At 43.6% G+C, this 65,636-nt stretch overlaps 1 protein-coding gene, 2 non-coding genes and 1 pseudogene across 3 annotated transcripts; all 4 read right to left on the bottom strand.

Moving 5' to 3' along the window:
• Positions 1-6,837: 6,837 nt before the first annotated feature.
• LOC111969910 (inositol hexakisphosphate kinase 2-like) lies at positions 6,838-40,223 on the bottom strand (annotated as a pseudogene).
• A 228-nt stretch (positions 40,224-40,451) lies between these two features.
• Positions 40,452-40,524, bottom strand: trnaf-gaa (transfer RNA phenylalanine (anticodon GAA)). The gene has a single exon. It is a non-coding gene; the product is annotated as a tRNA-Phe (tRNA).
• Positions 40,525-40,634: 110 nt separating this feature from the next.
• On the bottom strand, positions 40,635-40,707 carry trnaf-gaa (transfer RNA phenylalanine (anticodon GAA)). The gene has a single exon. It is a non-coding gene; the product is annotated as a tRNA-Phe (tRNA).
• Positions 40,708-44,686: 3,979 nt separating this feature from the next.
• LOC111970642 (G-protein coupled receptor 22-like) lies at positions 44,687-51,638 on the bottom strand. Its single transcript, XM_070445567.1, has one exon. The coding sequence runs from the start codon at positions 51,559-51,561 to the stop codon at positions 50,071-50,073; it is 1,491 nt and encodes a 496-aa protein (XP_070301668.1). The 5' UTR covers positions 51,562-51,638; the 3' UTR covers positions 44,687-50,070.
• Between the last annotated feature and the right edge of the window lie 13,998 nt (positions 51,639-65,636).

The following is a 65,636-nucleotide window of genomic DNA, read 5'->3' as shown; positions in this document are numbered from 1 at the left end:
TAGTCAGCAACATTGACAGACAGCAACATGACAGTCAGCAACATACAGTCAGCAACATGCAGTCAGCAACATGAGAGTCAGCAACATGACAGTCAGCAACATGCAGTCAGCAACATGACAGACAGCAACATGACAGTCAGCAACATGGCAGTCAGCAACATGACAGTCAGCAACATGCAGTCAGCAACATGAGAGTCAGAACAACAGTCAGCAACATGGCAGTCAGCAACATGACAGTCAGCAACATGACAGACAGCAACATGGCAGTCAGCAACCATGACAGTCAGCAACATGGCAGTCTAGCAACATGAGAGTCAAGCAACATGGACAGTCAGCAACATGGGCAGTCAGCAACATGACAGACAGCAACATACAGTCAGCAACATGGCAGTCAGCAACATGACAGTCAGCAACATGGCAGTCAGCAACATGAGAGTCAGCAACATGACAAGTCAAGCAACATGGCAGTCAGCAACATTGACAGCAAGAAACATGAGAACACAGTCAGCAACATGGCAGTCAAAGCAACTGACAGACAGCAACATGACAGTCAGCAACCTGACAGACAGCAACATGACAGTCAGCAACATGACAGTCAGCAACATGGCAGTCAGCAACATGACAGTCAGACAACATGATCAGTCAGCAACATGCAGTCAGCAAACATGGACAGTCAGCAACATGACAGACAGCAACATGACAGTCAGCAACATGACAGTCAGTCAACACATGGCAGTCAGCAAACATGAAGAGTCAGCAACATGACAGTCAGCAACATGACAGTCAGCCAACATGGCAGTCAGCAACATGCCAGTCAGCAACATGACAGTCAGCAACATGACAGACAGCAACATTCAGTCAGCAACATGACAGACAGCAACATGACAGACAGCAACATGACAGTCAGCAACATGACAGTCAGCAACATGACAGACAGCAACATTGACAGTCAGCAACATGACAGACAGCAACATGACAGTCAGCAACATGACAGTCAGCAACATTGAACAGTCAGCAACATGACAGACAGCAACATGACAGACAGCAACATGACAGTCAGGCAACATGACAGACAGACAACATGACAGTCAGCAACATGACAGACAGCAACATGACAGTCAGCAAAATGACAGACAGCAACATGACAGACAGCAACATGACAGTCAGCAAATGACAGTCAGCAACATGACAGACAGCAACATGACAGACAGCACCATGACAGACAGCAACATGACAGACAGCAACATGACAGTCAGCAACATGACAGTCAGCAACATGACAGACAGCAAACATGACAGACAGCAACATGACAGTCAGCAACATGACAGACAGCAACATGACAGTCACAACATGACAGTCAGCAACATGACAGACAGCAACATGACAGACAGCAACATGACAGTGCAGCAACATGACAGTCAGCACATGACAGACAGCAACATGACAAGTCAGCAACATGACAGTCAGCAACATGACAGACAGCAAATGACAGTCAGCAACATGACAGACGCAACATGACAGACAGCAACATGACAGTCAGCAACATGACAGACAGCAACATGACAGACAGCAACATGGCAGACCAATATTGACACTAAGACTGATGTTGTTGTTATTTTTCTGTTGTATCTGTTGTCCTTGTGAGGCTGGCCCCAGAGGGGACACGCTTCCCTCAGTCAATGGACAGAGATGTCTGAGTGGTTCACTCAGTGTTTGTCTATGATCTTATGAGTAGCTGACCATTACACTCACATACTGGACAAGTAGGCTACCATACAACAAATACATTTAGCTCTGCCAAACAATCATACAGGCCCCGAAGAAAAATCTGCATGAACTCTTAACAACAGAGAAACACACGTCCACACAGAGAAATGTGCAGACGCGCAGTAGAGACTTGTGGGAACACACAGTGACGGGAGTGGACAGTTAATTTGCAACTGCTCCAGATTAAACTGTTCTTTTCCTTCTTATTTTTAGAGGCAGTTAATGCATGTCAATCCGTGTTCTTTCAGTGTCGTTAATGTCATGTATTGGATCTATAGAACATCATGTATTGTATCGTTTTCCATGTGATGGAATTGAATATTATATAATTCATTCAAAAGTCAACGTTGCCTTTGGCTTCCTACAGATGACACAACGAAACACATCCTTTATCACAGAGAAGTTTTTTGTGTACTCTCTATGAGCAAGAGAGAGGAGAGTTGGAAAAGAGCATCTCCTCTCCTGTCACAGCCTCGTTCTGTTTATGTAACCGACTGTCACCCCCTCAGGCACTGACTCGGGTTGAATTAACCTCTGTCAAAACTTGCCAAACATAACCACACGCATGCACACACACAATCCATTTTGAGAGGCGAAAGCGGCAGAGCCACAATAAATGTATGTAAGCCGTTGCAAGCCTTCGCATGTCAGACAAATTAGGGATTCTGTGGCTGTCTGTTTGAGAGGAGACAGATGGACTGAGTGGGAGATGGGACTTATAGGGAATCGGTGTGCTTGTGTCTGCCTGCGTCCATCAACCTATATACTCAGTCCAAAAAAGATGTTTGTGTTTATTTCCCTTGATGCCATTTGACATTTGCATGCTTTTTGTTGTGCCTAGCTTGGTCTTCTCAGAACTCTTAAACACTCTTAATCTGTGTATGCGTTTGTGAGTTCTGGCAGGCTGTTGAAGTGTGTTTGTTTGTGTATGAGATGGGTGTTTGTGTGGGACTCAATTGGAGGGCAAGAGGAATTAAGCTTAAATTCTGCAGCATTCTGGCTCCTTTCGATTTCACCAAACAGAAACCTAAGTTAGCCGGGGTGAGTATTTTAAGAATGGCCTTAGGCCTAGATGCTGAATTTGAGCGCATGCTTTCAGAGGAGACAGAATGAGGTTGGGAGAAAAATAGGAGAGCTAAAACTCTGATTCCAAATATAGGTGAATCACATGGTAGTCACTGGAGAATGACACATAAACAAATAAGAAATAAATACTTTTGTTTGAAATGGAGCTGAGTGTTTGAAGGGGATTGTATTTGATCATTTGGGGTATGATGATCACAAACATCTGAGATTCTTGAACACCATTTTATCCTCAGCTTCAGAGAAAACCTAAAAATACTATGCTGCTGTTGCCATAGTGATTTTGTACCACTGTTAAGCAACTGGACCACTTGCAATGGCAGCCTGAGCAGAGTTAAAAGAAGGGCAAGGGTATGAACAACACACAGTCTAGAAGATAGAACAGTCCACTCAGTGGCTTCACTGTTACATTAACATCAACTACAGTCCCTTTTCAAGAGACTGGAGATATGACAGTTTATACTATCTCTATCAAATCACTCAATCTCTCTATCTGCAATCTCACACAGGAWTGGGACTAGATAAAACACATCAAATATCTTTAGTATGGGGAGAAATGGAGAGAGTGATTTCAAGCAGTGAATGTGCTTGTGTTTGTGCGTGTCTGTGTGCATTTGTGTGTACGTGTACTGCCTGTGTGCCCCCTGCCCTGATCCACCCAGCTGTTTACCCTGAGATTGGAGCTGTGTCCTCTGGGTCACATCAGCTCCACATACAGTGCAAAGGTTTAACATGGGACTCCTACCCCACATACAGAGGTTTATTAGCAGGACACTGCCCCTTTAAATCAGTCAGACTAAGTAGAGAAACAAGAGACCTGTAGACAGAAGACGGATGCACTGACCGACACAATGGCTTGTGCGTATTGCAGAAAGCATCTCTGGTTGTCAATGTCCACCATATGTTATTTATTGAAGCACAGCACATAGACAGAGTTAAAGGGGAAGTTGAGCTGCTAGGCAGATAATGGTCTATCACCGCTGCGTACACAGGAGAGAGAGAAGAGCTCTGAGTGCTCAGTGAGTGGATCACATGTCTCCAGAAGTCTGTGACTCATAGCATTCCTCCCGAGACTGGCTGATTGACTCTCCTCTCCTCAGTCTCGTTTCCTCTCGTTCTGCCTCAGACTGGTTAGGACCTGATGGTGGGCTGCCCGAGACACCATCCCCCCCAGCTCTGGATGACATCACTTGACCTCTTACCTCGCACCATCACACACACAGTCTCTGTATTCCTTTCTGGATCATATAGCTGTCATGTGGCGTTTTGTATCATTTATTTAGGTTAGCTCCAGAGAGCCCATGTTTCTCATCAACCCAATGTGATCATGATAAATGTTCATCTGACATTTTAATAAACTGAAAGTGATACTCTGTTATTTAGATGGGATTCTAGCCTCCATTCTTAGATGTGATCTAACAGAGCAGTCTGAGCCCTGTGATCAGGTCTTTCCCCCTGACCRAGCAGGTGGTAGTGGGACTGCATCATGACTGACATTATGGAGCTGCAGTTCTCATACTTTCCAAACGAATCATGGATTAAATTGTTTTATAAATACGCTGGCTCTTTGAAAGGCATTCCCCGTCATCGTTCACATTAACTTTCCTTCCATCAAATGTGTATAATCTAAGAGCTTTGCCAGCTGTCTATTATAGTCAGGGTTCATTCTAGTTTGCAGGGTAAAAACAAAAAAAGATCCAAGTGACATTTTCAATAWATTATACACGTTTTTCCATCCATTACATGTCAACATTGTATTAGCTGAAAGCTATTTTTAGAAAACATGTGAAGCAGTTTTAGAAGCAGTAAAAACTTGCAATACAAGTTTTGTTTTTGTACTCTTGTACAATGTTGAACATGTCTGATTGTAGTGAGAATGATCGTAACTGTATAATACAGTATTAGCACACAAAGAGAACAGAGCAGAACAGTACATTTTACCACAACCAAAACAGTTTTWATTTCCCCTCCAACAAACTGTGGACAATCCAGATAATATACAAGATAAAGGTACAGTTGAAGTCTGAAGTGTACATACACCTTAGCCAAATACATTTAAACTCAGTTTTTCACAATTCCTGACATTTAATCAGAGTAAAAATTCCCTGTRTTAGGTCAGTTAGGATCACCACTTTATTTTAAGAATGTGAAATGTCAGAATAATAGTAGAGAGAATGATTTATTTCACCACATTCCCAGTGGGTCAGAAGTTTACATACACTCAATTAGTATTTGGTAGCATTGCCTTTAAATTGTTTAACTTGGGTCAAACGTTTTGGGTAGCCTTCCACAAGCTTCCCACAATAAGTTGGGTGAATTTTGGCCCATTCCTCCTGACAGAGCTGGTGGAAATGAGTCAGGTTTGTAGGCCTCCTTGCTCGCACARACTTTTTCAGTTRTGCCAACAAATGTTCTATCGGATTGAGGTCAGGGCTTTGTGATGGCCACTCCAATAACTTGACTTTGTTGTCCTTAAGCCATTTTGCCACAGCTTTGTATGCTTGGGGTCATTGTCCATTTGGAAGACCCATTTGCGACCAAGCTTTAACTTCCTGACTGATGACTTGAGATGTTGTTTCCATATATCCACATCATTTTCCTGCCTCATGATGCCATCTATTTTGTGAAGTGCACCAGTCCCTCCTGCAGCAAAGCACCCCCACAACATGATGCTGCCACCCCCGTGCTTCACGGTTGGGATGGTGTTCTTCGGCTTGCAAGCCTCTCCCTTTTTCCTCCAAAAATAACGATGGTCATTATGGCCAAACAGTTCTTATTTTGTTTCATCAGACCAGAGGACATTTCTCCAAAAAGTATGATCTTTGTCCCCATGTGCAGTTGCAAATCGTAGTCTGTTATTTATGGCGGTTTTGGAGCAGTGGGTTCTTCCTTGCAGAGCGGCCTTTCGGGTTATGTCGATATAGGACTCGTTTTACTGTGGATATAGAAACATTTGTACCTGTTCCCTCCAGCATCTTCACAAGGTCCTCTGCTGTTGTCCTGGGATTGATTTGCACTTTTCGCACCAAAATACGTTCATCTGTAGGAGACAGAACGCGTCTCCTTCCTGAGCGGTATGACAGCTGCGTGGTCCCATGGTGTTTATACTTGCGTACTATTGTTTGTACAGATGAACGTGGTACCTTCAGGCATTTTCCAAGCTGTTTAAAGGGACAGTCAATTTAGTGTATGTAAACTTCTGACCCACTGGAATTGTGATACAGTGAATTATAAGTGAAATAATCTGTCTGTAAACAATTGTTGGAAAAATTACTTGTGTCATGCACAAAGTAGAACCTGTCTCTTATACACATCTAGATGTGTATAAGAGACAGGTTGTAGCAGCTTCACAAGGTCCTTTGCTGTTGTTCTGGGATTGATTTGCACTTTTCGCACCAAAATACGTTCATCTGTAGGAGACAGAACGCGTCTCCTTCCTGAGCGGTATGACAGCTGCGTGGTCCCATGGTGTTTATACTTGCGTGCTATTGTTTGTACAGATGAACGTGGTACCTTCAGGCATTTTCCAAGCTGTTTAAAGGGACAGTCAATTTAGTGTATGTAAACTTCTGACCCACTGGAATTGTGATACAGTGAATTATAAGTGAAATAATCTGTCTGTAAACAATTGTTGGAAAAATTACTTGTGTCATGCACAAAGTAGATGTCCTAACCGACTTGCCAAAACTATAGTTTGTTAACAAGAAATTTGTGGAGTGGTTGAAAAACAAGTTTTAATGACTCCAACCTAAGTGTCTGTAAACTTCCGGCTTCAACTGTACCTGAACATGTCAAATAATAATAGTAATTAATATTATTCTAACAAAATTAATAATATACAATAACATACAATTATTTAAATTTTATTTAAGAAACATGTCAAATAAATAAAGACATAGTCCCTGTATGTAATCTAATTGCTATCTGAATATACCATAGTATATTCTATGAATGCAAAAGGAGAAGAATAGAGAGTGGCAAAATAAACTGGTTTAGAAGAAAAATGGAAGATGAGATGTTTTCTCTTTCCTCTCATCAACTTTAATATTTCACACACATACAGCAGTTTCTCTGTTTGCTTTTTCAAATACATCTGCCCGATCAGTAGCACACATCAAAATAAGTGCATGTGTGTGTGTGTGCTTGCATAAGGCAGGCACCTTTACACAGTTGGAATCCATGCTTGCAGTCTTGGACTTKATTTCAAACTTCCTTGTGTGCCTTTTTCCCAAAATAAATAACTGGGTAAAATAACCAACTTCGTAATAGGTAACAGAGTAAGCAGATAATGGCGACAACTCACTGAGTCAACTAAAGAAGATTGCAAATGTCTCTTCAAATGTAACCTTCATGGCCCTTTGTATCCCTTATGGATACAAACAAAAACACCCAAATGAAGGACTCCTGTGGAAAAACTGGCTACAGCAATGTTCAGTGTGCCCCTATGGCCAGCCTCTGTAGTCCAGTGTGCTGCTTCTTCTATGAGTCCAAAAGAGAGAAGAGAAACTGTGTGTGTGTGTTTTAGTCTGTGCAGTGGTCCTCCAGCTGGGATATGATGGTGATGAGGTTCTGCAGACCGAAGATGTAGCCACTGTCCTGGCCCTCGTGCACCACACTGTCCTCCACATAGTCAGGGCACGTGGTGTGGGCAAAGTCAATCATCCTCACGTCCACCGCCGGGCCAGGGCCTGTATCAGATCGGGCTGCCAGACGTCCACCACCAGTGCTACCACTGCTACTGCTGCGGGGAAACACAAACGCACTTGCCTCTTCATCTTTCTTCACTTCCTCCTCTTCTTCCTCCTCAGACAGACCGTCCTCGGGGCCTCTGCGTGCGTGTGTGCGGGGTGGCTCACCGTCYTAGATGATGAGCAGGGAGGAGGAATAGAAGCGGTAGGACTCACAGCCCTCCAGAGCTGCCTGCATCTCCCTGAGCCTCCGCAGCACCGGGGAGAGCAGCTCACGCCGCAGACGCCGCCCGTCATGGAAGAACTGGAACAGAGCCTCCTTGAAGCCCGACAGGGTTAGTTTACGCCCAATGTACTTATCCATGAACATGAGCTGACCCGAATCTGACTGGTATACCTGAGAGKGAGGTAGGAGATGGAGGGGTTCAGAAACACATTTCTTCCCTTTCATTCTGAACTACAACTAAGCTATGCCTCCCCAATATATAATTTCAGACTCTTCAATTCTGCCCCATRCCCATCAATAACACAAGTTAACATTGTGCCCACCTGCATGCCACAGAGGCGTACTCCGATGGAGGCTGAGGTGCTTTGCTGGCACTTGCGGATTTGCATGACCTTCTTCTCCTCGGACACGTTGTCACCGTGCTGCCGCGTGCCCATCTTCAGGTCCAGCACGCACGGAACCGCGTGACGCCACGTCAGGTTCTCCAGCAYGATGAATTCTGGGAAGGGGTCCTGAGTCAAGGAGCCTCTGGTTACAGGAGAATCACATCATATTCCTAATGCACCTGGTTGGAGACTTAACTCTCCGCTAATGTAGTAGGAAGACCTGAATCCCTATCAGCAGACACTAATTCATCAGATGGACCGGACACCAATCCATCTTGAGCCTTTCCTCACATCAATACACTTCACTTACAAATACACAGATGTCACAAGTGGATTATCTGTGAGATTGTAAYGCTACTTTGGGCACAAGATTCTGCAGAMTGAAGAAATAGGCAGTAGCACACAGTAATACGTTTAGGTACAGTTCATGGACAAACTTTGCAGGCAGGTGCAGGATGGCCTGATGTTCAAAGTGGTTGTTCCACGCTGAAAGGATACTGTACTGGTTGTGGTGCTTGGCGTTCTCCTTCATCCTCTGCAGGTGTTTTTGTTGGAGTTTGAGTCTCCAGGGGTTGTGTTGGATGGCGTTTCTGCTTCCCAAAGGCACCTCCTCCTGCTGCAGCCACMCCAACACCTCCCCCTCGGGCTTATGACTGGGGGAAATAGGAAGAGAGGGGAGTCAGGAGGGGTGGAGAGCATCAAGCTTACATTCTAGAACCTACAATGTGTCTCAACATACAGGTAACAGGTAACTTCCAAAATAAAGGAAAATGTGCGATACAAAGTATCTTGAAAGCAGGTGCTTCCACACAGGCATGGTTCCTGAGTATATTAAGCAATTAACTTCCCCATCATGGGCGGCTGGTAGCCTAGTGGTTAGAACGTTGGACTAGTAACCGAAAGGTTGCAAGATCGAATCCCAAAGCTGACAAGGTGAAAATCTGTCGTTCTGCCCCTGAACAAGGCAGTTAACCCACTGTTTGTTCTTAACTGACTTGCCTAGTTAAATAAGGGTAAAATAAACATGTTTATGGTCATGTATAAAAATGCCCAGTTGCTCATTATTTTGACTAGAAGAGATCTCAGTGACTTTAAAAGAGGGGTCTTAAATGACCATTGGGGTTTTAAAGTGTGTATTTGTCTCAGTCACCAGTTAACCTGTATGTCTCTTTATTGGTGTATCTCTGTAACAGTGTTTCAGMTGCATCCGTCTCTCTCTCTCGTCTCTCACCTCTTGTCCTTGTCTTTGCGTGAGTCCAGCAGACTCTGGGCAGACAGCTGCTTGATGCCCCACTGGAGCATCTTGCTGTTGGGCTCGCCATTGACCGATGGGTCTATATTCTCCAGGTCCCCCACCCCAGAGTCACTTTGCAGGGGATACGCTATGAGACACAGGTTGCCCTCCTCATCCTCCTCAAAATTCACAGATACCACACCTGAGGGACAGAGAGAGACAACAACAACAAAAACGGTAAGACATCAAACTCGTAGAAATAGCAAAGCAATGGTTATTTTGARTCTCTCTCTCTGTAATACTGTATTTGAATTCCCAAGCAGGAAATAGAATAAACTGGGAAGTATTTTTCTGGGCAATTCCACGGTAACAGAATTGCGCTGAGACTAAGATTTTTCAKTMAAAATATATGCCAAACAAAAACCATTGACTTCAAAGTTAAACAAACCATACAACTCACAAGGACTACTTTTAACACTTTACACTGAAGACTTTACAAAAACACGTTTACTGGGAGAACTGTGCAGATTCAACGTTTGGTAACAGAATTCCGGTAAATCTCCCTCAGTTTTTTATGTGACCACGTTTTCCAAAAACTCTGAATGTCATTCTCTTCATGGTGATGTTTCCTAAATAGGTACACAAAGGTATAAATATGCATAATCCTCCTTTGCATATTTGGGTATTATTCTACACACTATTTGGGTATAGCTCTGCCCCCAAACTAGAACAAATTTGTTTGGTTTCCATCCAACCTTTTTATGCAAGCAAAGTACATGTCGGATAAAAAATGTCACGACAGGCCTGGTGGAAACAGCAAATTTGTGGGTGGGATCTTTTTSTGTCGGTAAAATGAATGATGCGAGAAATGATGGTGGAAATATTATATTGATATAATAACCATAATATCAAAGTAAACGTGGAGTCACACGATATTGTGTGGTCCTCCCACTARGACTTTGGGAAAGCATGCAGTTTATTAGGCTACAGATTAAATAAGATATGTGTTGAAAGTGCACAGTGACGAGCTTGACGCTCCTTTCCAATAAATATCGAGGGTCTTATTCTGATGATCGACGCGTGGCTGCCGTTTGACAAATATAAATKATCTCGTACTCYTCATGTAGGTAGCCTGCCCGCAATGTATCTGTGAGCTGTTGTCTAGAGCACACGGCCAAGACCAGAGATTCACTATATAAACGCAACATTTCCTCTGACAAAACTATCAGTGGAGTTTAAATTCAATGGAAACCCATTGTATTTTTTATTCGGGAACATGTGAATGTAACCGCAAAAGGTATTTATATGTGCACTATGTCATCGCATAACGACTGTTATCTGCAACAAGTCAATTTGATTGAAACATCTCTGGTGGGAAAATGTGCATATTGTTTTTGTGGATTTTAGAATATCAAAATCAGTCACCAATTGGATGGAAACCTTGCTAGTAGAGTCTATGTTTCACAAGTTTGGACATCAAAGTACAGCACAGTAGAGCTCAGTAGAGTAGCCAGTACAGTATAGTTCTGTACCGTAGAGTACAATACATTGTACTGTCCTCTACTCGTGTGTTCTACTGAACTCTACAATACTGTACTGAACTCTAATTTTCTTTACTGTACTTTAATGTGCTGTACTGTCCAAACTTGTGAACCCAATTGTGGTCATGAGAGAGACCAAATTAGATATCTGGGTTTACTTATTTACTTATTCCAATTTTTTGGGATGGAAAATAGATTTCCAATCTAAAAAAGATATAGTCTTAGCTTTCATTTGACATGACACTATGAACTTCACATATTGGTGCTCAATGATCCTTTTACATGCAAATGACGTCTCTTACCCCCAACCCTTCTTACTCTCCTGCCTTTCTAAAGTTCCAGAGCTGTCTGCCCTGGTGTCTCTCAACCTGATAGAGATCAAAGGTCCTGGACACCTCCATAACAAACATACACACAGATCTCCCAACTCGGATCTTGAGCAAGCGAGAGAGAAAGAGCAATGGAGATATGGGGCTTGGGGAAATCAAATTGAGGCTGTGTCTATCTGGAAATCTTGTTTATATTTGTGTACAGTATGCTGTTGTGTAAACACACACACACTCCCAATATTATACTATCAATCATGCAGAAAAGGAAAGTCACTCCGAACACAAACCACCAAAGCTCGAGCAGATGCAATCAAAAATGCTATTGATTTGAATTGATTTAAACTGGTTTATCAAACCATTATAGCAGTAATATTATTAAACAGTAGACGACAGAGCAACATTTTTAAAAACATCTTAAAAACACCATAGAGTACCAACAAACACAAATCATGTAAACCTATGCATATTGCCTTACWACAACTTGTGCAATAAGAMAARAGAACAGCAGCATGCACAGTTTGCAGTCTCTGTAGATGGACCAGATGGATGAAGTGAAAGCCTATTTCAGCCACTCAATCTCTCACGCCATTCTACCCATCCCGCAAGTGCATCATTCTAACCCCCCTCTCTCATGAGTCATGCCCCACCCTACCCTATCCAGAATCATCCCACRTCTCTCACCCAGCCACCCCACCTCTCTGTGGGGATGCATAGGACACAACAGCTGCAAATATTAACATGGAAAGGTACTGTAGCTCAAAGGGAAGATTGAAGATAGAAAAGGGAGATACAGACTGGGATGAATTGGATCTCCTCTTCCTTGTGTACACACACAGGTTCACCTTTCACTTGTCTGTCAGGGACTAAAGACAAACAGCTGCAGTGAACCATAACACAGTGTTAGATAACCCACTGTTAAAGGGCTAGACAGTGGAGGGGAGACGCAGCACTTGTGGTCGAAGGGGAGAGTTAACCAGATTCGGAGGACTTTAGGACCCTGCAGGTCCACACTGCKTTCTGAATCTCAAGCCTTAGATACTGATGTCATGGTATGACAGATTCACCCCTCTCCTGTTAGAATGCATATTTGTGTGTGTGTGCAACTAAACCTGTCTTCAGTTAATGCATACTATACTACATTCTACCTGCTCTGCATGCTCTCTGGGCAGAGAAACACAGCTCCAACCTGTTTCTGTGTGACTGCACAAAGGGGCAGGGCAGGACACCCTGGTGGTGCTCCAATGCTACAGCGCCCTCCTGTGGCCAGGTCCAATAGCACCTGCTACCACACAGCATCCTGGCTGGCCTGCAAAGTCCTACCCTGGGCCTTGGAGAATTTACAAAACCCACCTGATCCTTCTGTGGAGGGGCACAGTCAGACTTCCTGAAAACACCCTAAAACCGTGGGCTTACATGGACTGTGAATAATGAAAATTGCATAGAAAAAAATGCATGCACCTGCAATAACCTACCCTCTTTTCCAACCGCCTTCCATACCAATCAAGAGATAGTGAGAGAGAGGATGGAATATGGAAAAAGAGAGAGAACACAGCAGCACAACATTAGCCCAGTCACACAGTAGATGGATGCGGTGGAGGTTGGGGTTAGGAAAYGGAAAGGGGGATGCATTCAACTGAAATGTGTCTTCCGGGGTAGTCTCTTACCTCTGTACTGGGGGGTGAACTTCCTCATGGCGCTGGGTAGGCTCTTGTAGAACTGGTGCTCTCGGGGGATGAGGGGCTTGCAGATAGTCTGCTCCCCGAAACGCAGCACGCAGCAGTGGCCCCCCACCTGGTGCATGAAGGGCTCAAGCGGGACCCCTTTCTCCAGATAGTGTTGTAGCTGCTGCTGCGTCTGCTGCTGCTTGGCCTGCATGGTCTGAGCCTCCATGACCGGACTCATCCTCCACTGACCCTGAGTACTGCGACGCCACATGCATTAGTCTCCCTCCTCAGGGGGACAGTGCAGCAGGGCCGCAACGGGACAGTCGGACAACCACACGCAGGCCGCTGGGTATGATGATGTTGTTGTCATTTATTTTGATCCCTCCTTTTCTTTGGTTCCCTCAGAGGAGGCTGTGATTATCTCTCCTCTGTGCAGGAGGGATTTTGCAAGACAAAAACAAAGAGGGAAGTAGGAAGAGAGAGAAATATCATCTCGGCGTTTGTTGATCTTAAATCCCTTTTTTCCTCCTGGCCTTAGAAAGTAGGTGGCAGAGAMGTGTAGGAACAGACAGTCCTTTGTGTCCTGAGGTTAAAAGGAAGGTTTGCACAGCTGCTTCTGCTTTCCAGAGTCTGGTCTGCCTGACTCCACTGAAACCCTCCTGACACTGACAGCCTGCACTTGCTCTGACTGGTAACTCTCACAAGCACAAACACAGACCCGCCCACTCAGCCCACTTCCACCAATCACAAGCAGGAGCAGGTTGTTGGGTGGTAACCCTTCGAGGGAAGAGAGCGTGCAAACAAAGAGGGATGGAGGGGGCTTGGGGAGYGGAGAGAGAAAAAAGGAAAGAAGCAGAAAAACAGAGTCTGAGGAGGGATGAGCTGAACTGAACTCAGCTATTTCTCTCTGTGTAACAGACGTGTTTTAACCTTAACAACCTCACACAACAAACTGCATTTCCTCATTCAGACCAACAACTGAGAGGGTGAGACTGGTGATAAYATAATGCAGAACCAGTGCCCACATATTGGCTACTGCCATTTGACATTCGCAAAGACAGAATGCCACAAACACACTCGTAAACACAGTAACAATGAGTTTTCAATCAGAGAAATAACCTTGAGAGCAACAGAATGTTGATTATGGAACAAACAGCGGTCTGGTATGATGTAAATAACGGTATCCGTTAAGGTGAAGGTAGTCTTGAGGGCAAAATAGAACATGGAATAAAACAGTGTTGTTCTCGTCCAGTTTACTCTGCAGATAAACTGTCAACATTGCCTCAGCTACTAGCTAGGCATAACATGCTAACTGGGGGCCCTGTACAGCAGAAAGAGTCCGTGGATAGAAAGGGAGCAACAGAAAGAGAGGAGATGGGGTTCTTGTGTTTCCTGAGCTGCAAYATGCGGACTGTAATCCTTCCCTTCTTGAAACAGATTAGCGTAGGCTACCACAAAGGGAGAACATACCAACTCCTCATTCACAGAATGGCCAGTCACTACAGGACAGGTAGGGAGTGTGCGTGTGTGTGTGTGTGTGTCTGGCCCAGTGGCAGAGGAGAAGATTTACACTGGCTTGTTCTCCTGAGACCACAGGCAGCAGCAGCAATCCCCAAATCTCTCTAACCCAGCCTCCTGGAACACTCCAGGGAGGAAATGGGCCACAGGAAGAAAGAAAAGGAACTAAAACACACAGACAAACAGAGGCTGACGCCACAGGGCACAAAGGGACTATCAGGTAGGCATTAACTCCTTGCCACCCTCATTGGCACCACACACCCACTGCCTCAGACACACGCATTACCCAACACTGATATAGCAATACGTCTGACACTCTGGCCATGTCTTGACCATTCATCTCTGACCTGAACATTGGTCAATATCCATGCCAATGGTAGCCTATTGCCAGAAGACATGCTGACTTTGGCCTAAACTTTGCAGACACTTCTACGACTTTAGGGAGGGGCACAGGAATGTCAGAGAGGAAGAGAGAGGGGCCTGTAACCTTGCTATAGAGCAGTAAAGCAAGGTRGTTGGCCGTTAGTGAGGTGGGTAGAGCATTAAACAGCGTGTTCCTGAAGTATGTGCCAGAGGGACACAGAGACACAGAGATCCCCTGACAGACCAGGCCATAGGCTGAGAACCAATAAGAACAGCGGGGCAGTCCTTTTCACCTCCACACATCTCCATAAAACGCACACACAGAGATGTCAGACACAGTCCCAAATGACACGTCTTGCCAATAATGTCTGACTTCCTGGCAAATAACATTCTCACAATAATAGTTATTGCCAGCACTGAAGAGAAGTGCACTTTGGCCTGAACTTGAGAGACTTGCAAGACTTTAGGCAGTGCTACAACAATGGACCCATTTTTGAGGGAAATATCCCCAGGAGTGGTGGGGCAGTATAGCATGCGGTGGGTGAAAGGTGGGTAAGGTTTGTTTCATGCCCACGTCATGCCAGGGCAAGGTCAGTTCCAGGCATTAGATACATAAGCGAACTCAGTCTGGGTSTCAACTTACTGTTGAGAGTAAGAAGAGTAGAATACACCAGCTGCAATTTCGAAATTTGGTTGTGCATCAGCAGTTTTCCTCTTGTTATGTCAGTCACTCAATTAGCCATGACAGCTAACAAGTTTTTGATTGGTCAATTAGTCTAGTAGCTAGCCAGCTAAACTTGTACTAATCATGGCTGAATACCGACGGGCACGTGTACAGGGACCTTGACCTCCAGGGGGCCCCCGTTTTGCTGGTGGCACAGAGCTTCTCATTTCTCCTAAGTGGAGATTTTCTCTTTTCTCCCTCAATCACKWGTCCATCTCCTCATTTGAATTCCATACTGTCACAAGCTTAACATTGTTGCCAWCTATCGCCCACCAGGTGTCTTTAGAGAGTTCCTCAATGAGCTTGACACCTTGATAAGCTCATTTCCTGATGATGGCCCACTGCTCATCGTACTGGCCGACTTCAACCTCCCGACGTCTGCCTTCGATTKATTTCTTTCCACCTCTTGCTTTCCCCTCCTTGCCTCTTTTGACTTCCCCKTTTCCCAGTCCCCTCCCACTCACAAGGCAGGCAAAAGGCTTGACCTCATCTTTACAAGAGGCTGTTCACCTACTAATCTCGCTGCAACCCCCCTCCAGGTCTACTACTTTGTTTCCTTTTCTGTCTCACTCTCCTCCAACCCTACCCACTCAGACCCTACACAATGGTCATGCGTCATCTCAGTCTTCGCTGTCTTCGCTCTCTCTCTCCCACTACTCTCTTCTATTATCTCTCCTTCTCCTTCTCCCTTCTGTCTCCTGATTCTGCCTCCTCGACCCTACTCTCCTCCCTTTCCGCATCCCATGACTCGCACTGTCCCCTTTCCTCCCGGAAGGCTCTGCCCTCCCCTCCTGCTCCGCGGCTGAGTGACTCATTGTGAGCTTACAGAACAGGGCTGCGGGCAGCTGAAAATGAAGGAAAACTACATTTATGGAGGACCTATCATCCTTTCACTRCCTCCTCTCTACCTTCTCTTCCTCTATATCCGCTGCTAAAGCCACTTTCTATCACTCTAAATGTCAAGATTCTGCCTAAAACCTAGTAAACTATTTTCCAACTTCTACTCGCTCCTTAAACCTCCACCACCTCGCTCCTCACTTTGAAAAGAAAGTTGACAACATCCACCCACACAACTCCCCTACCCATTGACCTCTTTCTCCCCTCTCTATCCAGATAGAATCCTGCGACTAGTGAGGTCCGTCCGCCCAACAACCTGCCCACTCGACCCCATCCCTTCCTCCCTTCTTCAGACCATCTCTGGAGACCCTCTCCCATTCTTCACTTCCCTCATCAACTCATTCTGACCACCGGCTGCGTTCCCTCTGACTTCAAAACTGCCAGAGTCGCTCCCCTCCTCAAGAAACCAACAATCAACCCTTCTGACATCAAAAACTACAGACCGGTATCTCTTCTTTCTTTTCTTTCCAAAACACTTGAGTGTGCTGTCTCTGACCAACTCTCTCGCTATCCCTTTCAGAATGATCTTCTTGACCCTAACCAGTCATGCTTCAATACGGGTCACTGAACCAAGACGGCTCTCCTCTGTGTCATGGAGGCTCTGCCAAAGCTGACTCTCTCTCCTCTGACCTCATCCTCATAGACATTGTGAACCATCAGATCCTCTTCTCCAGCCTCTCAGAGCTGGTCGTCGCAGGCTCTGCTCACTATTGGATTGTGTCTTACCTGGCAGGCAGTTCCTACCAGGTGCCTTGGAGAGGATCTGTGTCTGCATCAAGTACTCTCACGAAASGCTGTCCCTCAGGACTCGGTTCTAGGCCCTCTCCTCTTCTCTCTATACACCAAGTCCCCTCGGCGCCATCATATGGTTTCTCCTAATTGCTACTACTTTGCTCCTTCCCCCCTTCTGACACCCAGGTGGCGACACGCATCTCTGCYTGCCTGGAAGATATTTCAGCTCGGATGTCGGCCCACCACCTCAAAAAAACATTCAAGAAACGTTAAAGAAATGTTTTTTAAACGACCATACCAAAACTGCCCGCTCCAAGACCTTGGCATCAGGGTTGACAACTCCACAGTGTCACCCTACCAGAGTGCAAAMAACCTTGGCGTGACCCTGGACAACACCRTGACGTTCGCTGAAAATATCCAAGCAGTGTCTCACTCCTGCAGGTTCATGCTCTACAACAGTGCTCACCAACCATTTCTGAGTCAAGATCACTTTCAGTCAAAATGCAAGCCGAGATCTACCTCTTAGATTTTTTATTTCTATATGACTTAAACTTAAGCAACATGAATCTACTAAAAATAGTTCTGTAGCAATGAATTGCCTGGCCAATGTTGTTCTTCTCAGACTATTTTGAAATTATATTTAAAATGTAAGGTACATAATCACACTGGTAATAGATCATTTGTTGTATTACTTGTGAGGCACAGCTGAATGAGCATAATAATTAGCTTTTTATTATTTTACTCCACTGGGGAGAGGGAGATACTGTAGCAGCGGTAAGACTGTCACTGTCCCGCCACTCTCCCTCCCTCCTCTGAGAAAAGGGGACACAGACTTCCAGRTGCATTACTTCTGCCTCATGCACCATTTCATGTCGAGATAAAGTTAAATATTACTCAATATAAAAAAAGAGACAAGCCGCTAATAATAACAACAACGCAAGTTGATCAAAATTCATTGCAGCTGCAGTGCTTGCAGTAGCGTGAGTGGAAGTAGGGAGAATGCACATTTTATGGCTTATAAAAGTGTTGAACAAAGTGTTGAAAGTGCTGAATAACAACTTACCAATGAACTTACTCATAAAAACAGCAGCGCCTTGGCTGTATTTTTTGAGTCTCTCTCTAGTCATGGTTTTAAAAGTTTTTAAATCTCACAGTATCAACTTTGCTGTGCGCCCAAGGCTTCTTTTTACAGTCTATGGCTCGAGGAAACTGTGCCGARGTGGTGATCTGAGCTATCTGATTGGCCGGCGGTAGGCCCGTAGGTGCACTTGTTTTCTCTCTGGGCCTGCCGGGTAGGCGGAGTTCTACCTTAAGACAAAATGGTTCAAAATGGGAACGCGTTGCCTTCCCGGTGCTACGGCTGCTGAATCACGTGCACCTACCACCCCCTTTCTCGTTGTTTTTTTTACAGAACTGTTTGGTTGGTGACCACTGCTCTACAACATCCGCAGAGTACGACCCTACCTCACACAGGAAGCGGTACAGGTCCTAATCCAGGCACCTGTCATAGCCCTTCTGGACTGCTGCAACTTGCTGTTGGCTGGGCTCCCCGCTTGTGCCGCAGCCCGCCTTATGTTCAACCTTCCAAGTTCTCCCGTGTCACCCCACTACTCTGCACACTCCACTGGCTAGCTCACATCCACTACACTACCATGGTACTTCCCTACAGAGCAGCAAGAGGAACTGTCCCYCRCTACCTTCAGGCTATGCTCAAACCCTACACTCCCAACCTGACTACTCCYTTCTGCCACCACTGGTGTCTTGGCCCTCCCACCCCTATGGGGGGSCAGCTCCCGCTCAGCCTAGTCAAAGCTCTTTTCTGTCCTGGCACCCCAGTGGCGGAATCAGCTTACCCCTGAAGCTAGGACAGCAGAGTCCTACATCTGAAATCTAAAATAATCCCCCCCTCCAAAATATCAAATTGGCTTTCGTGAATTAACACTCACTTGACTTCCCCCCCTAGCACTAGCTACTAGCACTGACTTTGCTGATAACTACTTTATTGAAGAAAAATAAACTTTGACTGAGATATATGGTTGTCCCACCTATCTTAAGGAATGTCCTAATTGTAAGTCACTCTGGATAAGAGCGTCTGCTAAATGACTAAAATGTGAATGTAAAATGTTAATCATTCTCACTCAGATATCATACTAACATGGCATAAGTCGTGGTAAAATGTGTAGAAGAAAACTTGCTTTAAAACTGCAAGAATGTCTTTACACCCCATGGGAAATGTGTAGAATTTAAAAAGTACATTTTTCTCTCCGACATAAAGAGAGGAGACGCTAAAATGTTTTGCCTGCGAGGTGGGAGGCCCTCCAACCAAATCTCTCATAGGGCCCCCAAAAGGTTAGGGCTGGCCCTGGGCCAGGGGCACAGGCAAATTGGGCAGAGCAGAGCAGAGGAGGAACTGGAAGGGAGCTAATATGCAGGTGCTGAGTAACTTCAGACAGGAGAGGAGCTACTGTAGTAAACCTAGAGAGCAGCCTAGGGCTAAGAAGGACAGATTAACAAAGGCTGTAGCTCACATACAAGCAAGTTAACACTGTAGGCTAAATGCACCCATCAATCACAGTCACACACATCCCTCTGCAAAGGAAGGCAGGACTGAGCTTGACTCCACAACAACATCCTAGGCTATTTGCATATCTCTAGGAATTTGTGTTAGGCCTATCTTTTAAGTGCTTTAGAAGAGATTTAGAATGGAATCGATAGACTACAGGTTTAGTAGGTGTCTATGGCATCCCTAATATCACAATAACCCAGACTGACTGTACACAAGGACACACACACACAACAAACACAAACAAACACACACAGAACACCTCTGCTGGCCTGTCTTTTCCCCTCTCTCTGGGCTGGTGCATGGAGAAAGGCTCAGCTTGCTCACTTCAGTTTCAGCCTATTCCCCAGACAGACAGATCAGTTCAGATCCGAAACATGCACACTATTTACACACTAACCAGGTTTCCACCATTTCATGCGGATTAATTACCTGACGCATGAAAAAAGTCACGACCGGGCTGATGGAAACAGGAAATGCCGGTACAATTTTAACAATGTTTGACATGGTGAGATCTTTCTGTGTCGGTAAAATGTATTATGCGAGGAATGGCGATGGAAAGTCCTTTATGCACAAATACTGATATAATAACCATCATATCAAAGTAAACGTGAAGTCACGCGATGACATGRTGTGTGGTCCTCTCACTACAACTTGGAAAAGCATGCAAGTTATGATGAACTTCACAGGGTGGTGAAAGTGCAAGGTGATGAGCTTGATGCTCCTTTACAATAAATATCGAGGGTCTTATTCTGGTGACATGATGATTGATAATTAGCTGCCATTTGACTAATCAAAATAATCTCACTGTTATCAACAATAATTTCATCATGTAGGTAGCCTACCCGCACTGTATCTGCCAGCTGTTGGCTAGAGCACACGTGAAAGGACCAGAGTGGGCTCATTTGCTATATAACACAACAGTTTTTGTGATAAAACCATCAGTAGAGTTGAAAATGCGATGGAAACCCATTTCACTTAAAAAATATATTTGGTACATGGGAATGTATGCACAAAAGTTATTTTTATGTGCACTACGTCATCACGGACGGGATTTTAGCTGCAATGAGTTTCTTTGATGGAAACTCATTTCTGGTGGATTTTTTTGTGCATATTTTATAATATTTACATAGAAACACAGAAAATCTAGCTAATGACACTAAGTAGGGTCAGAATGCTTTATCTTTTGAATGTACAGTACCAACATTCTCTGTGCACGCTTAGAAACATGAACGGGCTACACACACTCACAGACGCTAAAGTTAACGTGAGAGGTAAAAGGTCCATAAACCAGAGTGCAACAGGTGTGACATTAGATCACTTCAGCCTACCTGACACAGCTGCATCACCTTGGCTACAGTCCACACACACTCATTCAAAAACACCACACACAGATGCATCCATCCTCTAAAAACTGTCCACGGCATGGATGGAATATTATCTTACTCARTCTGGAGATGGCAAGTTGCCAAAAGCGATGGCAACCTATTTGACTCACTTCTGAGGGCATCATGCCAAGGCTGGAGGCAAGCAMGAACTTAAAATCCCTCCCTAAATTGACTGAATCTAAATGGAATTCACCRCAACCCTGGATTTCTACAACACATCCGAAACCTTATCTCAACCAGTGTCCCAGCCTCCCTGGGGCCCATCCAAAGCCCCTGTTAATGTATTTTAATCTGAGCCACTGCAGTAGGTGAGTAACTCAGCTCTCTGACACAGATTGATTAGGAAGTGCCAAACACAGTGCAACCAGGACAGTAAAGCAGAGGGGCAGATATGCAGGTTGTGACCTTGTTAAGTAACAGCAGTGACACTGTGACAGWGTGTCAGTGATGAGGTCACTGAGGAGGAGTCCCACCCATCCTGGACCAGCCCATCTGGTTCCAGTCCAACAGCCTTTTCCTGTTCCTACCCTGACGTCATATACTGCAGGTAACCAGGAGAGCAGCATTACTGGCTTCAGCTAAGGCTATCTGGAATAGAGGACATACACCTCACTGTTCTTTGGAAGCAGTCCTAGGACCAAAATGTACTGAAAATCAGTGCCCTTCTCACAAGTTTGTTGATGACATTTTCTGAAAGTTTGGACATTTCTCACTCAAGAAGAGCACCTGAACACACTGATCAATGGTGTGTGTGCGACAGAGCCTTTTGTCACTAGGGGTGAATGGGTGTTGGCTCAACACCCCACTACCTGTGTCCAGTCAGTGTCCAGGAACCCAGAGAGCAGAATCTGTTCATAACAAGGCCAAGATCACAGGGATCTAGCCTAGCTGTCAAATGGGAGGATGATTTGTTTGTGTTTGAATGTTGAATCATGCTATTTCCATACAGTGGCCAGGGATGTTCAGCCTCAGAGCGTCTTTGGAAATGAAGGCCTTATCCACAGCATAGCCTGAGCCAGCAGGTCAATAGGATCGTCCTCTGTGGAGAGGCACAATGTGTGTGGACTGGAAGTGGGTGTGTAAGAGAACTTTGAGAARGTCAAGGAGTCCATTAGGATTAAACCAGGTGTCTCTTTCCTGACACCAGGGCATAGCTATTCAAAGGTTTCGTCAAGTTGGTGTACGTGTAGGCCTATGTTTGTCTGTGTGTCTGTCTGTGTACGAGCCTTCCTGAGATTTTCTCACCCAGAGCAGAGTGACGATCTCGTCTGACCAGACGTGCACATGCCTTTTGGTCTTGGCTCATCAACAATAAATAAACCCTCTCAATCATACACCTCTCACCTTAAATATCAGCAGTCACGCAGCTAAACACATGCTATTACAAAGTCTYAGAGGCCTGAGCGCTGACACAAACAAAGAAATGCCACCAACACTGACCAAAACATCCCATCTATTCACATAGCCCAGGATTGGCTCTCCTTAAGGCCCATGCACAATAAATACATGCACTTCACATTATCCTGCATGCATGTTGGGTCCTTAGTGCATGACCAGAAAAGGAGAGGCAGCAGTACAAGTAGCCTATCGACCCACCTACCTGAACCGGACTGCTCTGTATGAGACAGATAGTGACAGGACTAGTCTCAGGTAAACCAAAGGAAACCAACATGGAGAAGTGAAAGGTTTAAAAAGGGAAAAAGGGGCGATTAGTCTACTTCTCTGGAGAGAGGGAGAGAGAGAGAGAGAGAGAGGAGAGAGAGAGGGAGAGAGGGAGAGGGAGAGGGGGAGAGGGGAGAGAGAGAGAGGGAGAGGAGAGAGGGAGAGAGGGAGAGGGGGAGAGGGAGAGAGGGAGAGAGGGAGAGGAGAGGGAGAAGGGAGAGGAGAGGGGAGAGGAGGAGGGAGAGAAGGGAGAGGAGGGAAGAGAGGTGATGAGAGGGAGAGATGGGAGAGAGGGAGAGAGAGTGGGAGAAGAGGGAGAGAGGGAGAGGGAGAGGGAGAAGGGAGAGGGAGAAGGGAGAAAGGGAGAGGAGAGAAGAGAGAGAGAGAGAGAGAGGGAGAGGGAGAGGGAGAGAGAGGGAGAGGAGGGAGAGGAGAGGAGAGGGAGAAGGGAGAGGGAGAAGAGAGGGGAAGGGAGAGAGAGAGAAGGAGAGAGAGGAGAGAGAGGGAGAGGAGAGGGAGAGACGAGAGAGGGCGTTTCACGTGGACAACTTGTCTGGACAGCCTACTTGAGAGAAACTCAAGATTGGCTTTTAAAGTTTCACTTGGAAATATGATCATTATTAAAATAGGATATTTGATCTTTACAGGGTGACTGAGGGCTGGAATCTGCTGTCTCACCCTGGAAACGTAATACTTACTGTAAATTAAGATCCTACACGCACAGACACGCACACACACGCACACACAACGACACAACTAAAAGTAGCCAGACTTCTGACAGTTGAATAGAATATTYAGAAGCAGCAGTTGTCATTGGTGGTCTGATGTAGGGGGCGGGGRCTATTAGGTTCCTGCAAGTTCATGTTGATAATAATCAGTGAGAAGTGCATAATAAGTGTAGTGTGTGTGTGTGTTTTTAAAATAAGTATGATGCAGGCAGTGGATAGTTATTTGGGCAGTAGCACAGTGTATTTTGGTGTCATGACCAACAATTTGTCCCATGGCTCTGCAGTGCTTGTGTGCACGTGAGGGAGAATGTGACGCGTGTCTGCAGATCACAGAGGAACTCCTACCTGTCCTCTAATGTACCCCCCGSCCAAAACTATTTCCATCTGCATGCTGAATCACTATCACCCTCTCTCTGTTCCTATCCTCTCCACTCATGCTACCCCACATAATAAAATACTACAGTTTACTATAGAATACTACAGTACTTACAACAGAATTCTGTAGTAAACTGTAGCATACTGTAGAATACTATACACTGTAGTATCCCTCGATCGTGTGTATGCAGTGCTTAGTATAGAATTGTGTAGTATACTGTAGAATACTATAGCAAATACTACAGTATTATGCACACAAAAAAACACGTCAGTAAATAATACAGCATGTCCCCAAAAATACTACAGTAAATACTACAGACAGCAAAGACACTACAGTAAATACTATAGTATATACTGCTATTTTAACTACATCATTTATACTATAGTTTATACTATAGAATACTACAGTATTCACTGTCAGTCTGCAAAAACACTACAGTGAATACTATAGTATTTCAAACATAGTATACCCTATAGTATTTTTTCATGTGAGACTGCTTGGGCATTCTGTATAGAGTGCTGTAGAAAGGAAGAGCAGTGTCTGTGATGGATTGAAAGAATACAGACAGGGTGTCTGTCTGGCTGGCTGCTGAGGTGAGCTAGCCAGAAAGTGGATTGGGTGACTGGTCCGATGATGACCCCTGAGTGGGTGCTGATGGGGAACCTGGGCCTGGTCCAATGAATAGGCTACACCTGAGACCCACAGCGGAGATAGTGACAAAGCAGAGCACAATGGAAAAGTACTGCAGCCTGAGCCACACAACACCGTGATCTGACACACACATTCGGTACACACACACACACACACACACACACACACACACACACACACACACACACAGAAACAACCTGCTTACAGGCAGCTCAACAACTACAGATAAATACATAGAGAAGACACACAGAATGTGAAAATATGTGCAAAGCAAACAACATACTACAAGTAGACTAGGCAACAGATTCAGATCAGAACAGCTAAGAGATGTGCATTTTGCACAGACAGTTCCACATCGAAAACTAATCGAGAAAATAAGGTCTATGCCAATGAGTGGGGAGCTGGAATATGGTCAGCATGGGAGTGTGTCAGACTGATGATGAGAGCGTGAAGAGTAGGTCCAGTAATTTCTAGGCTTTTCTTTCTACCATTATCACGCTCCCACTCAATCCAACCCCTCTGTCCCCATTTAACCCCTTTACAATCCTACATCACTACTTGTACTTCCCTGCTTGCGCAATCTGAGACAAACTCCCCTTGATGCCCCAAATCCCTTCATGCTCTTCAACAGGCCACTCCCAAACAAAACTGCCTTCTATTTATAGTCACCAAAACAAGGAAAACTCCAAACCACACCTAATGCCTGCTCAGCTGTACAGAGAGCGAGAGAGAGAGAGAACTCCCTCACAGTGTCTATGTCTCTGCCTGAAGCAGCCTGGGTTGCTTTCCTCCAGAGTCCTCCTGACCCCTGACCCCTGACCGCACATGCTGCCCGTCCCAGATGTCAACTTAGACAACACTTGCTCAGTGTGCCCAGTGGCAACAGGAACAGTGTGTTCCACACACACGCACGCACGCACGCACGCACGCACGCACGCACGCACACATATACACATCATCAGCAAAAAAAACAAATCACATCCAAAGTAACGATGGGAACTAATTCTCTGGGTGTTCTGCTGCACGCGATCCCCAGCTGGAGAGAACAGGAGGGATCAGCCTGGCCCTGCCATAGCAAAATGGAAGAAGTGGAGCGAGAGAGAGAAAGACACACTAACCCAGCCACTGTGCTAGCCCAATGTATGTTATAAAAACCCATTGAAAATGAGATCCCAGGTTCAATATAATAGTTCAACAAAAGTGTGTCAGATTTGAATTAGAGTATTAGGGCACCAGAGGGAGAAAAGGTAGAGTAGGGTACGGTAGGGTGGGGTAGAGGGACAAATGTAGTTGGCACCATCATAACCAGTTTTTTTTGTGGGTGTGTGTAACGAACAGCTGACTAAAGATGTGACGGCCGGGCATTCGTGCGGTTGAGTCCATTTCTGACATGGACTCTTAACAACATTATGAAACTTTGTTGCTCAAACAAACAAGTCTTCAGTTGCCTTGGTAACAGCCCCAAATGCAGCAGCAGCAGCACACAGAAATAAAATGTATTATTATATTTCAATGGTAGCACATGTAGTCAGAAGCACAAGATAATGTGCYTAAAAGTTATTACTCTAACAGTTACTACGGTGACCACGGTCATTTGGCWGGCCAATTACCGTCATTGAAAATTCCATGACCTTCACAGCCCTACACTCTACCTTACAAAGAAGTCTGCAACGACTCGGCTGTTACTGCGAAACGGAGCCATTCTCTGTGCCCTCTCAAGGACAAATACCAGGGCCTACATCCCACCCTCCCTCTCTCTCCCATTCACTCAATCTAACCGACTTCCCTGGCACAACAGTCTCTTCATGGTTGTGCCACTTACTGTAGCAAACCATGCTTCTCAACAACTAGGCTAAGAGCTGCAGGCCAGGAAAACAAAAGAGCAAAAGTTAGGCTATATATATGKTTCATGCACTTGACAAGACACCAACACACACTTTCCATGACAGTGACCAAATGACTGACTGTGTGTGACCAACGAAGGGCACGATGGCACTTCATAGGTCACACACAGGCAGTTGGACTGGGGGAGGTATTACTTTTCCTGGCAGTGTCACTCCTCGTCTTAGGTTTGATGGTGCACAAATAAAGCCATGGTGTCCCTCCAGAAGGGCTTTTAGTCTCCCCAGTCRCCTCTCTCCTCTCACTCTCAGGGGGCAGGGAAACCCCCCCTCCTGTGCTGGCAGAAGAGTGAATATGTGTACTTTAGAGAATATCCAATATGGCTCCGTTGTCAGTTCTGATTTAGTATGATCCACACCGTCCTAGAATAGGCCRATCTAGCCTAAAGAGAATCCCTCCACTCTATTACAGCTTTTGTCTCATCAAACAATCTGTCCATCACTAGTAGTCAGTGCACAAGAGTGTACAAGACTTGAGTTTTGGTAGTATATTCATTTGGATTATGTTGACTCTACCTAACATAGAAATAGGGAGAGATCTCCATCTCTAAACATCGGATTCAATCTTWTCTATTAAAGGAGAGTAGTTGATTTTATAGGCCTATATTCGGATGATTATTCCCTATTGGAATTTGGCCTCCAGGTACCCTCTCTAAGGCCAGAGGTCACCATAAAGCAGGTCTTAGTAACTGATATCTAGGCCCTTGAGCCATAAAATCGGCCATGTGTGTCCTTAAGCAATTAAGATGTTTCAAATGTATAGTCTATTKATTCCCTAGGTCTCAGCCTTGATTTAATGTTTTGACCCAGGGAAGGATGAGACAACAAACAGATAAGAGGAGTATTTAGGTCTGCAATCCCCGCTAGAAGGGGAGAGATTTGCTGCGAACCGCTTAGAGGAACGTGTCCGTCTTCCCATATGCATATATCTTTCTATGTTTGTCTATGTCTATTAAACCTTGAAATATAGAAGTTGTTCGCCTTATATTTTGCGTCGAGCATTTCTCCACACCTTGACCAGTTTTCAATTCCTAACAGTATCAACACACCCAYGTATTTCATATGCGTCTTTGTCCATTTCCACTGAAATCTACTTTCCAAGCTTGAAAAGTCATAATTAGTCATTCACTTTGAATCCTGATACAGCACCATGTGTCCAACAGTTGAAAAATAATTGATAGAGAATGTTCTGGTTTAGATGAGGTCAAATGTCATCTGCATACAATGATATCATGTGTGTTTCTCCACCAATCTCAATTCCAAAGATTGAGCAATGGAAAGCTTTTTAAGGATATCTGATCATGTCCACATAACAGCTTGGCTACATATAAATGAGTGTGTGAGCAGGGCCATCTAAGGACAAATGAGTGTGTGTATGTGTGTGTGTGTGTGTGTGTGTGTGTGTGTGTGTGTGTAAATTCATCCTGACAATGTCTCTGCCTTCTTCAACCTGTTACTACGGGTCTAACCCTTGCTCTGCCCACCTCCAAGTATGTTCCCAACACACTCAACCCCAGTAATTACAGTGCCAGCGGGACAGGAGTGTGTAAGTAATCAGAGCCCAAACTTCAGAGGGATCTCATATTAACACGAGAAGAGTGACTCACAGTGTGACGCTGCGAGTCTGGTAGAGTGGAGTTAAGGGGAGGACCAGGGGGTTGCCAAGGGGTAGAGAAGGAATTAAGGATATGTAACCTACCAGCCAACTCTGCAACGTCCCTATCGACATACGAAAGTGCTGCTGTGTGTTTCGTTCCCTCTCATGTCACAGAGTAGAATAAATTCACACAGCTGAGACGTCCAGGAGCAGTGGTGCCTCTAGACAACCCCTGCAGTAATAAAAGAACAAAACAACATGCCTTTGGTTGAGAGGAGCAAAACCAATCTTTACTTTATTTAGGACCCACATGGCAAGATTAGCCCCAGTGTGTGTGTGTTCCATCATCAGAGACAAAGTAWCAAATTAATGACTATTAAAAAACTGCCATGAAAGATGTGAGGCAGCAATTCCAATGCCACCAACACAACTAATCAGAACATAGCCTAAGGGGAATTTCACGGTAACGGAATTACGCTGATTGTATTTGTCACATGCACTGAATACAACAGGTGTAGGTAGACCTTACCGTMAAATGCTTACTTACAAGCCCTTAAATCAACAATACAGTTCAAGAAATAGAGTTAYGAAAATATAAGTTAAAAAATAAAATAACATCAAAAAGTAACACAAGAAAATTACATAACAATAAAAAGGCTATATACAGGGGGTAAKGTTTGGGGGGGTTGTCAATGTAAATAGTCCGGGTGGCCATTTGATTAATTGTTCAGCAGTCTTATGGCTTGGGGGTAGACGCTGTTAAGGAGCCTTATGGTCGTAGACTTGGCTGTTTAATCAGCTTCTTGATATGCCACACCTGTCAGGTAGATGGATTATCTTGGCAAAGTTGAAATGCTCACTAACACATTTCTGCATAACATTTTTTGTGCATCTGGAAAATTTCTGGGATCTTTTATTTCAGCTCATGAAACATGGGACCAACATTCTACATGCATTTATATTTCTGTTCAGTATAGTAGCCTAATTTTTCCTCTGTTTGATGCCTGTGGCTGTCCATGGAGCTGAAAGGACAGAAAATGTTGCATTGTAGGTATGTGTGTACTTTCTCACAGATTATATAACTTGTGTTGTTGCTCTGGTGGTKAATTAAATTGAAATTAGGGCTGTTGCAGTGACCGTATTACCGGCAGTCATGAGTCATAACCACAAATTCCACATGACCATTGAGTCACGGTAATCTCCTCCTATGCACTCGGTACATGAACGACGCTGACGCATCAGAAATGCACTTTGGTACATAATTGGTCTAGCCTAATCTCCTAAATTAAACAAACTCTATTAATCGTCTATAAGTGGGGACTGTATTATTATGCATACTGGATGGACTGGTTACCTTATGCTACACTCCAAACTTTCTATCCATGAGTCTGGTATAGAACGTAGGCCTATAGGCCTAGGCGATGCTGTTAGTTCATTGACTGTGCAGGGCGGCTTGCAGAGTATAGTTATAACCTACAATTATAGTGAATTTGTATTTCATTTTGAATAGCCTAGTAATGGGGCATTCTTTATATTTTCATAATGAATGGGCTGACATTACCTTTAGCTACAGAATATCTCACCACCTTGCGTTTCCATCTCCTCCTCCTTCATTCCTTTCTCCAGTTTGCAGAGAGAAGGGCTGTCAACAGTTTAATTCATGAAATATATTTTGTTGTGAAAACATGTTACTATCGATGTTCCCAAACAGATTTCACTTGTTTTCCCAAATTAAGCATTGGGTAGCTTTCGGAACAGGGTTGGAGAGCCCGTGGCATACAGAGTTTGGGCAGAATATCAACTGTCGTGTAGCGAGAGACTCCTCAAACAGTGGTTAATGCATGGAGTGAAATACATGTTCTTATAAGCACAGACATTTCTATACGCAATCCCGTGTGAAAGCAGTTTTAATGGTTCCACTAAAAAGAGGAGGATCCCAGCTGCTACTATATTTATTTCTCAGCTGCTAATATTAAGCACATTCYTCAAAACCGGAGTAGCCTACCCAGCATGATTGAAAAATGACAGTGTCAAATGCTGCAGACATGTCCAAGATGATGAGGATGGCAATGTTTCCAGCATCAGCAGCACAGAGGTCYTTCACTACKTTTACCAAGGCAGTTTCAGTGCTATGCATAGCCCGGAAACCCATCTGGAGCGATTTGAAAAGTTCATGAGAGGTGATGTGTTGTTGGATTTGTGATGCTACCACTTTAGTGAGGAAGGGAGGGGGTTGAGTTTGGTCTGTAGTTGGTGAGGAGCTCAGGGTCCAGGCCCTGTTTCTTCAGAATGGGAGATAGCCGCTGTTTTCCATGGAGTAGGAACAGGGTCAGATGTGAGGGATGCATTTACAATCGTGACCACCAGGGGGCAGAGAACAGGGAGGCATGCCTTAACTATGGCAGTGGGCATGGGGTCAACGGAGCAGGTTGTGGTTTTGAATTTAGAAAATAGTTCAGTGATGGTGGTTTCCTTGACAAGGGAGAAGGCATTAAGTCTGTTCTCAGGTGGTGAGTCAGGCAGTCCTGGGGGGCAGGGCCGGCCCTGGGCTTAAGCAATATAAGGGGTCGCTTAGGGCCCCCGGCCGCTAGGGGGTCCTCAACCCCCCAATTTGCTTTAAAACCACAACATTTTCCCTATGCCTCAAGGTAAAATGGAAAGAATTGCAGGAAATGTACAAAAAAAAATATATTCTCTCTGCCGTCAAGGGGTCCACCAAATCGGACATAGGGTCCCCAAAAAGCTAGGGCCGGCTGTGTTGGGGGGAGAGGGGGTCAGATGAAGGGTCAGACTGTTGCACCTGTTGGTAGATAGTTTTCTGGCCAGGAGGCTGTCACAGAGGTCAGTGTCTGTCTGTCTGTCTGTCTGTCTGAGTCTTTCACCAATTTACCTATTGCAGCTTTATCACCAACTTTTTTTGCCTTGAATGCAATGTATTGATTTATGCAATCCTGATGCAATCCTATCAGTCAATATCCTTGACACTTATTGCATTCAATGCAATGTATTGACTTCTATATGTCAATATCCAGTCTGTGGAGGTGGGAGAGGAGAGAGAGATCAAAGGAAGGGGAAGGGGTGGAAAGAAAGAAAGAGGGAGAGAGAAGGGGAGAGTGAGGGGAGAGGGGGGAGATTGACGGAGGGAGGGGAGAAGAGAGGAGGGAGAGAGAAAGCGACAGGGGGATAGGGAAAAAGAGGAGAGGAAAATAGGAGAGGGGGGGAGAGTGGAGGGGGTAAAAGAAGGGGGATGGAGATAGAAGTGAAGGGGGGATAAAGAGGAGGTAGAAAGACAGAGGTAGGCAAAGAAAGTGAGAGAATGGAGAGGGAGAGAGAGACAGAGAGAGAGAAAGAAAGAGAGAAGGTTGACACTCTTCTTTTCCCATTTACTACAATGTATTGACATAAACATCATCTGTTGTTTTCTTTTCGCAAAAACTTCACAGAATGACGTTTTCCTATGATACCATGTTGCGGCGGCCAGCCCAGTTTAGGTTCAGATCAGAACAAATTAGGCTATTATTTGCCAGGTTTGTCATTAGCCTAGTGAGTGCTTCCTATATCAAATCGTGGTCACCTAAGCAAGCTGAGGCGGTTCTGCATTATAGATGTTTGTTCTGGAGAGAGACAKGGTCAGTCTTTGAAACCAGACACATGCTGTTACCTCTGTGACTCAAAGCCTACAACACCAACAGAGACAAGAGAACTCTCTTATTACACACACACGCGCACACAGTGCTTTGAAGGTTAAATGGAAAAACTACAGACCTAATGTTGAACTTAACTGAAGGAACACATTTGCACACAAGCTACACAAACTCTTGAGTGTTGAAAAATGTCAAACATGTCAAACACAATGTCAAACATTGTATGTACCTAACTGTATGTAAACTTCCGACTTCAACTGTATCTACCAGTAAATGCTAACTAAGGCAACAATGGGCATGCAACCTAAGAATTGAAAAGCTTTAGTCCGAAGTGTTGGTTAATAGGTYATTTGTGAAATGTTGGTTAGTAGGCTATCTGTGATGCGCAATTGTCATCATGCCCTGTTTGCATCAGGGGCGTAGACATGGATGGACCTGAGTGGACAGAGGCCCACCCACTGGGGAGCCAGGCCCTGACAGTCCCACCCAATCAGATTGATGTGGTTTAAGCATTGTTGTAATCTGAAAGCATCACATTTTTTTTCTATTTAAAAAAGAGTGTGATTTTGAGTGAAAATCTTAAAAATCTACAGGAAATCTAGTATTTTTTTTACACAGGGAGCCTTTCCTTCGCTGGGCGGGCTGTTTGGGAACTTTTTGACAACATTATAGTATACCCACTTCTCCAGGCACCACTACATAGGGATGATGGAAACACAGCAGTCACACACAGCATGATGTTAACCTTTTCACGTGCGAGTTCCAAATATCTCTAACGGTCGCCCCAGRGGGAGTTGTTTTATGCATGGGATGTCAGAATGCCCTCACTGTTCCAAAATATGTTTGTTACGCAACAAGGCAGTTAACACGCGCTGCCTGCTAATTATCTATAGGCTGTGTTTCAACTTGTCAATTTCAAATTATTTTCTAACAAGTTTTATTTTCCAACAGTTTGAATTGAGGTGTGTTATACCTTCTCATTAATACACATAAGGAGTAACCCATTTCAKTGTTGCGGACAWCTTATGTTTGAGGCTTTGCTGAGTTGGACAAACTTCTCTGTTCAATGAGATCCCAAGAACTTCCCCGGTGTTTCCCCAGATCAAGTATGAAGACATTGCAAATCTCTAGTCAGAACAGGCCTGCACAAACRTTTCCCCCTGGCACATTTTATAGCTGACGCCTGCATTGCCTTCATTATTGTTTTCCAAATCATGCATTCCGATTCTAGATTGTAATGGACACAAACTCAGCAAAAAAAGAAACGTCCTCTCACTGTCAACTGCATTTATTTTCAGCAAACTTAACATATGTAAATATTTGTATGAACATAACAAGATTCAACAACTGAGACAAACTGAAAAAGTTCCACAGACATGTGACTAACAGAAYTGGAATAATGTGTCCCTGAACAAAGGGGAGGTCAAAATCAAAAGTAACAGTCAGTATCTGGTGTGGCCACCAGCTGCATTAAGTACCGCAGTGCATCTCCTCCTCATGGACTGCACCAGATTTGCCAGTTCTTGCTGTGAGATATTACCCCACTCTTCCACTAAGGCACCTGTTCCCAGACATTTGAGGGGAATGGCCCTGGCCCTCACCCTCCGATCCAACAGGTCCCAGACGTAAGCTGTTAGTGTCTTAACGACCGTTCCACAGGTGCATGTTAKTTCATTGTTTATGGTTCACTGAACAAGCAAGGGAAACAGTGTTTAAACCCTTTACAATGAAGATCTGTGAAGTTATGATTTTTATGAATTATCTTTGAAAAGACAGGGTCCTGAAAAAGGGGCGCTTCTTTTTTGCTGAGTTTACATAGAGGCTGCTGCCCTAAAGGTGCATGGTAGAGTAACCGAGTGGTAGTGACAGTGACTAAAGTTCAGGGCAGGGTAATGGGCGTGGGGCGGCTAGTAATGACTATTTAACAGTCTGATGGCCTTGAGATAGAAGCTGTTGTTCAATCTCTTGGTCCCAGCTTTGATGCCCCTGTAAGTGACCTAGCCTTCTGGATGGCTCGGATGGCTAAGGTCTTTGATGATCTTCTTCGCCTTCCTGTGACACCGGGTGCTGTAGATGTCCTGGAGGGCAGGTAATGTGCCCCTGGTGATGCGTTGGGCAGACTACACCARCCTCTGGGAGAGCCCTGKTGTTGCGGACAGTGCAGTTGCCGTACCAGGCGGTGATACAGCCCGACAGCATGCTTTTAATGGTGCATCTGTAAAAGTTTGTCAGGGTCTTAAGGGCCAAGACTAATTTCTTCAGCCTCCTGAGATTGAAGAGGCACTGTTGCYCCTTCTTCACCACAGTGTCTGTGTGGGTGGACCATTTCAGATTGTTAGTGATGTGTACACTGAAGAACTTGAAGCTTTTCACCTTCTCCACTGAGGCCCTGTCGATGTGGTTGAGGGCATGCTCCCTCTGCTGTCTCCTGAAGCCGACGATCAGGGGCCGCATCCTTGCAAGGTTTAACAATCTTCACGCCGGCCACGGAGAACGAGAGCTCACAGTCCATGGAGCGGCCTGCATCGGCGGCACGGTGTTWCCCTCAAAGTGGGTGAAGGTGTTTAGCTTATCCTGGAAGGCAGGCAGGCAAGATGTCCGTGTCCACAACGTGGATGGTTTTCCCCTTATAATCRATGATTGTCTGGAGTCCCTGCCACATACGTCTCGTTACAGCCTGAATTCAAAATTGACTAAATGTATATATTTTTTATCTCGCCCATCTATACACAATAAACCATAACGTCAAAGTGAAAACATGTTTTTAGAAATGTTTGCAAATGTATTGAAAGTGAAATACAGAAATATTCCACTAGATGTCAGMCTGTAGAACTTTGTCTGATGCCTCTACTGTGAAMGGGGGCCGAATGAGAGGGGAATTAGTCAGGTCTGCCATAACCTGACCATTCTTTGACCATGAACGTTCACATGAGAGGGAGCTCTGTTCCGTCGCTCATCTGAAGTCAATGTAATTCTCCGGTTTGAACGTTATTCAAGATTTATGTTAACAACATTCTAAAGATTGATTCAATATATCTTTTGACATGTTTCTACTGACTGTTACTGAACTTTTMGACATTTTGTCAGCTTTTAGGGAACGCGCATCGTGACTTTGGAATTGTTTACCAAACGCGCTAATAAAAGTAGCTAATTGGACATAAATAACAGACATTATCGAACAAATCAAGCATTTATTGTGGACCTGGGATTCCTGGGAGTGCATTCTGATGAAGATCATCAAAGGTAAGGGAATATTTATCATGTAATTTCTGGTTTCTGTTGACTCCAACATGGCGGCTAATTTGACTATTGTTCTGAGCGCCGTCTCAGATTATTGCATGGTTTGCTTTTTCCGTAAAGTTTTTTTGAAATCTGACACAGRGGTTGCATTAAGGAGAGGTATATCTATAATTCCATGTGTATAACTTGTATTATCATCTACATTTATGATGAGTATTTCTGTTGAAACGATGTGGCTATGCAAAATCACTGGATGTTTTTGGAACAAGTGAACCTAACACGCCAATGTAAACTCAGATTTATTTTATATAAATATGAACTTAAATCGAACAAGACATATGTATTGTGTAACATGAAGTCCTATGAGTGTCATCTGATGAAGATCATCAAAGGTTAGTGATTAATTTTATCTCTATTTGTGCTTTTTGTGACTCCTCTCTTTGGCTGGAAAAATGGCTGAATTTTTCTGTGAGTTGGTGGTGACCTAACATAATCGTTTGTGGTGCTTTCGCTGAAAAGCCTATTTGAAATCGGACACTTTGGTGGGATTAACAACAAGATTACCTTTAAAATGGTATTAGACACATGTATGTTTGAGGAATTTTAATTATGAGATTTCTGTTGTTTGAATTTGGCGCCCTGCACTTTCACTGGCTGTTGTCATATCAATCCCGTTACCGGGATTGCAGCCATAAGAAGTTAATGAACTTCTGCCAGTCCTCGACCTGCCTATTGCCTGCCCCTTGTATTTCAATAAATAAATCAGAGACTCTAATCATCTGCCTCCTGTGTCTGCATCTGGGTCTCGCTCTGTGTCGTTATAGTATTGTCATTTTGGAGTCACTTATTGTAAATAAGAATAGAATATGTTTCGAAACACTTCTACATTAATCTGGATGCTACCAGGATTACGGATAGTCCTGATGAATTGTGAATAATGAGTGAGAAAGTTACATAAGGGCTATGTTGAAAGGTAGCTTGCAAGTAAGCATTTCATTACAGTTTACACCCCGCTGTATCCTGTTTACACGACGAATAAAAATATATTTGATAGTAAGGATGCTTGCCATTTCAGGAGACAGTTCTAAAAGAGTGCARCAGGGCTACATCTCCGGATAAAAATTGGTCCAGGAGGGCTGTACTGCTCCGAGGTGACAACCCAGCAACAAGGCACACTTGTTGGGTCAACACAAGATGCAGTTCAGCCTTTACATGAACCAGACCTTCAAGTGGGTAGTTAAAAATGCTCTGTGGTGTGCTGGGTATTTGGTGGCATCAATTAAGAGTGATGCAAAAAAACAAAAAACATGCTGCCAATCAGATGACTTTCAAGGAGTACCTGGAGGTCCCACCCCACCATCCAGTCCACACTTCTACCCGCATCAGTCCTCCACTCCTGTATGGGCTACTCCACCACCAGCTGGGCCTCCGTACGCGCCCCCGACCCCCGGGCACAGGTGTCTACTAACACCTATATGAGCCTCTGTCTGTGCCCTCGACATCAAATTAAAGCTGACAGTCTGCACTTTGTATCATTTCAAATCCAAATTGCTGGAGTACAGAGCCAAAACATTTCACTATCCCAATACTTTTGGAGCTCACTGTATATTTAGTTTGAATTCCAACCATTTGCTTCTCCTGAGATAGCCGTTGATCATGACTCAGTTTCATTAGATTACACATAAGAATCATTGGACAAAGGAGTCTTCTGTGCGGGGGAGTTTTGCTTAGAGCCCTGACGCTCTAAACAAAAGGTTAAAATTATACATAGCTTTATAGGATTAGTGTTACCTTACCACACGGCCATATCTCCATGTTACAGCGTGTGTTTTCTGAGTCAACTACCTGTGCTAAAAAGCTATCTGCATCTCCTAACACATATATGTAAAACGGAAGATGGACGCCACAAACATGTTGTCAATTTAAAAATAAAGTTGGCTGCAACTGTGTTATGTTTCTAGAACCGTACCGGAATTGAGAATCAATTCACGTTTAGATTGAGTATTTGGCTGTTTTGACTGTCAGAGCCAATTCACACGTTAAAAACAACATTTTTGGTCCATGGACTAAGGAGTAATGTTAGCCCGTACAGGAATATAGGACTGGGGACTGACTGATGCAGCTGTGGACTAGATGCTGGTAGAGGGGGTGGGAGTAGGACGAAAGGTGCCAACAAYAGGCAGGGCTGTCTCCAGCACTGGAACTGTTCCACAAGCTCGACAAAGCCCTCATCATACTCCCCTTGGACATCAGGATCGCTGCAGCTGTACACAGCCCATCTGTAAATAGCCCATCCAATCTACCTACCTCATCCCATATTGTTTTGACTTTTTTGCACACTAGTATCTCTACTTGCACATCTATCACTCCAGTGTTAATTTTTTAAATTGTAATTACTTCGCTACTATGGCCTATTTATTGCCTTACCTCCTTACTCCATTTGCACACACTGTATATAGACTTTTTATATTGTGTTATTGACTGTATGTTTGTTTATTCCATGTGTAACTCTGTGTTGTTGTTTGTGTCACACTGCTTTGCTTTATCTTGGCCAGGTCGCWGTTGTAAATGAGAACTTGTTCTCAACTGGCCTACCTGGTTAAATAAAGGTGAAATAAATAAAAAGGATCACCTGTCTCCAGTTTCTCAATGGCAGCCTTGCAATCCTGCAGCACCAAACCAGTCTGATCGAAGAGMTACTCCAAATCCATCAGCTTCCCTAAAAATTGTTTTATTTCTTTTTAATATGAGAATACACCGGACTGAGTATGGAATAATTCTATAACAACATTTTACAAAGACAAATGTGTTGCAGCTTTTATATTTAAACAGCATTAGATTATTAAATATATAATCATTACCAGTGTATTTGCGTGGAACAATGTAAGGAACCACTGACGACCTTCCTACTGCACATGGGACATTAAAGGTATTCTGCTGCCACATAGTAGGATCCATCCACAACCTGCCTGATCTTCTGGTGGAGTCCTGAAGTGGTCAGCTCCCCCCTCTCACAGTCAGAATTTGGGCATAGCTTCACCTGCCAGAGCTTCCTAGGCATCCATCGCAGCAGAGAACGGGCGGTGAGGGGTGGTGGAGGGTCCCACCACATTTTGTCAACCCTGGCAAAGTCCATTTCTGGAATCGCATTCCCCGACCACCTGAAKAATGCCTTGGACACCCACTTACGGTCCACATCTGGCAAAATGTGTTGCCATGCGTCTCTCCATGAAAAGAAAAGACAACATCCCCACACGAGAAATAATGTAAGGATAATACATTCCCCAAATAACAGGTTATCATATCACATGAGACATACTGTGTATGCCTAGTACATCATTTGAAATGTAAGTCATCACTATAAATACGCCACACATAGAATAAGACTCAGAGGCTGAGCAGTGAGTACTATATGTAATAAACTTGATACTCGTTACACCATTGGTCGTGGCACGTCTGACTCCTGTGACTCAAGCTGCTCTGCTGCCATAAGGAGCTCACCATCATCAGGCTCAGAGGATGGAAGGGCTGAAAAGTAGAACTATAAAATAAATTAATCAATTGATTAAACACCATCAAAAGATGATCCTTTGTTTTACTTATCTATTATCTCCATAAACTAAAGCATCATCATTATGATATAATTTATATTAACATAACATAGAGCTTACTAGGCTGAACCTTCCGAGGAGACATAAGCTTCCTTATTGTCCTGTTTAGATTCTGGGAGGGTCAAAGTTTTCCAACCAGCAATGACCCGAGTGAGGATGTTGAGGACCTCTGGGAACCAGTGGTCATCTGGTCTTTGCATGGCTGGGTGGTGGTAAATGGCAGACTTAATCCTGATAGCCTCCCAGCCCTCAGGGAAGAGCTCCAAGTATTCCTTGAAAGCCATCTTATTAGCAGCATGGTTTTTGAAATCACTTCTTGCTGGCTGAGAGGCAGATTCTTTCTGCATTGATGCCACCAAATACCCAGCCCAGCACATTTTCAACCACCCACTTGAAGGTCTGCTCCTTATAAAGCCCAAATCTCATGCTGACCCAGCAAATGTGCCCTGCTTGCTGGGTTGCCACCTCTGAGCAGTATGGCCCTCCTGGTTGAAACCACCACTTTGTCTGGAGACACAGCCCTGCTCCATGTTCATTTAGTAGTTTTTGTCCCATAAATCCTGGAATCCTTACCATTAAGACAAGGCTTCCATTTGGCAGTTTTCTGAAGCTGGGCTCCATGTCCGCTGTGAAAATAAAGGGGAAAGTTTGTCTTTAATAAGCATAAATTATTTACATTTTAAATCACAGTGAGCCGACTGGATTAATAGATGGAACAATAAAATGTAGTGTATAAACTCTAACTACCTATGTTGTCATCTCTAGTTACTTGCTAAAGCACCTTTCTACCAGACAGACACACCAGTATAAGCAAGTGCATAGGATATCACTCATGGCTTTTAATTCATAATTAACATGATGACTAGCCTATTTGATATCAAGACAGTGTTTGCACTATAGCTATGTCTACTAATTAGCTAAATTAATTAAAAGAGTAAAGGAGAGGTTTGCTGAGTTGAGTGACAAAACACAACTAACTTCACAAGTTATTTTAAAAAATCCCACTTTGTTTAGATAGCCATCTATGGTAATAAGAAAATAACTCCACATTAGTATGGAAATCGTGGGTTTAACAAACTATTTTAATGGTCAGAGTCATCGGACGTTAAGCTAGCTACGTTACTTCGATAAACTGTGTCAGTGTCAAAACGCCAGTTTACTAACGCGTTAGATAGCGTTACTATAGCTACACTGTAAATCTTGTTAACTGTGCTAACATATTACATGCTGACCAAACCGTATGTGCGCGGTGTGGTCAGCATGTTACTGTAGCCTACACTTTACCTGCTAGATATTCCGATCGATGATGATGAATGAAAACAGCAGACAACAAAAAATTGTAACTAACGTTACTTCAGAAAAGAAAGATGACCCGCGAAAATTAACTGAGGAAATAGATTTTTCCATTGTCCTCTTCCAGCGTTTAAAGGTCCCGCCATAGCTCATAGCTAACGTTACTTCAGAAAAGAAAGATAACACGCTAACAGAATTACCTGAGAGGAAATATATTTTCCATGGCACTCTTTCTGCGTTTAAAGATCCCGCCATAGCTCTATCCGTATTGGTCAATATTGGTTACCTATTGGTTGCACTGGTGTCTCGGATTGGTCGTGGAGTGCAATTCTTGGTTACTTCTTGGTGGCAGACGGCGATATGATTGGTTGTCGCAACCAGACATTTCCTTGACTCACCGTTGTCAGGGGAGGATATCGAGCATTCGATGTTTCAGAAGAGTACGACTAGCTAGGTTATCAGGCATTATTAATCAAATAAGTAATCAGAAATGTACATTACTTGGAGGAAGAACAAGTAATTGGATACTAATCAAACCGATGTATAGCTGAATCCAAATTGTCGTTTTTACCTAGATTGCTATGTATTTTCAAACAATATAACGTGTCCTTTTATTTGTTAAATTGTAAAAGGACTTTACATCTCTGCCGAAACCCGGGATCGAACCAGGGACCTTTAGATCTTCAGTCTAACGCTCTCCCAACTGAGCTATTTCGGCTTGCGTGGCGTATGAAATGTCGTTGTTAGCTAGCTTGCTATGTATTTTTAAAAAGTATAACGTCTCCATTTTCTTTGTGAAATTGTAAAAGAACTTCACAGTCTCATCTCTGCCGAAACCCGGGATCGAACCAGGGACATTTAGATCTTCAGTCTAACGCTCTCCCAACTGAGCTATTTCGGCTGACGTAAGGTTTCAGAAAACAAGAGACAATTTGAACATCTCCAAGGCATTATGGGATAGGGTATTTGTTTGCATGTAGTTTGACAGATATACCTGCAGGGGTCGATATAACGCTAAAGATTGTAATGCAAAGCATAACTAAACTACTGCACCCCATTACATAGCTACTCAAACGTTTTGTATAATRGTATTAAAATACTGTCTAAACAAAATACTATTGACCAAAAGGCTATGAAATACAATCTGGATAATACTAGATGTTTATGACAGGCATTACCCACTAAGCATTTACCAACGGCACATCTTTTAGATGTATAATTGATTCCGCTTTGGTCTGGTTCGGACTCACCTTGAATTGGTCCAAACAGCTTCTATGATTAATTCAGTTTGAACAACACAGCAGAGTACAGTACATTACAGTATCATCCTAGTTCAGAACAGTAGAATAAAGCACAGTAGAGTATACAGCAGTACTGTATTGTACCTTATTTACTCTAATGTACTCTACTGTAATAAACTATACTGTACTTTACTGAAAAAAACTGTCCTGTACCATACCATGTCGTACTGTACTCGCATGTACTACACTCTACTGAATTAACTACTGTCCTGTACCATACCATACTGTACTAAACTGTGCCGTACTGTGCAGTGTTGCCAACTCCTCAGTAAGGAAAGTAGCTATTGGCTGTCCTAAAAGTCGCTAGAAGTCGCTAAATGACGGCATCACCTAATTTGCATAATTGGCCATGTGCATGTAATTGTGATGGACGCTGTAGGAGAGAGGACTAACGTCATGGGAGAGACAAAAAGTGAGCAAAAAACACCCTAAATATGTTTAGAACTACAAATGAGCAAGCTGCAGAGTGGCACACACAGCYAATAAAAACCAGATATTTGAGGCCATACTCCTCCTTCAGCACTTTATGGACCCCATTGTTAATCCCCGTCATAACAGAGGCATTGCCAGTCCCTATCCCTAGGAGTTTCTCTTTTTTAAGACAACACGTCTTGAGGAAAGCCACAACAACACGGGCTATAGATTTGGCATCTCCTCCCTCCAACTCAACAAGCCCCAGAAATGTTGATACAATTGTCTGCTTGGTGTCACTAAAGTACCTTATCACAACCCCCAGGTACTTAGAAACACTTACATCCGTGGACTCATCGAGGAGGAGGCTGAAACACTGGTCACCCACATCTGCGACCAACTTTTTCAGAAAGTATGGTGCTAGAACACCATTAATCATTTCTGTGCACTTTGTCCTGTGCATTTTGAAGTGGGTAGCAGCAGTGGTCTGAGAAAGCAGCTCTACATGCTTCTCCAATGTGATCACATGCCAGTATGGAACAGTGTTCAGCGATAGCTAATGCCATGGTGGCCTCAGCCTTTTTTGCAGAGTCAATTTTTTTGAACCATAAATGGCAGCTTGTTTTGGGTGGAACTGTTATAAGGCTTTCTTTGCCTTTTGAGTATGTTTTTGAGTTGTCATGTGTTTTTTTACATCACTAAGTTTGGCGTAGAAATCAGCCTTACAATACAGGCAGTATGCCCGTGTATCATCTCCAATAAACGGCTTCAACCAGCCTTTGAATTCAGGGTTTGATTCCCACTCCTTTCTGTATTTTTSAGTGTACAGTTTAGACTGAGACATGATGAGCTAGCCAGRTAGATGTTTAGCTTATGTCACAGAGAGGCACACACACAGTGGACAAGGTGAGTAAGTGACTGAGGCTGTGTGAGTCAAATGCAGTGATTTATTTTAGGCAAAGAACATTTTACATTTACATCCCGCCCTGAATCAGCCAGTGGCGGCTTCCCGCATGCGTGATTAATTTGCGGTCTGGACGCGGAGGGGTGAATATCTCCTGCTCTGACTGTAGCTGGGAGGGACTGCAGCTCAAAGACTGGGCCGCCTGTGAGTGCTTTGGGACGGGGTGTGGCCCACAGCAGCACCCGCTGCTCGTTGAGAAGAGTAAGAACGATATGTGCTTTCACATCAGTCTCCAAAAGTCTCCAATAACACCAGAAAAAGTCGCTAGATTTGTCGCTAGTCGATTTTTTGAAAATGTGTCGCTAGAGGGGTCTGAATACTCGCTAAATATAGCGACAAAGTCACTAAGTTGGCAACACTGGTACTGTGATGTTCAAACTTATGAAACGTAGCAGCCTCCACTGACTTCTGGGCTGAGGGGAGGATGGCATAATAATGGGAACCATGTGTTTGATGTATTTGCTACCATTCCAAATATTCCGCTCTAGCCATTACCACGAGCCCATCCTCCCCAATTAAGGTGCCACCAACCTCCTGTGCTAGAAGTCTATGATTGATTCAGATTTGGTKTGGTCCGGACCAACCAAATGTGTACTTGTTTGGGGGCGGAGCTAATTAGAATAATACCCAGCATGCTTTGCAAAATAATATAAATTTACATTTTTGTTTGTACTGTAGGTTGGACTACTTTGAACATGATTGCTGCCAGTTTAAAGCTTTTGAAAACGCTAAGATAACTGCATGTGACAGATGGGTGTAATAAAACATATTCTGTTGGCTCCTGTATTAATAGGATTGAAAAAGTATTATTGTGATATTKCTTTACTGAGAATGTATGTGCAGTTCAAATTTGGGTATAGAATCAATGACCAAAAAAGTTACCTGTAAATTACATCTTTTCTACTTACATTCAGAACTGMAAATTAGCTTGATTTCAACGTCCGTAAAATAGGTATTTTCATCTTCCGAATAAGACATTTTCAACATCCATATAAGACGTATTTTATTGACGTCAGGAGAAGGCATCTTTTCACCTTTCATTCAGCACCTAAAATGCACCTGAATTCGACATCTGGAAAAGACATCTAATGTAATTTTGCTTGCTGGGTAGTGCCTGCAGCTCACTCTGTTGTTGGTTGTTGAACTGTTGCTCCTGTGCTTTGCATGCCCTGCAACAGCTTCAGCCCACACACACAACTTCCTTTGACATGCTGAAGAGGTATTTTTTCCCATCTCACACACCACACTTCAGCCTGTACTCAAACTGTAGATCGGCCTATTGCTCATAGCAACAGAGAACCCATCATTTGTACACACACACACACACACACACACACACACCTTATATGAATAATGCATGTCAGCTTTGTCTTTTATTATAGTATGGGAAAAGGCAGTCTCAGAGCTCCTACAGTACAAAAAGACCCAAAGGCATTATTGTAAGTCTATTTCAAAGATATACATGGGTGCATGATTACATTCTGCATGTGAGTGTGCCTACAGTATGTGTCCGTTTGTGTAAGTGAGTGTAGGTGGCTGTGTATGTTCATCTGCCTCCAGTTTAAGGCCTCACAGCAGGCCTTCCCTTAGCCCATTTTTATAATGAAGGAAATACTTCCATTAAGCACTGTAGCTCCCCCGTCTTAAACTCCAAGCAATATTAAACCATGTAGTCTAAGGCCTAGATTCAATCAGATCAAGTGTTAACCGGTGACAGCAGACACCCACATAGCGGATGTTTTGGCGGTGCCAGAGTTGGAACTGCATCAGAGCCTTCAAATTGGTGGGCAGATGCTCTCGCGGTCATTGTCACYAAGCCACAGCCGCATTAGAAGTTTAGAACGAGAAAGTATAGGCTATAGACATTTTTACGCTCAAATTGAAAAATCATTCAAACAAAATAATGAGGATTTCTATCATGGTGTAGTTTATATCTCACTTTCCGGTGTTTGAACTTGTAAACAAGGCCGCATGGAATTTCTGTTAAAGCAACACCAGGCAGCCAATGGGAATGTCCYCTTTAGGTATAATGCCGTGAGTCACTTGTAGAGCCATAAAGTGTATTTATTCATATAGCAATGTGTGTGGTACCCATCTTTATTCAGGGATGAAATGTGCTTCCTATTGAAAAACCTATAGATGACAAGAACACAGGAGTAGAGAAGCCAGATAAAAAGGTGACTGACTGCAAACAAAAGCCCCAATACAATAGTCAAATTTATTGATATTGTCAGTGTCTTCTCTCTATATATTCAGATACAAGAAAACACAATTAGAATTTATACAATGAATACATGCGTATATAAACCAGGTGTGAGCATTCAGTAGGCCTACCATAAACACATCAGATTTGTCTCAAGTTTTATGACAATAAATCTAAGAGTCCCACAGGAGGATGAAGGTCCTACACCACAGAACAGTGTTGTGCAGAAATCAAACACAAGCCAAGTGTTGTTCAGTTTTGTTTTACCTGATCAACACGTATAGCTTCTTTCAGTCCTATATTTTCATGTATTATTTTTATTTTTTGTAAACAACAAACAAACAAAAAAAGTAAATATACCAGAAGTGCAAAAACCTACCTTTGTTTCATACAGGACAATTATGGGGAAAACACTTTCCTGTTCAGTTACACCAGCTCTAGGGACCATTGTATCTGCAAAGGCGTTGAATTGGTTTGACACAGGGGCTGACAAGATCACTTACATGATCAAATGTTACATGACCAAATMATTTGGGGATCAATAGACAAGGTGGAAATCACATTGAATAAGTAATGACAATGTCTATTTAATTTACAGCACACCGCAATAAATAAATATCAATACATGATTACAAATTCAGTGCCAAAGAGTGGACACATTTATGAGCTTTATGGAAGTTTGTCAATATTAAAACATCTGTTTACTACAAACTATCCAATGCAACACTGTCTATTACATACAGCAGTAAGTTCTTTAAACCCCCCCCCCCCTCTCTCTATTTACATATGAATAGTTGATAGTGTTCACAATATGTACATACAACATAGAACCTAAACGGCTTCTTCGGCTGTCCCCATAGGAGAACCCTTTGAAAACTATTTTACTCAGAGGGTTCTACATGGAACCCAAAATAGTTATACTTGGAACCAAAAAAAGTTATTCCTGGAACCCAAAAGGGTTATCCTATAGTGACAACCGAAGAACCCTTTTGAAACCTTTTTTCTAAGAGTGTAGTCAAGTCTTATATTATATCAGGAAGGATATACACATGTACTAATATTCTCATTCAGAATCAATTGATCATTCTTAATAGAATTAAGGCATCGGTAACATTTAGCAGATCCYAAGGATCTGTATATCTATGAGTGTCAATGTTTGTGTGTTGGAAGCTGCCTTCGAATGCTTGAGTTGGTGGCATTCTGATCCTCTGCTGGCTAAATAGACTCATACTGTACAGAAGTTACATAAGCATCTAGGGAGTGTACTCAATGATATACCGTATATGTTTCCATTTGTAAACAGACACTTAAGTATATTAAATATGACCAATGTTRGACCTGTCATTATCTTGTCTTTTATGCTTTGTTTGTTCTAACAAATAATGTATTAGTATTAGAGGCAGAGTAAGGTGGCCGAGGACACAGAGATGCAACAACACGGTTGGACTATAGTGCTGCAAGGTGTTTCTGAAATCCAGCACTGATTTGCTGGTGGTTATATTGTAGTATGTCCCCGAGGTGGATGCTACAGTGTATAATTGACAATTCACTAAGCCCCGCCTCAGATTTTTTGGCAACCAATTGCAGTGCTCCGTTGGATKGCAACTGTCTAACGTTGAGGTATACCTCAGAAATACTTTAAGAAATGAGATGGGAAAATCCATTCGATTCGTATTAACACCTATTGTGTACATTGCCCGTACGTTGTCAAGGGGCCGCGCGGTGCATTCTGGGCGATGTTGGGAGTRGGACAAGGAGTGAATGGGAGTCAATTGGGTGCTAGCTAATAAAACACAACATTTATACATATTTTCCAAGATGAGAGATAATAACCATATAGCTTTGTCATCGTGACATTTGGTACTTTCCAGGAAAATGGGCAGGTTTCTCGACTCATAACATTACTTTTAGAAGGGATGGCGTGGCGATTAGTTTAGCAACGGCATGCAGCTGCATGACAACGTGAACTCAACTGATCAAAAGTCTGCTGAGCGGGGCCTTTTACGATCCTCCATTCATTGGCCATTGAGATTCCCATCTCATTTCTTACAGTATTTCTTGWATATATGGAGTGGAAACAGCGTCCAAATTGGACGACCGTGGTTTTCAACATAATCTACTCACCTTTGCAATCGCCGTTTTGTGGCTGTTGCGAACTTTCTACATCGGCATTTAGCAGAATGACTATGCCTGCGCACTAAGTGGACAAACAGCAGTGTCACAGATAGATACTTCACCGAATGTATAAATGTGAAGCATCCGCTTAGCGTTTCCACTCACTACCAAATCGTGATATTGGAAGCCCAGTGGCCGGCAGTGAGAGAAGATGGAACGAGATGGATTTTGGCCGACAATACCAAATCGTGACACTGGAAGCCCAGTGGCCGGCAGTGGGAGAAGAGGGAACGAGAATGATTTTGGCTGAAATGTTCTCATCGATTAAACATTTGATCTCAATACAGTTCCCAAAACTAAAATCTGTTATGAACAGAGCGGCCAAATGTTGTAGACTTTACCCTTTGCCAAAGTTGTAAGACATCGCATTGTTTGGAAGAACGTAAAGACGAATTGAGTTATTGCACATGCGCACTTCAGAGTAGGCGTTCCCTGACGGAAATATGCAAAGGTTTGCTAGAACGCGCCAATAGGATCTGCCCAACTCCTTGCTTGTTCTTCCCACTACGATTAATTTGTTCCCATTGTAAACGACAGGTTGTGGTCTATCTTGGGTCAGTTATAAAAAATCTTTGGCGGTATCAGGTAAACAAACCATCAGGCTCTTCCCCCTGGCCAGCTGGTTCATGATGTCAGAGCATGAATGCAAAATGTTAATATCTTCACCTGTGAGTGATAGAAAAATAAATCGGCCTCAGTGACAATAATAATAATAATTCAATGGATGTTTTTTTTAAACAAAGTTGATGACTAAAGGAATTTTCAAATTTGACTTCTCTATGGGGCTGTCCATGGGAATTGTCTTGGCCAGACTTCAGTTAAACTGCAATAACTAAGCAGTCTACATGTACAGTAGTTAATAAATAAAAATAAAGTTCTCTGGGAATAGACCGGAACCTATGGGCCTTGTGGTGCATTTAAGACTACTTGGAAKTCGGAAAGTGACATTTACGACATGGAAACTTATTATAGAAAGATGAGAACCGAGTTTCCCACTTGGAAAGTATCAGAATTAGGGTTGCAAAGCTACTTGTAGATTACCAAAGTTACTGGAATCTTCAGTAATTAACAGAAAATCTATGGCAATCTATTGTAACTTTGGTAATGTATACTTGAATATTTTTTTTATTGATATATATAGTCCTTTTTCATATTTGTGTCCATATTATTCATGAGTTTCTAGTAGATGGTCTATCTACTAGAAACTCATGGACAATATGGACACAGATATAAAAAAGGAATACTATATATGAATACATTTCATATATAAAGAAATGTCAAGACAAAATAGCCTAATTAATGAAAAAAAAACATCGAATCAACAATGGCATTATTTTCAATTAACTCTGAAACTCTTCCAACTACTTCTTTACCCTTTACCCTTTACCCTTTACCCTGCCACCAATTTGATCCAAAAACATTGGAAAAAAAGACATACTTTCATAGTTAAATAAATAAGTGTACATTTCATACTGAAACTCTCATTTTAAAACACCAATGGTATTCACTAAGTTGATGGTTTATATTAAGGATAATGTTTAACAGCTGTGTCAGTAATTTTTTTATTTAATCATCTTATTTCATGGTCCTCATGTGATAAGGCCAKACAGAGGACCAGGCATAAATTATAGACACCTTTACAAATCTGAAGTACCCAAAAGGGCCACTAGATGTCTTGTGATAGATTACATAAAATACTTGAAAGATATCAAAATTCTGGTAGTTTACTGGTAAACTTAMTTTCCAGTAATATACCCTCACTTTGCAACCCTAATCAGAATCAACCAATTGGAAGCTCTACACAAATAACTGAAGTTCATTTTAACTTGGMGGTTTCGAGTTTGACTTGTCATGAGTGCACCATTGGTCTCTAACCAAGCTTGTGTCCAACATCCACGGACAAGCTTTCGTTTCAAACGCATGGAAGTTAATGAGGGAAGTGGAAAAAACAGATTTGATCACAAAATTAATTGTTTAAATGGCTAAATAATTTAACAGTGCACTAGGGGTACTTGCTACTGTGAGTCCTGAAATGCAGYYKKTGTTGGAGTATTTTTCGAATCCAAAATTATACTTTTGCTGTATTGTTTACTAGCTCTCATCGCCACCATTAAAACACATTGCTAACACTAGCTAGCTAGCCAGTTAATATAACTTGTTTTCTCCAAATGCATGTCAACTAGCTAAGTTATCTATAYGCCTATTATGAGTACAACTTTCATCTGCTGTCGACATCAGGATACGATCGGGAGCACTAGTTAGCTCCAAAATTGGTGTAAAGTCCTTAAGTAAAAATACTTTAAAATACTACTTAAGTCGTTTTTGGGGGGGTATCTGTACTTTACTATTTATAGTTTGACAACTTTTACTTTTACTCCATTACATTCCTAAAGAAAATAATGTACTTTTTACTGCATACATRTTCCCTGACACCCAAAAGTACTCATTACATTTCAAATGCTTATCAGGACAGGAAAATGGTCCAATTCACACACTTATCAAGAGAACATCCCATATTGCCTCTGATCTGGTGGACTCACTAAACACAAATGCTTAGTTTGTAAATTATGTCTGAGTGTTGGAGTGTGCCCCTGGTTATCCYTAAATAAATAAAAACAAGACAATTGTGCCGCCTGGTTTACTTAATAGAAAGGAATATGAAATGATTTATACTTTTACTTTTGATACTTAAGTATATTTAAGACCACATACTTTTAGACTTCTACTCAAGTAGTATTTTACTGGGTGACTTTCACTTTTACTTTAGTAATTTTCTATGAAGGTATCTTTACTTTTACTCATGTACAACAATTGGGTACACTACTCTCCAAAAGTGGTAGCTGACTGCATGCTGAGTCATGGCAGTGGCTAGCCACACTAACAGCTTAATTTGATCAGGTTTCTGTAAAGCCATTGTGATGAGTCCACCACAACGTACCCGAGAGTCTCCTAATCAGCAAGGGGTAGTCTGTTTCATTTAATTGTGTATAAAAAAAATACAGTTTGAGATCATCGTGAAGGGTTTTCTCCAGTGGTTTGAATGAGGAATTTGGCTTCCTGGGAAAATCTTGACCGAGGCAGGAACAATAACTAAGAGGGCGGGGCTTAGTGAAGAGTCAATTACCTTCACACAGACCTGTATAACGAGCAGGTGAATACACCCGTTGTCTGGCTGTTAGTAGTGTTATACACACTCAGTCTGTGCTGTTCTCACAGGGGCTCTGCCAGGCAACGGTCAGTGGCGTCGCTGCCCTCCAGCCGTAACTGACATCCCTTCCTTGGCTTCACCCAGGAGTTGTGTATGACTGTCCCTCCTGGCGAGGGGTCCAACTGCAGCAGGGACACCACCCGCTTCTTTACCTTGGCCCTGAGGGCACGCCGCAGCTTCTGCCTCGTGAAGGCATAGAGCAGTGGGTGGGAGACGGTGGTGCCGTAGGCCAGGGCCAGGAACCACAGGCGCATGCTGACCAGGGTGTCGCTGGGGCCCAGGCCCAGGATCAGCACATTGGCCATGGACAGAGGAGCCCAGCAGCCCAGGAAGGTGGAGATGATGAGGAGGGACATCCTGAAGACGCGCCGCTGGCGCTCCCGCCGGTCCCGGTGACGCCTCACGGCCCGCCGCAGTGCGATGATGGCCGACACAGACGCCTGGACAGTGGGACCGGGGACAGGGGCAGCAGTGGCAGGGCCCTCTAAGCTGACAAGAGGGGCTGAGGACAGGGCTGGGGGGGAGGTGGCTGTGGAGATGGGGGGGATGCAGGGAGGCTGAGAGAGCTGCTTGCTTGTGTCTGTACACTGCTCTCCTCCCTCTATCACTCCCAGCCCTGCCTTCTGCTTCTGTCTCTTACGGCGCCCCCAACAGGGTGGGCGCCTGAAGCGCTGGCTGTTCTTAATATGGGAGCCGATGCGAATGTTTAAGGCCCGCAGGATCCGTGAGTATGTGAACAGCATGACTGCCACCGTGGTAAAGAAGATGGGCACCTGCAGCAGGAGGTGGTAGTACATGGCCAAGCCTGTGTGGTAGCCCTGGCCGCCCACACACAGCAGCGTCCGGTTACGCCACACTGGCGCCAAGGTGGTGGCGGCGGAGGAGGATGAGGTGGGGATGTGCTTCCCATTCTCCGACCCTCCGGTGAGAAACTCCACCTCCAGAAAGGGGATGAAGAAGACGGCCAGAGACGTGGCCCAGACAGCAGTCAGCAACAGCCCTGCCCTCCGKGGGGTGAGCAACCGGTTGGCGGGTCGGACGGATATGTCGTAGCGGTCCACACTGATGACCAGCACGTTAATGGCAGTAGAGATGGAGGCAAAGGTGACACAGGCCTCGTGGAAGCAGCAGAGCAGGGCCAGGTTGGGCCCTGGGGGTAGCAGCACCACCACCAGGGTCAGAGGCAGACACAGCACACACAACACCACATCCAGGACATGCAGGTTGACCGTGACCATGTTGCTGACCGAGTCGACCAGGTTGGACTGAGAGCAGTAGAGCACCAGCACCGTTATGTTGCTGCTGAAGCCCAGCACCAGCTCCAGCATAAGGAAGGCAGTCAGGGACACCTGGAAGCCCAGGGAGTAGGGCATGTACCAGGCTGTGCTGGAGGAGACACTCCCCCCTGAGACCGCCTCCAGGGCCCCGACACTCACCACCATCCCAGCCCAGTCGCTAGGGACCGGAGTCGGGATGTAGCTGTCCGTCTRCATGTTGGTGACCTCTCAGCCGTGATGTGTTCTCATGCTGCAATCTGGCTCCCTGATGGTGATGGAGAACAGTTCAGTGACAGTCCTGCAGAGAAAGGGAGACAGGGGGGATGAAGTGTCTGGCGAGGGTCTGGAAATTCAATGGTTAAGTAATCAAACATAAATATCACAATCAGCAAACTGGTTATGATCTTTGGCCAGTTAGCTATAACTCAGACTGCCTGCTATATTTTTTTGCGCTTTCACTATAAGTGCATAGATGTTATGTAATTTGTCAGAGTCGACTGCTCTTCAAATWAATTTCAGGACATCATATTCAATGTGAAATCATTTGAACCATGAATTCAGAGAAATGGCAGTCGGTGGTCTAGAAGCGTCTGTATAATCCACTGGAGGTGAAACTACATCATGGCACTCTGACAGAACCGGCCTCTCCTCAAGGAGATTGACTACATCATGACAATGTTTTTTTTACGCAAACTGAACCATTTTAATGTTGACCGCCATATCTTACAAATGTTCTATAAATCTGTCCTGCAGAGTGTGCTGTCATTTGGTCTGATATGCGTGTTCGGAAACATGCGAGTGCGAGACCAAGTCAAGCTTCAGCGCTTAATTAAGACGGCGGGAAGGATAATTGGTATAGATCAAGAATCAGCCACCAGCCTGAACACAAAACTCATCCTCCTAAAACGTGAAAGCATTTTACAGGACAGTACTCATACCCTTCACTCAAAATACAGTCACAGCAGCAGCCGGACAAGGGGAAAGGGAAAACAGACAGATATGGGGACTCTTTTATTCCAACAGCCATTAGGCTGTACAATAAATTGTATGTTGGTCCCTTGAGTATACAATATATTGCACTTTCACTTTAAATGTGTGGCTATAGCACTTGAATGAATTATTTTGTGTCGTTTCTGTGTTATGTTTAATGTACCGTCTTTTTAAGCACATGAACAAATGAATTTCCCCCTGGTGGGATAATAAAGTTGATCTGAATCAATGTCAGCATCAGTCATGGTGGCTTTGGTTTAGAATGCACAGAGCATTTACGGTGCTACATAAGGACATGCATCGAAACAGACAAAACATGCATGAACCTCACATGACACATGAGCATGTTTCATAATAAGATATCATTAGGTATTTYGGGTGACAATTTCCTGACATTGAAACTGTGACGTGAAACTGATAAATGAACATTTGTGTGTGTAAGAGGTGGTAGTACGAGGTCTTAATTGCTCGCTCTAAAATGGAGCYGACGCACCAATCTACTGCATAGTTTGGCATGGCCATGATGACTCACCACTATGCTGCAAAGCTACATTCCAAAATACCCTATGTATAATACACAATCAAAAACACACGTCAGCCAAACAAAGTACTGTGCTAAACCTTGTGTGTCAGTGGAATAAAGACTTCAGAGATAAAATGTATAATCTGTTTACTAACCTGAGCTGCTCTGGGGTAATCAGATTAGTGTCTACAGGCCAGACTATAACCTACTGCTGTATTGACAACATACCAGTGGTGATGTCCTATGACACAATTCCTGAACAGTGATTAGAGTCCAGCTGCTGAGGGCAATCAATTGAMTCATCAAAATCACAATGTGTGCTTTAAATCAGGAAATTGGACCAATCWGTAAATTGCGCCTATGCCCGACACCTTCTGCGCTACTTTAGAAATCACACATTTGGTTGAAGGATGGACCAAATTTCATGTGTTGTCGTAGCCATAGCAACTAGTCTGCGAGGGTCTAGAATGGTTAATGAGGGCACACAGATGCTGTAGTACTACTCAGCTACTGTGTGACACCATGTTGGTGGCAGTGAAAGTGTTAACCGACCCACAACAGCTTCCTTGTTGGGGTTTTAGAAAACAAGCAACACTTGTAGAGTTTATTCCAGAACTGGAAAATGGATGAGAACATTAAAACATTTCATGGATGATGAGACAAATGAATGCAGAGGCAGATACATTTTCCAGTATATTCTAAAAGAGACAGAAAACATGAGGTGAGAAATGAGGTGAGAATTAAAGGGCTAGGACAAGAGAGGGAGGGAGGTGTACAGAGCACTGCAGTCCTACACTCCACTTATCTTAGAGATTTTCAGCTGGCTGGTTTCATGAGCAGACTGCCTGATCACCACTACACTACAAAACGATAAAGAGATAAGAGGAGAGGGACAGAGTCCCTGAACACACAGAGTTGYTGGTAGATATTGAATGAGACCTTCTTCAAACATTGGACCTATTGCAGGCATCTCTGATCTCTGATGTTTTTGTCTTCCTGCATCACTTTCTGATGGGAAAGGAAGGAAGGAGAAAGGAAGGGAAGTAGGGAGGGAAAATTGCAATCATGCTGCAATGGTAAACAAGGGTAAACAAGCCCAAGGGAGAGAGGATGGGGTTGTTTTTGTTCCACTCCAATCTCTCCCACCAGCCTAACCCTGTTCCTGCCTGGTCTCCTGCTCCCTCTGCTCCGTTTTCCTCAAAGGGCTTACACACACATCATCCACCTTACTCACACATCATCCACCTTACTCTCACATCATCCAACTTACACACACACACACATCATCCACCTTACTCACACATCATCCACCTTACTCACACATCATCCACCTTACTCACACACACATCATCCACCTTACTCACACACACACACATCATCCACCTTACTCTCACATCATCCACCTTTCTCACTCACACACATCCTCCACCTTACTCTCACACACACATCATCCACCTCACACACACATCATCCACCTTACTCTCACACACACATCATCCACCTTACTCACACACACACACACACACACACACACATCATCCACCATTACCACACACACACATTCATCCACCTTACTCTACACACACACATCATCCACCTACCTCACACACACATCATCCACCTTAGCAGCCCACACCACATACACACATCATCCACCTTACTCTCACACACACATCATCCACCTTACACACACACATCATCCACCTTACACACACACACACACACACACACATCATCCACCTTACACACACACATCATCCACCATGTGCGGAGAACTGTATGATATCTACAGGTGCGACACTTACAGTCTCTCTTGATAGGGGGAGACAACTTCATTTCTACCTGGGGACTGCACTCTCTGTGATGATGCTGTTGTGCTGGTGGATCGATGTAGAGAGGAATCCTGTTATACTCTATTAATCCCGGTCTCTATCTTGTTGCCCCCCCACACACACGTTGCGCAACAGACACTTGAATAAAACTAGGTTATGTCCCCCTAGGCTCTCCTTGTAAATAATAGGTTCAGGACCAAAAGCAATGAGGCTGGAGACACTCAAGAATGTGTTTGGATTTCTTAGGCTGCATTTAGACAGGCAGCCCAATTCAGAGGTGTMTTCAGTTGCTTGAACGTTTGCTACCTTGTACTGAACACGTTTCCCCAAAACGTTCTTGAACAGACTGAGGTACGTTTGCTGCCATTTGGTGGGTGTGGCTTGAAGCAATGAGTGACGTATTTAAAGGGCAGTGGCCACAACCCACCTCTCCCCGTTTTTCAACTGGTCGTTCAGTACAGCACAGTTCACGTTCAATTGAACGTTCCAGAAGGTAAAAACGTACTGAACACAGCCCTGATCTTTTTTCCACTAAATTGGTCTTTTGACCAATCACATCAGATCTTTTCACAGTGAAAGAACATTCTGAATTGGGCTGCCTATCTAAACGCAGCCCAAGATACAATCCAATATGATTGTTTTGACCACGGACACAGGGTTTTTGCTAAATGGTATGCTTGGGATGACCCAACTCTGACTTCACCCCATCAGAATATGTGAGCGGAGCGGAGCTTGACCAATTTSACTGGAGCGAGATTCCCAAAGGCTGGAGCGTCGGCCTTCTCGCCTACTCCAAATCGCTCAGTTCATGAGRTCAGGGCATGCCTGGCCCAGCATGCATTTGTAGTCTACTTGTGTGCTGCTATTGCCCCTTGCTTTAGCTACTGTCATGTAGTTCGCAAAATAGTTTTTTATAAAAAACTGATAAAACACACAGGTGCTAAATCAAGGTGACTTAAAAAGATGAGGACCAAGAGCAAGAGAGGGAGTGCGGGGATGTGGATTCTGAAATGACACCTGAAAGCATGGTGTACTTACTACATGCACATGATAAAAGAAAGGAACGGGGTGGGTAGATAAGTGTGTCATTGTAGCAAAGTATTTAGAAACAAAAAATCAGATCTCTTAATTAATTTTGTTCAATTGTCTATACAATAGGACATAATTGATATTGACCCAATAGGCCTGGCATATTCCCACGTTCAAGGAGCTTTCCGTATTGATTGGGTTATTTATTTATTTATTTTTGTGAATTTTACCCCCTTTGTCTCCCCAATTTCGTGGTATCCAATTGTTAGTAGTTACTATCTTGTCTCATCGCTACAACTCCCGTACGGGCTCGGGAGAGACGAAGGTCGAAAGCCATGCGTCCTCCGAAACACAACCCAACCAAGCCGCACTGCTTCTTAACACAGTGCGCATCCAACCCGGAAACCAGCCGCACCAATGTGTCGGAGGAAACACCGTGCACCTGGCGACCTTGGTTAGGGCGCACTGCGCCCGGCCCACCACAGGAGTCGCTGGTGCGATGAGACAAGGATATCCCTACCGGCCAAACCCTCCCTAACCCGGACGATGCGACAGAGCCTGGGCGCAAACCCAGAGTCTCTGGTGGCACAGCTAGCGCTGCGATGCAGTGCCCTAGACCACTGCACCACCCGGGAGGCCCTTGATTGGGTTATTTTAGGCCTACCTACATAATATATATAAACTGCATCTCTGCCCAGCCTGGCAAGAGTGGCTAAAAGGGTGCTTAGCATCCCCAGTGGCTCTGCAAGTGAGGAGAGGATATTCTCCGGACTCGGGAGAGGCGAAGGTCAAGAGCCATGCATCCTCCGAAACATGACCCTGCCAAGCCGCACTGCTTCTTGACAGACTGCTCGCTTAATCCGGAAGCCAGCGGCACCAATGTGTCGGAGGAAACACCATCCAGCTGGTGACTGAAGTCAGCTTGCAGGCGCCCGGCCCGCCACAAGGAGTCGCWAGAGCACGATGGGACAAGGAAATCCCGGCCCTAACCCAGACACTGGACCAATTGTGTGCCGCCTCATGGGTCTCCCGGTCACTGTCGACTGTGACACAGCCTGGGATCGAACCCGGGGCTGTAGTGACACCTCAAGCACTGCAATGCACTGCCTTAGAACGCTGCGCCACTCCAGAGGCTGGCTATAATGATTTAATACAAAGAAATGTTGATTCATTCCTGAGTGCGTTATGTCCCTACCAGCCTATTGTMTTGCACTCACAAATGCTTCAATGTATGTCTTTGTAGGCTATAGCCTTGAAATAATTGAAATAATATAGCTTAAATAATTCATTRATTTTTTAGGCTCCCTGTCTGCCTCCTGACCTATTTAGAGTGTTTATATGCAGTTTAATATAACATGTAGCCTATTTGAAATTATGAGCGCTTCTTACATTCACCTTTTCATGTTTATTCAAATACTTTTCATTCAAATCCACATGGTTTGGTTTAAATACTTCAAAAACATTTTTAGGTCCAGGTAATCACAAAAATAGATGGTTAAATTGTGATTTTAATGAATGGAGCGAAGGACGTTTTTTTTCTTCCTGTGAGTGCAGAGCGGTTTTTAGCAGAGTGGTTGGAAAGGACATAGAGAGCTGGAGCGATGCGCTCCATGATCGGGATTTCCAACTGCTCAACTCCGCTCACATGCTCTGCACCCCATTGAAGTTGAAATTTAAAACGGTTATGGTAAAGGTRAAGGTTAGGTAAGGGTTATGGTTACGGATAAAAGGAGAAGCTAATTTTTTGTTAGCTTTACCCCAACTAACGATAGTTTTCTTCATGCTCGTTACGCAGTGGGGTAAGCTTCTCAAAACCAAGTGAAAATCGCAACAAAAAAACGGTCTGGATGGACTCTCATAACATGGTAAAAGAAAAGGTTAGGGTTTTGGGTAGAGTCGTCCCAAGTATCCGGAGAAAGGGCCACGGTACATGCTATCCGGAATCCTTGGGACGTCCCAACTCTGACGTTACCCCATTGAAGTTGAAATTTAAAATGGTTAAGGTAAAGGTTAAGGTTAGAGTAAAGGTTAGGGTAGGGATATCCCAAGGATCCCAGATAGCYCTAACCCAGGGTCACATGGCCTTACAGCCGCATGTCTGATCACAAAACACAGCGAAGCCTCACCTCCTGCCTGTGGAAGACCTTGGTTACCATAGTGTCAAAGTGTTTTTCCCATCACAAGGGGGAGAGCTCAGGTCTGGCAGAGCAGAAGCGTGTTAACATAGTTCCCCTTGTTAGTTCAGTATCTAGACAATCAGTGATGAAAGCACTGCAGTGAGAACAACAAGGGCTCTACCAGTTAATTTTCAACTCAGCACCAGTCCAGCTATGAGCCGTCCATCCTGATCACTCAACAGTTAATCATCAGCATGCTCTGCAGAGTCTGCGCCCTCTGGATAGTGTGAAACCCAGGTGCAGCAGCTCTAAAGCGAACTCTAATTAAGTCTTCTGCTGCTTMCTAGAGGAGGCCCACAGGGGAGCTCTGGGGCTCCAGGTAATTGTGTTTTCCACTTCCGACCAGCAGAAAGAGTAATGACTTCAATCCACAAAGAACAATTGAATTCATATGTAGCATCAGAGGAAGAGGTGAAGCTAGAGGGTCCACTCCCGTCAAAATCTGTCCACGTGGGAATACAGTCATTCTACTTAATAAGCAGACCGCCTGACTTCCCGCCTTTGGGACAATGACTCCCATTGTTAGGGGGAGACAAGACCACCTCGTCATTATATACAGTATCTCTGGTACCATTCACATTTCCAGGTATGGCAGGATATAATCAACACCCAACAGGACAACTGTTGAGTCACCAGCCTGGAAACAATAACTACTCAATACACTCTGCAGAGTTTATAATGAAGACTGGCGTACTACTTACTGAGAGTTTAAGGGAGAGAGGGGGGATGGAAACGAAAGTGTATGATATGGCCAGGGATGGAAAATTCCCGACCTAAGGGACAGAGGGAGATGGTGTTTGAATCATAAGGGCTGCGGTAGTCATGAAAGTGGGGTCAGTTTGGAGGAGAAAGCGGATTCTGCTCCATTGCTGTTTGGTGGAATGTATGTGTCCTTTACATATCTTTGTTAACATGTACATACAACAGCTTTATATACTGTAGACCCATTTACACGATTGCAATGCTGTGAGCACATTATCTTGACACCCATGTAAAATTATTTGATATCCATTGAATTTGCAGCATAATAGAAACTGTCTTCACAGAGTACACTTGAGAGAGTGGCACTAAAAGCCCTCACAACAAACACTGCAGATGATCAGGTAAAGTGCAAGCAGCTCAGTCTTGGAACCGTGTCTGGGCCAAGTAATGTACCCCTGTCATTGCAGTAGGAAGTATGAACAGTCATGCATAATTTTCTGCTTATTCTACTGTTCCCCCTACAGCACCTCAGCCTGGTCCTCTCCCACATCTATCTGCTGCCAGGTGGCAGATCCATRATCCTGATGTGACGCTGGCCTTTAGTGAGTTAAAGAGAAGGCTGGGCCAGCTCCCTGAGACAGACATGGAGAGAGAAAGGAGGAAGGACACACAAGAGAATAGATATTTCCTATAGGGTTCTTAGTGATATACTTTATTCTCTTATCATGCCAAAAACCAGTCTCTAAATATTGATATAAACAATCTCATTCATCATACTATTGTACTACTATTGTACTACTATTATACTAGAGGTCGACCAATTATACCGATTATTGGAGGACCAAAATAAAGCCAATACCGATTAAATCGGACGATTTTTATATACTGTACATATCTGTAATAATTGCAATTACAACAGTACTGAATGAACAATGAACACTTATATTTTAAGTTAATATAATACATAAATAAAATCAATTTTGTCTCAAATAAATAATGAAACATGTTACATTTGGTTTAAATAATGCAAAAACAAAGTGTTGGAGAAGAAAGTAAAAGTGCAATATGTGCCATGTAAGAAAGCTAACGTTTAAGTTCCTTGCTCAGAACATGAGAACATATGAAAGCTGGTGGTTCCTTTTAACATGAGTCTTCAATATTCCCAGATAAGAAGTTTTAGGTTGTAGTTATTATAGGACTATTTCTCTCTATACCATTTGTATTTCATATACCTTTGACTATTGGATGTTCTAATAGGTACTTTAGTATTGCCAGCCTAATCTCGGGAGTTGATAGGCTTGAAGTCATAAACAGCGCAATGCTTGAAGCATTGCGAAGAGCTGCTGGCAAACGCAGGAAAGTGCTGTTTGAATGAATGCTTACGAGCCTGCTGCTGCCTACCACCGCTCAGTCAGACTGCGCTATCAAATCATAGACTTAATTATAATATCACACAGAAATACGAGCCTTGGTCAAATCCGGAAACTAGCATTTAGAAAACAAAACGTTTATTCTTTCAGTGAAATACGGAACCGTTCCGTATTTTATCTAACGGGTGGCATCCATAAGTCTAAATATTGCTGTTACATTGCACAACTTTCAATGTTGTCATAATTATGCAAAATTCTGGCAAATTAGTTCGCAACGAGCCAGGCGGCCCAAACTGTTGCATATACCCCGACTCTGCGTGCAATGAACGCAAGAGAAGTGACAATTTGCCTAGTTTAATATTGCCTGCTAACATGAATTTCTTTTAACTAAATATGCAGGTTTAAAAAAATATACCTCTGTGTATTGATTTTAAGAAAGGCATTGATGTTTATGGTTAGGTACATTCGRGCAACMATTGTGCTTTTTTCGCAAATGCGCTTTTGTTAAATCATCCACCGTTTGGCGAAGTTGGCTGTCTTTGTTAGGAAGAAATYGTCTTCACACAGTTCGCAACGAGCCAGGCGGCCCGAACTGCTGCATATACCCTGACTCTGTTGCACAGAACGCAAGAGAAGTGACACAATTTCCCTAGTTAAAGAAATTKATGTTAGCAGGCAATATTAACTAAATATGCAGGTTTAAAAATATATACTTGTGTATTGATTTTAAGAAAGGCGTTGATGTTTATGGTTAGGTACACATTGGTGCAACGACAGCACTTTTTTCAKAAATGCGCTTGTTAAAATCACCCGTTTGGCGAAGTAGGCTGTGATTCAATGATGAATTAACAGGCACCGCATCGATTATATGCAACGCAGGACAAGCTAGATAAACTAGTAATATCATCAACCAAGTGTAGTTAACTAGTGATTATGTTAAGATTGATTGTTTTTTATAAGTTTAATGCTAGCTACCTTGGCTCCTTGCTGCACTCGCATAACAGGTAGTCAGCGTGCCACGCAGTCTCCTCGTGGAGTGCAATGTAATCGGCCATAATCGGCGTCCAAAAATACCGATTACCGATTGTTATGAAAACTTGAAATTGCCCTAATTAAATTGCCCTAATTAAATCGGCCATTCTGATTAAATCGGTCGACCTCTATATTATACTACTGTATATTTTCACACATACATTTGTGCCTTGCTGCACAAGTGGGTTAAGACAGAGTTAAATATGAATTGCAGTGAAGCATAATTATCATATTCCTTTGAGACTGCCTGATCTAACAGGTTGTTAAAATTAAAAACATGAGTGGAGGGAGGGAAACAGAGAGAGTGCATTGTGATGGTGTTAATTTACACCTGCACTGCTTTATGTATAGTACAATATCTCTAATGTTCCACTTAATCATAGTAATAACACTGCATCTTTCGTGTGGTTTATTGTTTTGTTTTTCTGCAAACACTGTCAACGTTCTCTTTGCCACAATCCACAGAGTTTGAATGTACTGAATACATGAATAATAGAGGAGGAGATAGAATGTGAAAACAAATGGAAGGAGAGACGATGGTCTGGGTTGGAAGAGCAGCACTAACAACCGCTGGCCCTGTCCCTCCATCCATCCATCCATCCATCCCACATGTCAATTGCTTTCTCAATCATGTGTGTCATAAACAAACCAACCAATTACAATGTCACAGTAAAACACAGGACAACCCTCTATCTACTGTATCACTCACTCCAAGACAATAGGCTTACTAACAACGCAGCGAAACACAAAAAGACTGCTTTATGATCAAATACAATGACAACTTTCCAATGTGAAGCCTCACAACATGACGAGGCGAATAACAACACAACTGAATGGTTCTTTACTGCATGCAGTCCAGCCTCACAGAACTAAGTATGGACAGCATGGGTTCAGAACAGCATGGGTTCAGAACAGCATGGGTTCAGAACAGCATGGGTTCAGAACAGCATGGGTTCAGAACAGCATGGGTTCAGATGGTGGGAGTGACTGGCTGGCTAAATCTTCATGTGTGAGCACCCCACTTAGAAAGCAGATCCCTATTTGAGTTCTCACGCTGTATTCATCACCACATCCTGATTTGGGTGGGTTAGATATCACGTTTACGAAAGCAAAACACAGGCCCCATCTTCAGCACAGTTCTTTGGGAATGCAATACAAACACAGTATCAGTACCACACACACACAGTAAGCAGCCCAGCAGGGCAACAGCTAAGGGTAAGTGGTCTTGTTGGTAAACGTGGAGAGGGAAATAGCTTTATCCCCAGTAGTGTTCCATTGGGGGAGATGTCAGAGAGAGATTGTTTGTTTCCAGAATGTATACATGCAGTTAATGTACACAGTGTGTTARATAAAGTGACATATAGCTCCTTGCACTTGTTTCAGCTTTCTTGGTCCCTACCAGTGCTTCCTTTTGGTACAAAATATTTCCATCCTGCAAACAGAAGGATGTGGCTGAATATACAATATATAGTGAGCCTAATTATAAAGAGCATATTCTCAACTCATTATTCCCACGACTTGAAATGAGAATGATCTGTCCAACCCAGTGCTCTGACCTTCATCAATAGCATAACACAACAGAGCCAGTCGAGGGCCACAGGCCTGTTCAACTGTGATTGGATTACTGACCATGTGTCTAGAATTTTAACAGTCACTCATTCTGTGTTACGGACTCATCCTTTCTTTTCATGCAGAAATCCAATTACCCTTTCTTTCCAGGTCCTAAATATTTTTGCTAATTTCTTGACTGTGCTAAASAGCAGTGAGAGATGCAGCTATTCTGGTTGAGAGTGTGGTTGCATGAAATATGAAGAGAACACGGGGAGAGTGAGATGCAAGAGGATGAAAGCAGGAAAAGGGGAAGATGGTGGACTGGTGGTGTGACAGAGATGTGGAAGATAAGGCTTTCTGTATGTCTAATTTAATATAGCTAGCTCCAAACAATCCATTACAAGTTGCTGGATTTACAGGCCTTCAGGGGGCCTTATGTGAGTGCTATTTAAGGACGGAGTAGGTGAGTAGAATTATATTGAAATAATATATTTTTGATATGTGCTTTATCTTTATCAGATTCCTTTAGTTAGGTTAATATTGTGAAGCTCCTTTATTTTGCGGGATAACTGGCCAAACAGCATGTTGGTCAGATGGACTGTTTGACCTTGAGAGGCAGAGACACAACTGTGAGGCTTTATATTGTCCTATTACATTACATTACAGAAATTTGGACCTGAAATAGCCAGACAGAAAACTTGGGCAAGAAAGAGACAGAGAAAGAAGAGAGCGGGAGAAAGGAGGGAGAAAGAAGAGAGCGGGAGAAAGGAGAGAGAAAGAAGAGAGAGAGAAAGAAGAGCGAGGGATAAAGGAGAGAGAGAGAAAGAAGAGCGAGGGATAAAGGAGAGAGAGAGAAAGAAGAAGGCGGGATAAAGGAGAGAGAAAGAAGAGAGCGGGATAAAGGAGAGAGAAGGGAGAGAGAAAGAAGAGAGAAGGGAGAGAGAAAGAAGAGAGAGGGATAAAGGAGAGAAGGGAGAGAGAAAGAAGAGAGAGAGACAGAGGAAATGCGGAGGAGGAAGAGCCTTTTGATAGTGTGTGCATGCACATGTGTCCTTGTGTGTGTAACTTTTGTGTGTAAATGTGTGTGTGTGTGTGTGTGTGTGTTTGACTGTGACTGTGTTTTGAGGGGAGGGGAAGGGCAGAGGATCAGGGATGCAGGACACAAAGCCGCTTTGCTAAAAGTATGAGGTTACTTATCTACAGAAGGAGGCAATTAAAAGACAATCCAATTCTCCTCCTGGCTGCAGGGAGACAGAGAGAAGAGTGACTTCATAATGAATGTGTCTCTATGTCTGTCAAAAGGTTGCCCTCTCTTCCTCAAGTATTTCACAGGAGCACACACACACACACACGGCAGGAGGTAGAGGAGAGTTCCAAATAATTACATCGAGATCATACCCCTCTCTAATTACCTCCTTCCTCCCGCATTTCCCTGTCTCCATRTCCACCACTCCCCCCATAGACACTATCTCCATTTCTCCTTTCTCAATTTTGATTTCATCCGCTGAAGCGGTCTGCTTTTAGTAGCACTTTTCACTCCATGTCAATAGTATGACTCTCTCTCTCTCTCTCTCTGTACCTTTATTTATCATGTAGTTACTTACATTTGACTGCATAGATGTTTATTCTATTTATTCTGCCAGTTTGAATTAATCTGATGTTAATTAATGAAGACAACTTTCTGGCTAACCTTCTTTCCTCTCTCTTGGCTAATGGCTAACCTTCTTTCCTCTCTCTTGGCTAATGGCTAACACCACAAACAGACAGACAGACACACACAGTATGTAGAGAGATGTTTTCCTAGTCAGATCTCTGAAGACTGCAGTGGAGGTGTTCCCAGAGGAGTGTGGGAGAAACACAGTCTCAAAGCATGTATAGTGTCAAGCAGTTTCTCCCACAATAATGCCTGGGGGGTTGAAAAAAGCCAATATGCATAAAAGTCCATCAATACTATTTTCATACAGATTTGTCACCAAAAACCCCAAAAGCAAAACGAACACAGTTTCTTGCCAGTTAAAATGATCTAAAAATAACGAATCAATATTCATTTTTTTAGTGAAAAACAAACGTTTACCTATTTGATAAAATGCACACACTAGGACTCAGTACAGTAAGGGACACCGTGCTATTACACAATAGGCTAATACACGCAAATATATAAAAAAATGTAGCTAATAAATGTGCAACAATGAATTTGTATTTTTTTTATTACAATGTTATCATAGGGCATAGGGCAGTAAATTGTAAAGTAAAATGTGTTATTGGACTACAAGTAGCCTGCCCTATAGGCTGTTAAACTGAAATGTTTGTTACACTTACACATGTAGACCGCATACTTTGTACACTTTATTAAATTCATGCACGGTGTGTTTGCATTTTAGATACCATATGAAGTTAAAATAGGGAAACAGGACTTACCTCGTGCCAGTCCCGGAGATTCCCAGCTACATTCTTCTGCAGGTCCGTTTGTCGCGCTCGGGGCTTCTGTTTCTTTGACAAATAATCAGAATATTGCAATGTATTTCATATCATGTTTAATGGCTATGTAATATGACTCTAATGATACTGTTGTAGCCTACATCTCTGCATGTAAAAGCTGTGCCATTGCCTCTGTCTGAGATGATCATCCACCAGTTTTAGGTAGCCGACCGTAAAGAATCCCTACTCATCTCTCACGGTCATGTTGATAATGTCTTCGGAGACCACATGCTCAGCGGAGAGTAGACTACTGTACCTCTGGTCAGGTCAGAGGGAGAGCTGCGTTCCCTCCATCCAATACGGGGCGTGCTTTGCACGTGCTGCACCGTGGTGGTGTAAAATTAAGTAACGACTGTATTTCGCACCCCGAGTGACAGGAGGGAGGTGCTAAATTTGACAGGCAAGGTCATCAGCATGTGGATCAGCATATGGCAAATACAGGATAGACAAGATTTCTGTGATTTCCAATAGGCTATAACGAACGAAAAAAAATCACCACCTACAACGAATGCAGTCACGTTGAAAGAGAAAAAGCCGGCTAAACTAGATGCTAAAACAGGCATGGCTGGGTGTGGGATTTTTGCGCTCTCCAATATCAAGAAAGCAT

The sequence above is a fragment of the Salvelinus sp. IW2-2015 genome, linkage group LG11 (assembly GCF_002910315.2).
Source record: "Salvelinus sp. IW2-2015 linkage group LG11, ASM291031v2, whole genome shotgun sequence".
NCBI lineage: Eukaryota > Metazoa > Chordata > Actinopteri > Salmoniformes > Salmonidae > Salvelinus > Salvelinus sp. IW2-2015.
The sequence above is the reverse complement of the archived record's forward strand: the minus strand, read 5'-3'. Positions and strand labels throughout refer to the sequence as shown.